We start from the raw sequence: 66,227 nt of genomic DNA on the forward strand, positions 1-66,227 counted from the left end.
CACCCAAAATACATCAAACTGCTCTAATGCACAGCGCAGACACGGTGTTTGGCTGCAACAAAGCACAGCCGGGTGCTGAGAGGCAGTTCTTCCACCATTTGTCTGCATGAGGAGAGCCACTCCCTGCTGATACCCCCAAACCAGGAAATGTTCCAGGCCTCAGTGAGCATCGACCCATTTTTCAGCAGCACATGGGAAAAACAGATTCAGGAAAACCAAACCCCCAAGTGCCAGGCAGTTGCCAGGCCTTTGCTTTTGCTGTCCTGATGAGAGGACACCGTGGGCTGGCTTGCCAGGCGCTCGTTTCCCCAGCGATGTGCAGGACACTCGCCAAAACACCTTGAGGGACCATGAGCAGCGATAGGTGGTGGATGTAGTTGGTGGGTGGCCACTGGTGGGATCTGGGAGAGGCGAGGGAGAAAGAAAATACGGGTGTGGAAGGAGATGGGATCTCAGCCCGTACAGGGGGACAGGACACCCTGAAGTGCGGGAGGGCAAGGCACAGGGAGAAAGGAGTCGGCTACCTGGGGCTGGAGGGAGCCCGGAGGGGCGGTGGGGCGTGTTTGTGTGCGTCTATGGGGATGGCGTGAGTTTTGGGGATCAGATGTGGGGTGCGTTTTGGGGATCAGTGGGGCCCGGCATGCCCTCGCCGCTTGCCGGGCCAGCGCTGAGAGCCGGGCGCGAAGCCGGCGCATCCCCCCACACCTCGGCCTCGCCCCCGCTGGCCCACGCCGCGCCGCGCCGCGCTGGGCGGGGGTCTTGGCGGCGCGGGGGGCGGCCGTGCCCGCGGCGGGCGGCTGGTGGCGGGGGCGGGCGGAGGCGGGCGCCCCGCGGGCTGCGGGGCGGGGGAGGAGGCGCGGCGGCCGCCGGAGGATGGGAGCGAGCGGCGGAGCCGGGGAGCGGCGCGGGGGCAAGGCCGGGAGCGCGGCGGCGGGCGCCGCGGCATCGCCCGCGTAGGGCGGCGCGGTGATCCGGGCGGCGCCGCGGCCATGGAGAGGGCGAGCCCGGCGGCGGGGAAGCTGAACGCCGGCGGCCGCGGGGCGGGCGATGGGCACGGCCCCGCGGGGGGCGCCCAGCCCCGGGCGGCGGCGGGTAGCGCGGAGCCGGGCGAGCTCATCGGGCGGGCGCTGGATTTCAAGAGCGAAGGGGCGCAGTGCTACAAGGACAAGAAATTCCGGGAGGCCATCGGCAAGTACCACCGCGCCTTGCTGGAGCTCAAGGCGCTGCTGCTGCTGCTGAGCCAGGAGCCGCCCGGGCAGCGCCCTCCCGCCGCCGCCGCCGCCGCCGGGCTCAGCGAGGAGCAGCGGCAGGCGGTGGAGGCCATCGAGGTTGACTGCTACAACAGCCTGGCAGGTCAGCGGGTCCGCGGGGCGGCGGGGGTCCCCACACCTTCGCCGCGCACACCTCCCTTCCCCTCCGCCACGCCGCGCTGCCTCGCTTCCCTGCCCCATTCCACCTCCTTCCCTGCCGCGGGCTTCCATTTTCATTTCTGCCCTCGCGTTCGGCACACGGGTGCTGCCGGCGTGCGGCTCCGGGGAGGGGGCGTACGGCCAGGCCGCTCCTTGCGCTGGGGCTTGCCTGCAGCCCCCGGCCCTTCCCCGGGGCTGCGCTGACCGCCGCCGCTCAATCCCCGCATCCTCTTGCCCGGGAGACAGGTGCTCAGGCAGCCGTGCCCATGGGGGATGCGCAGGCTCGGGAGGAATCGTGGCTGGAGGGGCAGCCGAGACCGCACGCCGCGTTTCTCCCTCAGCCCGAGATGTGTCCTTCAGTCCCCTCGCCTCAGCTCCAGGTCTGGTGGCTGTAATTAAGCGTATTACAGAGGGGGAGAGAGAGAGGGAGACAGGCTCCTTCTACCGCATTTGATGTCCAAGGAAGGGGAAGGCTTTGGGCGCCGCTGCGGTAGCTCCAAATAGTACTACATATTAAAGGACATTTTTGGCCTCTTACCCATGAAAGTCGAAAGCAAATTGTAGTACTGGCTTTTCACTAGCTGCCAGCAGACATTTGATCACCGCTCCTTTTGCTCCCAAGCCATCCGTTTGGAAGTGCTGCAGGAAGATGGAGGGTTGGGATGGGGGAGGGTGTGGGGTAACTACTTTGTGGTGTGGTTTCGAAGTCCTTACAGAGACAGAACTCCTGTTGACTTCAAGGTGCTTTACCCCAGCACGAACTGCAGGATCAGAGGTTAGATTTGGTCCCCAGCAGTGCATGGCTTTTTTTAATCTTTCCAAGCCTGAAAGCATCTCTAAACCAAAACCTTGTGCCTGGGTACACACAGGGAAGTGCGTGTTCATAACCTGGGTAAGGTGCATAAACCCACAACATTACTAAAGCTCTGCTGTTTTCCAGAAGGATGAAGGATCGCTTGTTACCCATTCTATTCTTGGGGGGGTGGAGGGGGGAATGGCAAAAATCAGGACTGTGGTGTGTCAGCACTCACCATCACTTGGATTTTTGGTTTTTAGACAGTTGGTTAGCTTTGTTTCCCACTGTCTAGCACTGAAAAGGTACAGAATAAATCAAATGGTTTGAAATACCAAGCCAGAACCTTCTCTTGTCTCAAATCCTTGCCAATCTGTTGTACTCAGTATACCTTTCGGTATATTTAGCCCCCTTTCATTGTGTTTTCAAATACTCTTTCCTTCAAAAGCCTGTTGAAATTGCATAGAGGGAGCAGCAGGTGAGATTCCAGAGCGATACCATAATTGCATGGCTGTAATTTTGGCTCACTCTTTAAATTTCTTGTTCCCCAGTTTATTAAAATCCATTGTGTTTGGCAAGGCTCATTTAGATTGGCAGGGTTATACAAAGAGCCCATAATACTCTGAACAATACAGCTTGGTGAGTTCCTGGGCTTGAAAAAGTACTCACAGGAAATATCTCCGCTATATACAAATGAGATGTGGTAGGTAGAAGGTAAATGGAGACGGAGGGATGCAATTTGCTGCTGTGGTGCTTTCTGCTGAGTACATGAGTTCAACTTGCTAGAAACGTGTCCGCTCCTGCTGATGGAGTTGTCTTGTGTGATGGTCATTGTCCAGCTCGTTTATTTACTGCTTTGAGTCTTTGCAGGGAATTTATTTCACTGCTGATTGTATTTGATCTTGTCAGCAGTAGCAATCAGGCAGTGTGAGAAACGTGCTCCATCTTTAACCTAGATTTGAAGAGATTTTTTTTTTTTTCCCCTAAATTTAACCAGTGTGAGATGAATATAATTAACCCCGGAGTTGCAAGTGGTACTTTTCCTGGAGTAACCTCACAGCAGGTCAAGGTGTTATTTTGCACAGCCGGCTGTCGCATGTTTTCAGTAGATGGCATGCACAGAGCAGGGAACAGCGCTTGCCTGGGAAATGCCTAGCCTCATGTGTGCCTGCTGGGCTGTCTGCAAGCAGTGTTAGAGAAATGCTTCGCATGTTGGCGAGGGGAACGTGCAGTTAGACTGGAACTGCGGCGCTGCTACTCCTAGGCCAGTCCCAGAGCTCCCATTCTAGCAGGAGGATCTGTGAACTGGTGTCTGAAGGGAAAGGAAGAGGGGTGGAGGGATTTTCCCCAGAACTGTCACAATAATTAGTATACCTTCTTAATAGCAACTCTAAGAGGTGCAGCAGTGGGACTTGATTGTCTAAGTGTGGTGCAGCAGAAGCCACTGGTTTCCTTACACAGTGGGCTCTGGCGGAGGCACCAGCGCATTCGGTTAGAGCTGAAGTCTGCGTAAACCAACGTAAGGAGGAGAGGCGAAGGGGGGGAGATTCACTTCTGAGCACTGAATGGGTGCCTAGAGTGGTTTTTAAGGTAAATAAATCCACATAGTGCAGAGAGCATAGCAGCAGTACACCATCATTCTAGGGAAGGCAGTTTTTCTCTCAGCTCTGATTTCTACCCAGCAGCATTAGCAGCTGTCATCTGAGTGTCATTGTTGAGGTTTTTTTAGCACCTCTGCTTACTCTCAGCATCCAAGAAGCCCACCTTGCCTTTGCACTGTCATTTTTCATGTGGTCACCACGCATCCACCTGTCAGAGGTGCTTTGCATCACACAGATGCATGCACACACACTTACTTGTTTAGATGCAGTATTCATACCAGAGGAGAGCATCATCTATAGATAAATACACACTTAGCCAAATAAACTGGTGAGAAATATCGAAATAAACACCCAGAGGGGACTTGGAGCAATATTATGGGTGAAGGCTGGGATTGGTTGGTTGTTTTTTTAATCTCAGTGATTACATGAGTAAGAACATGTGGGCAAACCCTGAAGTGTCATCAGTGCTTGTACTGCCTTACAGAATGTAAATTTAGGCACAAATGTGCACACAGATTGTTGTTCAGCTCCGTTTCCTCTGTAGGGTGCCTTCAACAGACAATTCTTGTCCTGCGAGTTGGGGTGGCCAACTCCTGTGCTCCTGGGAGCCCCACAATATTCAGTGTGTTTTCTAAAGTTCCCTGTTGTGGAGCTATGTGGCACCCCCACAACCTAAACTATTTAGCCTGTTTCAAAGCATCCCAAATCTGCTAGGATTTATATTATTGTGATTAATTATATATATATGTTTTTTAAATCACCCTAGGATTTTCGCCGCTTGCCATTGGCAGTGCTGATCACATGTCTTTCGCTAAGCTGCTAGCTGGGATTCAGTTTAAGTTCCCAGAGTTTTGCCTTAATGGAACTCCTCCTCACATCTGCAAAGTCCAGCACAGCCACATTCTTACCTGGGCCTGCCAATACCCCTTCACCTTACCACAAGTCTCCCTGATACATGTCACCAGAGCAGCAGTATGGTCGAGGCTCCCACAAGTTGCTAGGGTAGGCAAAGACAAAGCCTACCAGCAGCACGAGCCTTGCAGAATGAATGCAGGGCTGTAAGGCAAACAGTCCTTTCTTTATGACTCACTGCCGGTCTCTGACCTTGAAGAAGTCGCTTGACCTCTTTCTGCCTTGCTCAGCCCTATTGAAAACTCGAGAACAGGGACCGCAGTCTCACCCTGATGGTGCATTCTGCTGAGCTTCCCGCAAGTCAGTGGCTTGTGTTCTTTTTTCTTTTTTAAAGAGATGAATGTCTGAAGAATGGCTGCAGAAAAGCAAACTGGCCAAAGATCCCTCAGGTCTCATCTCCTGCTCCCATAGCAGCTTTGATCTAGAAGCAGCTTAAATGCTTTGCACACTGCACGCAGGTAGGGATCCTTTACACACCACAAGTGCAACCGTAATTCTCATTAAACACAATTAAAATCATCATCATTATTCCAAAATTACCGCCTAAAAGTTTGCAGGATGGAAAGGACCTGTGTCTGCTCTCCAGAGAGAAACAAGCCCTAGTCATTACAAAGCAGCAAAATCTGAAGGGTAAGCATAGACTGAAGCTGTTTCTGGGGAGGGAGTGTTGCAGTGAGATAAGCAAACCTTTGTCGGCTTCCCTAAGCACGCAGAAACTCTGGAGCTAATCCTGGCAGAAGGAACGGAACCGGGGAGTGAGCTGGGGATGAAGAGCAGTGCTGGGGGATGCAGGGTACTAATCCTTCCTCTCTTCACTAACCGGTTGTTTCATCTTTGCCAGATCTTCTCCTTCTTCAAACCCCGCTTTAGCCATCTGCATTTACAAGCTTTAGGAGTAGAGGAAGGCTTTGTTAATCAGGTGAATGTAAATGAAGTGTAATGTGTTTATATAGCTCTTCAGGTATGCTCAATTTTAGTACAGGAGTCTGGGCAGGAAGGCACGCATAGCTGCACAGAATATTACAAAATAGAGTCATCCAAAATAATCTCATCTTAGATAACAAGGTTTGGCCTCCTGCACTGGCAGAAACATGCACTGGTACCATACATGACGATGCAGAGGTCGTAGCCGCGGTCCCCTAGGATGTGGCATTTCCAGGCGTAGGAACCTGCTAGCATCCTCAGGCTCCAGACCAGGCTGCCAGTACTACTCCCAACCTTCACCAGTTGCAGAGACATTGGTGAGTAACCCCGTTGAGAAAATCCAAATAAAAATGCTTACAACACCTAATCCAAGTAAAAATACAATTAAACATGAGAAAACCTGGTAGAACTTGTCTCACTGACCACCCACTAGGACTCCTCACGAGGAGTCACTGCGAAAACCCATCCCAGTATATAGCCATTAACAAGTACAGGCTCTACCAGGACACCACATGGTGCTGTGGGTGTTAAAGCAGTCTTGGATTGTTGCTTTACTTGAAGCTTTTTTTGTGTATGCTGCATCAACAAAAACCACCCCCTGTAAAGACACCACGCAACGGGAAAGAGCAGCAAACAGAGCAGGATGTGGTCTGCACTTTCACTGGCTGAGGTGGGGGTTTCTCAACACTCTTGGTCTAGATACATTTACCCACCCAGAGTGCATGGGAACATCTTGTCTTAGAGGCCCAATGCAATTATTGCTCCAGGTAGGTGCAGCTGCAGCACAGAATAAACACAGATGACCATGGATGGTTTTTTGTATTTAAGTAAAGTGAGATTTGAAGCCATGGTCATAAATTACTCATCATAAATACTCTGTGTTCACCTATTCCCTTTTATGTTGGAGGACAACGCTACCCCTGTTCAGGGAAGAGTTTTATACATATACATATATAAATACATCCAGATGCAGGGGGAGGAGGGGCAGGAGGGAGGAGGAGGAAGGATGGCAAGCTGCCTCCAAGCTTGGTTTAAGTGATACGTCTGACAGCATCTCTTTTGCTAAGGCAGGAGATGCATTTTCCTCTACATGTGTCGTTATTCTTCCCAAGCCTTTTCAGGACTTGAGGCTATGGTAGAGTTTCTTTTGCAGCCATTTCTACCACATGTTTAAATCCCTTTGCATGAGGGGCAGCCTGTCCTAGCTGACCTTGTCACCATTTGCCAGAAACAGCAAGTTCTGGGAAGGTGTATATAGCCCTTTGCCAGACTCACCCAAGGAGCTGCAGTCTTGGTGAGTTGCGATCTGTCTGAGTCTAGTTACAGGTAACCACGATCACACTCATGTGTTTTCAGAGAGCTTTGTAGTACCACGTCCTGCCAGCTTTGCCTCATCCTCTGCTGAAATACTGTCCTGGAGTTTCCTCCAGCAAAAGTCCCTCAGTGAGCCTTTTATATCTCCATAGGTTTCCATCGGTGCTGTGCTGAAGATGGTTCAGCTAGTACAATAAAACTTAGGGGCAAAAATGAAAACTGGTTCCCAGTCTACTGCTAGATACACCAATGAGCTTGGTGGTTACCACCTTTTCTGTATGATTCAGCAGATGGAGCATTCTCCTCTTCCTCCTGCTCACTTAGACCTAGAAATTTCTGACCCAACTCCAGACCTGCTTCTCCAGCCTTCCTCCTAGAACAGCTTATCGGTTCAGGACCATAGTCCCAGTTCCTTACCAGTGTCCTCCATGCAGTGCCACTGATGCCTCAAGAATCAGCTGTGCCTCCGGTCATCAGGGGTTTTCACATTAGGAGTTTTGGATGAGATCTGATGCACACCTGATAAAGGAGGCTGCTGTGAGGAAAGGAAGAGTAAACAGTACAAATAAAAGGGGATATCTAGATGTTGCCAGGTCCCAGTTTCATCTTGGTGTTGTGCCATGTCACAGAAAACAGGAGTACCAAAGATAAAACAATAAAGGAGCGTGAAACTGAGGAAACAAAATTAAGAAAGGGAGAAAGTACATAATGAAGTTTTGAGAAAATTTACTGGCTGTTTTGCTGCTCTGTTCCCACATTTTGTGGATGAGAAGCTGATGTTCGAGACAACTGTTTATTTAATTTGGTTTCAGCTCACTCAGGCACTATACCAGTGACTCATAGTGAGGGTTAAAAATGCTTTGAAAAAGAGTTAATATTGAGCTGTCGTTAACTAGGAAGTTGTTACTAATGGCTGCCCAGGAATCTGTCTCGTTTTGTTCATTCCTGCAGTGCATCTTGGACAGGAAACAGTAAGCTTAGGACATTGATCGATGAATGCAGGTAAATCTTGTGGTGGTGTAGAGCATCATGTTCTGTTCCCTTTAACAGTTGTGGTTAAAAGGTTGTGGAGTCAGAGCAGTTTCTGGAAGCTTTGTTGGAATTGCTGAAGGTAGGTTCAGCTGGGACTCACTCACTTGTGTGAGGATGGGAGGTGGTGGTAGAACACTGTAGTAGCTTGTCCTGTTCTTACATGCTTGCTTAGGTATTGGCAGCCGTTGAAGGTGGGTTTGGAGTAGAAAGTCTGTCTCAGTGTACTCATCATAGGGAGTTAGGACACAGCTAGAAACAGTACTGAGATAATTCATAGACATGGTTTAGGCAGTCACGTTTTCTCTGTGTGATAACCCATGGCAGAAGCGACAGCTGGGAGCAATCATCTTTCACTGTCATAGCTTGACATACCAGAGCTCATCTGTTACTATCCATCGGCAATAGTTAATGTCATGATCTGCACTTCCAAATCAGCTCCCTTCTCCCCACTCTCCAAAATTCTTGATGTGCCATGGCCCTGAGGCTCACAGGCTGCATAGCACCATCTGCTTCTCCTTGGCTTTGTCCTGTGTACCCACTTCTCTCACCATGTTTCTCAGCTCAGGATTCGGATCTGCTTACTCGGCCTGTGCCTTTCCCTGCCTTTGAATTCCTCTACTCACCCTTCCAGTTGCAGTGCAGCCATGTCAGACTTTTTGACCTCCTAGACAATGTTTTGTCCCTTTCCAGGCTTCCCTCATCTCTGTTCCACTCATCCCCTTTGTTCTCATACTCTGCCCCACAGCACCACGATGCACCAGGTTCTTTTGAGCTGTGGTACTGAACTGTTGTATACGAGCTCAGGCTGGACCTCCTCCCAGCTCTCCTTGAGACTCATCTCTGCTCTGACACCCACAGAAAGCCAGTCATTTGGTCCTGGTTACATATTTATGTATAACAAAGAGGAACAAGGTTCTCCACAACAGTGTGTACGTGTGCAAGTATGTGACTGACTGTATTCCGTATCTCCACAGCCTTGTCAGTCACCTTTATGTATTACCAACTCTTCTGATCAGGGGCATGAATTTTAACTCATGCTTGACCTTCACAGCCATGATCACAACTTTGCCTGTCACAGCAACATGTCCTCATCTTTAAAGCCCTAGGCAGTGTAAATCACCCCCCCGAATGATTCTGCAACAGCCTCCCAACAGAAGCCGGGGTGGGAGAAGCAGTTTCATGCTCTTAGCAACTCAGTGAGTTGTGAGACTGCTCAAGAACCCAGAATTGCCTGACAATCTTGAGTCCCAAGCTCCTGACTTCATCATGACATCTCAATCCTATTCACTCATACAAACCATCACCAAGGCAGGAACTGCAGCTCTGTGAACATCCCTAGGTGGAGAGAACAGCTATCCTTAGGTTACTGCATAAGCCTTTCAGGATGCAGGACACCAATTGTTGGTTGCAAGGCCTTTTTCCTTCTCCAATATGTCCAAAGTTTGATGAGTCAAATCCTTGCCTTGTCAGGGACTAAACAAATACTCTTCCCAGCCACCACTTGGTATTCCCTTCCTTTCTTTAGTAAGAGCGCTGCCCACTGCATTTACTCGCTGCCGGTTTAGGGGGCTGTCATGTAGATTGTTCTGCATCGATGGCAACAGCAACTTCTTTCATATCAGAGTGGCAGGCAGCAAAGCTCTGCTAACCTAGCCGTTGATCTCGTTGCCTGTGAGCTGCTGGAAAGGAGCAGCTGGGTCAGCCAACAAAGAGCCACCAGTGTTCCTCAAAGCTTGATTCCAAAGCTCCTGTGATGCCCTGATTACAACTGTCACTTTTCACACCTCTGGTGTAACTCTGGCCTGGCCACATCAGGGGCATCTAAACAGCTCTTAGTCTGATTTGAGGAAGCCCAGATGAGGTACCTACCTTTCAAGGGGTGTTCAGGGCCCTCTTGGTAGAGCTTAGTCAAGCCATGGAAATTCACCACCCATCTGGTGCATCTGTAAGGCATAGTCTAACACACAGAGACTGGTTTTAGAACAGCCCAGTTGGATGCTGCTTATCTTGAGTCCTTCCTAAGTTGAAATACTTAGCTCTTGACTCCAGGCAGCAGAGCTGTTTACTGCTCTCTGAAGCAGATGGAGGGGAGAATACAAAACAAACAATGGGGTATCTTTGTCTTCCACATTCCTCAGGGTATGTGGGAGAGGAAATTTACTCCTGGAAGCAAATTAAAAGCAGAGGAAGTGTCTGGGACTTGAAAAATTATGTCAGACCTTTAATGCTTCCTTTGACTGTTCCTGGTCTGATGTGTCTAACAAAGTTCTACCTCCGGTGTGCTGTGTTATCCTTACAGTCACCATCTATCCACAAATCCACTCTGATGTGAAAAGCATCTTTACGGCATCAAGTACCATCTTTCAACCAACGGTAGGGAAGCAGCTGTGAGAATTCACATTCCTCTGCTCCACTTCTGCTCCCAGAGCAGAAGAGGGTAAAAAGATTTATGTTTCTTTCTTGCAGAGAATAAACAGGCCCTGTGGAATGACTGCAGCCTCTGTTGAGCAGGAGCTGCCCAGGTAGGTTATCCCCCCACCCAGCTAATCTTGCAGAAGCAGAACAATGAGGGAAGGAGTCTGTTACAATGCTCTGTAAAACCATTATAAGTCAGTCCTAGTCATTGCTCTGCAAAGACACCTTTCTTGTCCAGTGCTTCAGAAAGTCCAATCAGAACTCCACCCCATACCTGTAGCAATGCCTCTTTCATCAAACAGTATGGTGCAAAATTAAACCTCAGCTCCGTTACTCTTCTTTTTAATACTGGCATCATTCAAATCCTAGATTACTATCCTCTTAAATGCTTTGCAGCAGTTAATTGCTTAAGACACTGTAGCGCGTTCACATTGCAAAGAAACCAGAGCAGCATAAGATCCTGCCCTATATCAGAAGTACAAAGAAAATGTATTCATTTTCCTTTATAAATTCCCTAACTATGGTGGTGGAACTCATACTGAGGCAGCTCAGGAGCTCTTCTTATGGGGAACGGGGCAAATTAAATTAATAGATTAGTACAAAATAATTTTTAAAACCCAGGGCTGATTAACCTTAGTACAGTGCCAGAAGGAATTATGGAGTTAAAGAACCTAATAAGGTTAGAAGAGAAGGCTTAGACACATAACAAATCAAACCATTCACTGCTGCATTAGATAGGGTAAAAACTGTAAAGCAAATATTACATTTTTGTGCTTGAGAACTACTGCTAACTGGTTTGGCTTTATGAATAAACTTCTGAGATTTTAATTTCCACAGCCACGTCACATAAATGACTCAGTCAACCTGTGATCAGCCTATTCACATCCTTTTCCTCTTGGGGAGTTTCCAGCTCGCAAATCCTACCAGAAATTCCTACTAGCCCCAAAGAGCACGGTCTTAAAGTTTGTATTACCAACTTCCATTCCAAATAAATCTACTACTCTCCACCAGGTCTTAGGGTTCTTTTTGTGTGATGCTGTCAATCGTTATCCCTTTTGACAGTACCTTTCAAATTCACGGTGTCAGCAGGGCACTCCTATTTTTACATTAACAAAACCACTAAACAAGACCAATTCTGACATTAATTCCTGAGGTATTCTACTAGTGATCTCTACCTACAGACCAAGCAGCTTGTCGGCAGAACCTATTTCAGCTTCTTTAGAAATCAGGCTGAAATTTTCATATTACTGAGTCATAAACAACTATGTTTTCTGTGGCCTGCCTGTCGGTCCCCTCTCACTAACTTCCAAACCTGTTGGCCAGTTAAATTCAATGGGGAGGGAGATGTCTCAGTGGGACTAAGTTTATACAGTAGAAATGGAGAGCAGGAAAGAGGCCCAACTACATGAAAGGGTGACACTTCAGCTCAAGATCAGCCAGGTGACACAGCCAGGATTAGTTTGCTCTGCTGCTGACAATTCACTCTTCTGTGTTAGTTTAAATACATTTTTAAAGAAAATAAGGTTTCAAGAACTTTAACTTATACCCCTTCTCTCTTTGATTAGAACACAGTTGACTTGGGGATCCTCTGCCTCTTTGGTTCCATCAGTGGTTCTCCAATCCATCCTGCCCACAGAGACCATCAAGGTTTCTTTCTGTTTCAAAACATCATTAAAATGGAAAGGCTTTGGGCTACACAACCTGGGTAAAGCACATGAACGGGTTATTTTAGTGAAGGAAGTGTTCCTCCCCATTTGACCTCTCCATCTTGACAGATTAGTGTCTTTTCAACTAAGGAGGGTTAAAGGAAAAAACAAAAGCATTTCAGTCCCTATCAATTATACATGGCACAAATGCACAAGGAGGTGGCTTGAGAGACAGCCTGCTCTCCACGCCTTAGTAGACCCTGCAGTGTTCAGCTCCTCCATGTGTCCCAGGAGGTGACCTGTGAGCCACCACAGGGCACAGCACACAGATGTTCTGCAGCCATGTCATCCTGCCTGGTTTGTGGGACAGGATAAAGTGCTAGCTTTCATCCCACATCAAGCATGCACCACTAAGCCAGGCTTGAGGCAGTCACAGCGTGCACAGCTGTCTGGGACTTCATTTTAGAGCCTTCAAGCTGTTCCAGCTGCATTTCACAGTATGGCTGTTTGAACCACTGCAAACAAAGGATGCTTCACCCTTCAGTAAAAGAGGCAGCTTGAGATCCATCACTTCATCCAAAGTGTATCCCTCCTTACAAAAATGCCCTCCTTGTCTCAGCTTTAAAAAAATTAAAAATCTTTCCATCAAGACATTAATTTCACTGTTTAATCTACTCTGGTAACAATCATAAAATATTTGATAGCCCTTGTTAGAGTTGGACTGCTGTTGAACTCCAGGCACTCTTACCAGATGGTTGGCACTCTTACCAGATGGTTGTCACCATCTGACGTTGCTGATCAGTACAATTCCATGTACTTTTTCCCTTGTGAAATGACTCAAGAAGACCAGATTCCTGCAGTGGGTATCCACAGCATTAGAAGGCCAGAGGACGAAAGGGTACGATGTGGAGAAGGTGCCGCAGGAGACAGTAAAGCAACACAGGATGAACAAAAGCGAACAGCAAGGAAGGAGCAGGGGAACAGATACCAGCTGCAGTAGTAGAGCTGAAGGCCAAACATATCTAAAAATCACACTACAGGATGAGTACCAATTTTAAACAGTCAAGACAGGTCAGAGATTGCTAGGATAAATATAAAGTCAGAGAGGAGGAAACCTCCAAGGGATTTAATGTGGCAGATCGACAATAATGGCCTCAGCATAAACGGACAGAAGGGACTTACCTCTAACATGGCTAATGTTTATGGGTATTATAGAATCAAAATGATCTTGTAGTTAAAAGCTAACTGAAGCTCTTGTTCTACCAGTGTTTGGCTAGGGCTTTGCTCCTACCTCTCCTGGCTAGAAAATCAAAGGTATAGAGATTAAAAGATGCAACATGGAGATCATCTCCATCTTAGGCTCTTTATTACAGCAGAATAAAGATTTGCTGGTACGCAGCTGGGTGCAGATTTTGGCTTTAGAAAACCGTTCTTGTTTGCTTGACATGTAGGTTTTAGCTACTTTAATATTACTACAGCTAAGAATTTTCAGTATCTTCCTGGGTTTGGTTTGAAGGACCAGTAACTACAGGAACTGGTAGGTCAAAATACTCTATGGGGATCAGATGAACGGTTTGCTGAAATTCCTTACTCCTCAAAGTTTTGGCTGTTTGAAGGAAAACTGCAGTATTATATGATTGGATTTGTGACAGAAAAGTGTAACTTGCCGCAAACCTGCCATAAAGAAGCTTAAGAATCATTTAGAAATAATCAACACTTCAAGAGGACTGTGCTCTTTAAAACAAGGAGACCCTGAAACACGCTGATATAAACAGACAGCAAAGGCAGAAATCACTCACGTTTAAGTGGTTACATCTTCACATGTCTGCCTTGGGTGTTGCTGTGACATCCTTCAGCAGGACCTGCTGATAGGAGCTGGCTCTAAATGGCAGGCATCAGTGAGACCGGAGGACAATCAATAACAGGACTGCAGTGCTGAACAGCAATCCAGGAGCCTTCGATCCATACCCATGCGTGGTACAAGGAAACAGCCAAGACATATCCCAAGTAACATCTGCTTAAGCTGTTTCTTAAAGACTTCCAGAGCTAGGGTCCTTCACATCTTCCTCAAGCAGTCTCTTGAACACTTCACTCTTCACTGCTAGAAAGTTCCTCCTAGCAAGAATCTTCCCTGCTGAAACATAAACCCTCTTATTTCCTAAGTACAAGATGACAGACTGTGTCCTGATTAAACCCTTCTTTGCATGATAGGGTGGCTTTTTTCTTTTTACCTATATGAACATTGTTAGCCTGTCTTCCCCCACTGTCTTCTTGAAGCTTTTGTTTTCATCTTCTCTGGACCACTTGTTACTGTTAGAGTCGTCCTTTGGATTCTGTCCATATTTTCTTTCAAGACTGTCTCATTTCAGATCCCACAGTACTCTCACACCTTGCCAATTCCTTTTCATCCATGCTACCCTGCATGGACTGTATAGCCTTGATGACTTTAGCTGGAGATCCACTCCCCAGGTCCTTGACAGCAGAATTGCTCTCCTAACAACAGTTTCCCCGCTGTACTTACACAGTGGTTGGTTGGGGTTTTTTTTCCTTGCCAAGTTATAGGTCCTTCCACTTGCCCCTGTCAAATTGCATCCTATTTTTATCTGGACGCCACCAATTTGTGGGGATCTTTTGGAATTCTACCAGGTGTCTGTCGTTCCCCCCCCCCCCCCCCCCCCAACATATAGCAGATCCTCATGTCTTGGTGTTCTCTGCAAATTGACAAGGCAGGCTGCAGTCTGTCATTTAGGTCTTTATTGATGCAGAGCCCTAGTTAATATTATCTTTCACTTTGTTAACAGAGTTAAGTATCTTCATTTAGACTGTGCTCCTTTAATTTGCTTAAGAAAGTGTCTCTAGGATTTGTCATTTGGCAAATGTAAAAGCCAAGATACTCAACAAATTCCTTTATCTTGAAAACTGATCACCCCATGGCAGACTGGAGTTAAACTGATTTGTTCTGACACCTTGCATTAACTGTTACTTATCTCCTTGTTGTCAGCCCTGTGTACTCCAAAGGATGGCAACAGGCAGAGTCCTGGGGTGGGATGCCAGCTGTAAAAACCTCAACACACAGGCTCTCCAGCTCCTTTGAGAACTGCTGGATGCCTGTTAGAGTGGACAGTGGTGGAAGCATCATCATACTTCAGTCACTGCTGCTGGGTCTCTCCCCTAGAAAAGCTAGTTGGAACTGTGAAGCCAGGGGCTTCCTTCTGGAATAGGTATGAAGGACACAAGAGCAGCAGAGAACTGGAGGAGCCCATGCGATGTCTAGGAGGAAGGCATGGGCAAGAAGTTAGGATGAGAAGAAGGCAAAGTTGTTTTGGAAGAGGTGGCTCTCTGGGGTCTCCAAACATTTGTGGATCCACACCTCATTTAGCATTAATCTCTCCCTACAGAGAGAGTTAACCTGTCATACCATTTGGATTTTAATATTCCACACATTTTGGGTGTATTTAGGCCTTTTTGGTACCTGGAGAGGAATAAATGAGAGCCACTGGCTGGGAGGTTGTACTGTCATTCATCCCACTCCCTTTTCATCCCATTAAGGTTGTCTGGGAACTAGGAGTCAGCTGATCAGGTTATTGCCAGACATTATCAAGCTGTCTATAATTAGCTTTTTATTGGTGAGAAGCCAGAAAATCCTCTTTGTTTGCAAGCTTGGACTATAGAAAGAAGAGAAATATTACATGGAAGAGATTGTTTGGAAACTGCACATCCTAATTAGTTTCTCAGCCTTGTAGTGAAGCTTCATGTGGCATTTCTCTGAAGAAAAAAAAAAATTAAAAATGCTTTTAAAGTCCTCTTTTGAGGAATGCTGGGTTGCATTCTTGAAAGCCACAGAACACATGGGGCACAGAGGAGATATGGATGCTTTACCACCTCTGCTCTTTGCCCTTGGCGTAGGCTTCCTAACATTCCTGCATGTTATACACCTCCTTTCGGTGCCAATCAGGATTGAAGGTTTAACACAGGCTAAAACACAGGTTAAAAAAAGGGGCTGTGCCATCCACATGTAGCCAGTGCAGTCTACACACCCAGGATCAATACCTTCAGAGGGGTTTTGGGTGAGCATTCTGGTAGGCCAGGTCTTTGTGTGCCATACATGACAGTTACTGCAGCTTGACTCCATCTTATGAAACACATTTTACCTTGTTTATTTTAGAATTACAATTTAAATTATTAACATATGGCTGAATTTTTCAGTGCCATGTAGTAATTGTACCCTTTTATAATTCCTCCAGTGGAAACTGTAAGCTCCATGTGCTCGTGACCACCATTTACACCAACTGCAGCATGTGGAGATTAATGATGCATCCATTATCACAGATAGGTCTGGGTTGGAAGGGACCCCAAGGATCACACAGTTCCAACCCCCCTGCCACAGGCAGGGACACCAACCTCCAGGCCTGGAGCTACACAAGGATGCCCAGGGCCCCATCCAACCTGGCCTTGAACACCTCCAGGGATGGGGCAACGCATCCCTTAGTGCTGTGGTTAAAAGATTGTTCTCTATTCTAAGACAAACATTTTTTCTGCCCCAACCCCTTATTTTTTTTGTTATATCCCAAGAATTTTTCTTCCCAAATGCTTAAATCAAAGCAGAACTTCTTACTACCACATTCCTCTTGTGAGGAAGAACATCACTACGAAGAATGCCAAGGCTTCTGAAGTACCAGAAGTATGAGACTCTCCTACGTCTTCCCTGTTATTTCTAGTCTTAGAGAGATTTGGGAACAAAGTCTGTTCAATGATATATAAAGGTCTTAATCAAATGTCTGAATAAAACCCTGAAGCAGTTATATCAAAGCATCAATCATGTTTTCCAAAATAGAACCAGAGCAAGAATATGCACCATCTTCCTGCAATTTAAACAGATTTTGAGCAAGCTGCTGGCTGCTATACTTAGGGTGAGATCATGTCAGAAAGCAAAGTATTTTGCAGAGTTTAATGGTGGTTATTTCTGGGAAAGACACTATCAGTCTGTGAAAAGCACACTGAGTTCATAGCAGTTGGAGTACCTAGCACTTCCTAAGGAGTAATAATCCACCGAGGCTGTTAAACTCCAGTGATAGAGTCAAGAATAAATATAGCAAAGAGGGAATATCCACTTCAGGTTTAAGCTCTAATGGACTTACCTACTTCTCTCTGCTCTGCAGCCAAACAAATCAATGTGTGACAGCTTTTTTTAAGTCTTAGAAGTGGAAAACAAAGGTCATTTGGATTCAGACCCTTTTGCACAAGGGTGGTTCAACCACCTGACTTAACCATTAGTTCTTGCACAGGGGACATGCTTCGGTTTCCAAGGAAGCTTGCAAGGGCTGGCTTTCAGCATTGCAGGTTAGTAACCCTTGGTGAGTACACTCAGCAGAGGAAAAGATGATTCAGAGCAGAAATGGGATAGTGGTTATATCATCTGCTGGAGGAGTTATTCTTACACACCTAGGCAGACTGGTTTCCTCTGCTGAGATTTCATGTAAATGCTCCTCTTGGTCCTCAGGCTAGCTGCAGTGCCTCTGTCTTCAGCACCTTGTCCCAACTTCAACTCCTCCCTCCAGACTTTGCCTCCTCAATAGACATCAACTTCCCACTGGTTGAACCCTTTCACCACCCCAACAGTTCTGTGCCTCTGTCCCCATGTGTGTTTCCACCCTGCTCTCTTCTCTTTGCACAAGCATCTGTCTCCCTGTCTGTCAAATAAGACAACCCCTCCCAGCTTGGTTTCCACTTTCACAGAATCACAGAATCACAAGGTTGGAAGAGACCTTTGAAGATCATCGAGTCCAACCATTCCCATCCTGTGCTAAACTATATCCCTAAGTACCTCATCTACCCTTTTTTTGAATACATCCAGGGATGGTGACTCAACCACTTCCCTGGGCAGCCTGTTCCAGGCCCTGACAACTCTTTCAGTAAAAAATTTTTTTCTAATATCCAATCTAAACCTGCCCTGGCACAGGGCTCTTCTTTCTTCCCGTAAACAGGTATTTACAAATACCTGCTTTTTCCTAGGCTGGACTGTGCCCAGGGTGGACTGAATACTGTGTGGATTCAGGTACTAAATTCTAACACATCTCTGGAGTACTCTAGGCAGTACTATAGTGGTTTTATTTTCAGAAGGTTATCAGTTGGCCAGCTATAGGTTACCCTGAGGATAACAGAAGACACCTGCTTGACACGAATTGCATCTGCCAGATTTCAGTTTGCAAAGCCAAAATGATGAGAGGGCACGAGACAAATCTAAAGAGACAGCCACCAGAAATCTTTAACAAGGGAAAAATAAGATAGGGTTCCCCAGCCTGGTTTTCAAAAAAATACTTGAACAGTCTTGGCTGACATTTTCCAAAAGCAGACATCAAAGTCAGACAACACACATGGAAAATTCTAGTCCAAAAAATTAAAAATACGAACAAATTTATAAGCAGCTGACTCTCTCTACAGTGGAAGGCACAACCAGACTTAAATACAGGCAATGCTACCTGCTTATCTGGGTGACAGCAGACTGCAAACAAGACAGTTTGTGCAATGTGAACTTGCAACCCAAGATATCCCTGTAGGGCAAGGGCATTCTCATCTCCCAGAACAGCAGCAGTTTCCTGTTAGGAGTAACGCAACACACTGAGCCCCAGAACATGCCACAGGGTAGGGATATCCTAACGCTGCTGGCTCGTGCTCTTAAGTGTTCTGTAACATGGGTAGGTCTTGAGCCTTGCCTACAGCAGGAAGTCAGCCACTGGTGTAAACTCTGTTTGCAAGGTTGTTCTGGGATGCAGATTTACCCTTTGGTGACAGTTGCCTCGTAGGCAAGGCCTTAGACACTTCTGCTTAAAATCTCCTTGTTAAAACCCCTACGTCCTACTTCCAGGCTTAGTTCTTAGCTCAGCCAAAATCAGAAGCTTGAGCCAAACTCAGCTCCTTGTATAGCCTGCAGAGGTATTCACACAGAAGAGGTTTCTCTGGCAAGATGTGAACTGACAGCACTTTCCCTTGAACTTCATTTTGAGAGCTCAGTGAGCAGCATTACAGGTGAGGAAAGCAGGAAAGATACAGGGTTTTTTAGTAAGAGACACCAGGCACCACTTTATGCAGGCTGTTAGAAGATGGAATGACTTGATCCTCATCCCAGAGTACCAATGCAACATGCAAACTCAAGCTTTTCAGGGTGGCTAGTAATTGCAGCTTAAACAAAATCCCACTATAGAAACAGTGATGTTCCTTGAACAATGAAAGTAATTAACCTTGGGGAGGAAAGGACTGCATGGGTCCTTTCGCACTATCAAGCACCTATCAAGCCTAGATGCCTTCCTGAAAGATGCTCTGGAGTTGAAAATTAATTCAGGGTGCAATAAATGAGAATCCCAAACCCCCAACTGCCAGTATTTTAGCTGCAGTTTCCCACTACTGTTTATCACAGCTCTTGATGAAGGTTAGAAGTGTAGATACATTTTGGGTCAACAGAAGCTTTAATCTTTGTTTTGTGTAACCTTGTGCTGAGCAGGGCCACATACATTAGCTCTCATGGTACAGTTATCTGCTGGTACCAGATCTGTACTGCATCTCTCAAATTGTTGCAGCTTCATGGAACTGGCTGGCATAGATAGAGCCCACAAATTAAAACCTAGAAACCTTGGCTTATCATTCCTTTTATGAGAAAAGGGAGCCAAACATCCTATTTCATTGCTTAAACATCAGCAGTCAGGAAGAGTGATGGATAGGGCCCCTCTATTGGAGCTAATGGCTTTAACCTCCTCCCCCTCCCCATAGCATATTTTACCCAGTAGTTTCAAAACAGCTTGTTTTACGGCAGACGGGGGTCTCTTCATCACCATGGGATAGTAAAGTCTTCAAAAATTATGAGTTACTTCTTGCATAAGCTGCCCCAGTAAATCAGCTGCCAAACTGAGAATGATAATCAAGTGTGATGGATAACCATCACAGGCTGAGGACACCTGACATTCTGAGCTGGAGACATGTAGCCAGTAGATGTTTCATTACCATGACAGTGAGACCTGCAGGGAATGGGTGACTATAGGTTTGGATCTGAAACTACAGGGTACCCTCCTAATCAAGTTGCTACCAGAATCAGTAGTGTGTGGGACCAAGCCCATGCAGTTTCAAGAAAGCAGGAGGAGTTGGATAAACCTCTATTTGGTCTCTAACTGGGCATTGTTCCTCAGAAGGATTCACTGGAGGCCTATTATGAACCAAGAAGGAGGGTGATGAGGGGTTTGAGGTGGTAAACAAACACTCCCAAAGATGCACACGTCTGTTTAAGAAAGCAGCACATTTTCAAAACAATTCTCCCCTGAATGAAGGAGGTACAAAGCACATGGATCCCATGGTTCTTCCATTTCTGAAAGCAGAATTACTAACAGCTTCAGTATTTGCACTGAATCCCAGCCCATTAAGATAATTTCAGCCCACCAAGAACAGAAAGCACACACCTCTAAATATTTATAAGGAAGATATTCCCTCCAGCTTCGTTTCCATCAGGCACTTCCAACTCTGGCTCTCCAAATGGCCAGCTCTTCCAGCAGAACTGTTCCCTGCACATCCATCTGCCCGCTTTGTGTGGATAAGCACACATCTCCCACTAGCCACGTGAGCCTGACTTCTCTCTGCCCAGTGCACTGTTAGTGGGGATGCCCCACAGAATCTTTACTGTGAGTGCGTCATGGAAAGAGCCCGGCTGGGTATCTGGAAGCCCCTTCGGGTTAATAAATTAGCAGGATGTGGGAGACTTTCTTTTAAACCGACCCATGAAGCAAGCCCAGCGTGGAGTGGCTGAGTTAGTATAGGTGATTAGACTGCCTGTCATTTTTCAGAGCTATTTCTGTGACTAACTGGAAATACCAAGTAGTAAATGAACTGAGAGACCAAACCCCAGCCCTAGCTGCTCTGAGAGGCAGTCTGATAGAAGGGGAAAGCCTGGATCAGATCAGCAGCACGCACAAAGCTGCTGCCGCTGCTGTAAATGCTGCTGGTCAGCAGATAAGCACAGCAGCCCTGTTTCCAGGGCTGGGAAGCCAGGAGTAAATTTACTTTTTTAATAGCTTTGAAAAAAATACAGGAAAACAAGGCGCAGTCATTTCAAGCTCCATTAGAAAGAGAGTGAGAAAAATCAATGTCTGACGAATAGGAAGGGACAGATTCTGGATGGGGAAATGCCACGAAACTTCTAGAAACATCTGTGCTTTTTAGCTGGCAATCAAATAGCCAGCAACCAGATCCCTTTGAAATACCTATGTGCTTTAGTGGCAGGAGCTGTTAAAATATACTGAGAGCCCATCACTAAAGCCAGCAAGACAAAGCTTTCATTACTAATTTCTGCATCACTCAACCAAACATACCAACAGTGGGGCTAGATCTGCAGTCCTTGCTCAACGCATCCCTGACATCAGTTCTCTACTGCCCAAAGCCTGTTTATGATCATTTCAGTGAAGCTCTTTAAGCTTCAAACATGTACTTGGGTTAGGAGCCTGTTCTGTCCATGTTAACTGATCATAAACTTGGACAAATTTCATTTGGAAGGAATCCCTGGAGGTCACCTAGCCAACCTCCTGCCCCTGAGATGTAAAGGGAGCTACAGAGAGGGCACAGGGCTGACTTTAATGGTGGAGGGGGAATGAAATCAAGAAGAGTATCACTTTACTGACCCAGCATCATATCCTCCCGGCTGCAGGCTGCAGTTACCAGGCAAAAAAATAAGCCTGGCTGCGCATTGGTGACACCTGAACTGTGACGACTTGGATTTCTAGGAGCAGCAAGTCTCCCCCTTGCCAGAGACACACTGAGTAGCACCACCTGCCATGGGAAATTTCTCTCCATGCCCTGGCACTTGATAGTGCCTGCCTCTGAACTGATCCTTGCAGCAGCATCTTGCCTTCCTTCCCCAAACTGTGTCATTCCCACAGTTTCCTTGGGTCACAGCACCAGGTGGCCTTGCAGACAGTACAACTTCCTTCATTTCCCCAACAACTGTGACTGCACCATGTCCTTGCCAGAGTCCCTTAAGCCATTCCTAATGGCCAGTAACACCTAATGAAGCTTAGCCCACCAGAGTAAGCACTACAGTAAGGCTCTAACAGAGCTGCAAAGTGTGTCTCAAGGATTTCCCTCTTTATTTTACTCCTAGCCGTGGGAAACTCACTATAGGGTTTTTTTCTTCAGCTCCCTGACGTGTATGCAACAATTGGCCTGCAGCACAGGGTCCCCAGCATGCTGTTGCTTTCCTGTATTTACCTTTCCCTTTAGGAAGCCAACAGAACTGACCTCTCAGGGTGAGCTTGCATTGTGACGCTGTGCAGAGAGCACGCAGCCAAGCACAGTCATTCCCTGTGCCACAGCTCCAGGTTTCTCTGGTTCACTAGCAGCACCTTCCCTTGTTGCCACCTAGAGCAAAGCTCCACACAGGACCTCCTGCATAAAAGGCAGTTACGTATTGCACACCCAAGAGCCTTGGATTAAGCCAAATACAAAGCTCGGCCCGATTTAGTCTCAGATTATTTGTTTCACTGCCTGTTCATTCCCGATCTACAGAGGGATGTTCACATTCTCCTCGTCCCCTCAGTCCCCCCAGGAGCAAACACAGCCCCTTCACCATGCAGGGCTGAAAATAGCAGCAGTTGGTATTTCAGTTGCAAACAATCGGGTTTGGCAAACACCCCCTGTGACTGCACCCTTTCTGAGTCACGGGGCTGAGTCACTTCCTCACCTAAGATGCTCTCTTCCTCCCTGCAGATTGCAGGAGCGGGGAGAAACACGGCACTAACGTTCTCCCGTCTGTCTGTCTGTCTGTCTGCCCCCCATTCCCATCCCCTGCAGCTTGCCTGCTCCAGGCCGAGCTGGTGAACTACGAGCGAGTCAAGGAGTACTGCCTCAAAGTGCTGCAGAAAGAAGGAGAGAACTTCAAGGCGCTCTATCGATCGGGGGTGGCATTTTACCACCTGGGTGACTTCAACAAAGCCCTCTACTACCTGAAAGAGGCACGATCCCGCCAGCCCACAGGTATGGGGACAGGGGGAGCGGGTATGTGGCTTTGCATTGAGCACTTCTGCTTTCCTTTTCACCAGACTTGGTCTGTCCCTGACTTGGTTGCACTGATTTCCACAGGGATGAGCATGACTCACTGCATCCTTAGCTGTATTCCCTTTCCTAGCCACAGCAAGGTTGCAGTCCCCAAAGATTAACAGCTGCCAAGGTTGCAGCACAGCGTGGAAGATGCCAGTATTGCTGGAATGCTGCTTGTGTGGAGAGGTCCTTGCCTCTCTTTCCTTCCCTGGTTTATTTTTGAAGTAAGCAGGATAAGGAAGAGTGCAACCCAACCATTATATTTTCTGACTCTTCAAAACAGCCTTCTTCCACTTAACAAAATCAAGACACTTTGCAATCCCTGATAGTCATACCTTCCACCATCTCAGTAACGGATTAGTATTTTAATTAGATCAAAAAGACAAACATTTATTGAGAACATTCATCAAGGATGCTTCAACTTTAGCCATAAAATCAGCCAAGTACTTGTCATCTCCATGCCAAAACCCAGCAACTCTTTGGAACAGCAAGGAAGTTATGTATTCAAGCAACTTGGCCTTGCCAGAGCAACCACCTTTATGCTAACCTACCCATCCTCAAAGGAGGCCACAGGACAGAGACAGTACTTTTAGTTTTCAAAGAACCTCCTACTAGAGAGATAAATACCATGCTACTGTTATAGACACTTTTAATAGACAAAGAAAAGTTGAAGGATCACGGGAAAGCAAAAGGGAATCCATGGGCAAAGAAAACCACATGAAGCAGCTCGTCCACCTGAATCCGAGGGAAGAGTGAGAACCAGGCATGAGCCCAGAGCGAGCCTGGGCCCCAGCAGAGCACAGTGGAGCTGATATGAACTAGAGGAGGCAAGAGAAGCTGACCTGGCTGTGCTCCGTGTCCCACAGGAGAGCCAGGCAGGGTGCACTGGGATCTCCTTCCTTTCCACCTCCCGTAAGGGTTCCAGGTCCCATCTGCCGTGCTTGGCCATGGGCTGCGGGCAGTCTGACAGCACAGCTGTGCACCCCACACTCCCTGAGCAAATGTGCTTAAAAGCTCAGTTTAGCCCATTTTAGTTTACAGCGTATCCTCCTGCTTCCAGCCCTTGCCAGAACCAGGAAATGGAGCAGCCTAGGCAAGAGCAAAAACAGCCACTGGAAAATAAAAAGTTGAGGTTTTGACAAGACTCAGATACAGAAGAGTCCTTTTAGCTGAACCACTTTGCTTTATTTTTTCTCCTCTTCCAAAACAATACGTATTTTTGATCTTTCCCCACCCCCCTCAGTGATTCTATTTGTTTGGTATCCTTCATTGCTGCCTGAAATAAGTACTAATTTATTCAACAGCCACAGCTTCAAAAACCACTTTCGCTTGCTGCAAAAGACATACTAGAAAGTGTCTCCAAAGGCCCTTAATGTATACAGAACCCAGTTCTGGCCTTCAGCTCTGCATCAGAGACTCTTCCCTGTTATTATTAGACCATTCAAGGCCATTGCTGCACTGTATTATTTATGATTATGGAAAGCTTGAAGGGTATTGGGGGGAAAGAAGTGAACAGACACAGCAAGATAGGAAGCAGCTGTTACAGCAGTAGGAATTGGGTAATGCTTATCAAGAGTTATCAGGCTACCTGGAATGAGCCAGTGCCTCCACTTTCAGTGGAAATAAAACATTTAGAAAACAAGAACATAAAGATCAGCTTTAGTCAGAAACACTTTGTTAATTTACAGCAATTTTTCAAGAACAGGCAGTCCCTGAGAAGAGTAACACCTATCTGATTTACCAAGATTAAACCAGGCATCTTCATTAAGTGGCAGCCTGAAGGACAGGTCTAACTGCAAACAGGCACGCTGCTATTAATGGGATAAAAGCAGTGAGGGAAAGAAAAAAAAAATCCCTGTAAAATGCACAGATTTAGTTGATATCATTGCTTTTCGTTAAAAGCAAATTCTCAGTTAAGGAAGTTGGAAATTCTTAGTGAAAACACCTGAGTCAGTGGCAGCCAGCGAGTGACCCTACAGACAGGCGTTGGCTTTGTAGGCATCTGATAGTGTCCACTATCTCCAAGCAAACACAATCCAAACCCAGATGGAAATAACAGGCAAACCATATGACCCCCCTCCCCCCTTATGGAGGGAGAGAGAAGCCACTGGTAAGTTGTGCAAAGCAGGAATTCAAGTCCTCTGTGAACTCAGGGTCCAGAGGCTGGTACAGCGTGGGCAGCCAAACAGAGACCTTGGCTTCAAGCATCCTTCTGCTCTTTTCCACCAGTGGGGCCACACTGTTGAGGTGGGAACTGACTGGGATGGAGACCAGACCACCAGCTGGACAGGTAACATGGAACCCCCATGGCTGGGTCTTTGCTGGCCCTGTGCTGACGTCCTTGTGTTAGAACATCATGCAGGCAGCGCACACAAGCCACGTTTTCCATGCTGCACGGAGCAGGCACACGGAGGAGCTCAGGACCTGCCTCCCCAAGCACCTAGGAGCAAAATCCAGGTCATGGCACCTGCACAGCAGAGAAGCAATTGGGCTCAGAAGCTCCAGAGAGAAGCAGAAATGACCTTTAAGATGGCAGGAGGTACAGACAGGCACAGTCCTAAGAGCCAGGAGACCCATTCCCATTACAGTTTTGACAGCATCTGTTTGTCTGAGTGTGACCCCTTGTTTGAGCCATCCTTGCCTGTAATTCCCATGTCAGCAGAAAGGAATAACTCCTTCCTCCCTGAGACAAGAGTCTTCTCTTCATTAGCATTCACAGTTATCTTTGAACCACTTCTGCAGGCTAAACTAGTATGGTGCAACACCGTATGATGGAAAAGCCCTGGCAAAGACAAGGCTTCCCTTCTGCAAGGGGAGTGCTGCCCTCATTATTGCTCCTGAGCAAAAGTGGTCCTCAAAAAGGAGGCAAGACAAGCCACAGCCCGCCTAGAAGATTTATAACTAGCTGGCAACGGGAGTATCTCCCCACCCTCTATCCGGCTACACCTTATTTTGCACCTGGCCTCCCAGGGGTGTGGGGACCTTCCAGGGGAGTTGAGTTGTGCCATTGGCAGCTGGCCACCTTGCTGGGAAGCCCAAGGGAGTTGACAACCTTTCATTGCACAATTATGTCCCCTTGGTCCCCGCAGGCTCGGGCAGGTGTGAGCTCATAACACATCTTTGCAGTTACACCTGCAGACATCCAAAACATGCACCTCAGCAGTGGGGACGAGTACCTCAGGTGTAGCCCATCCAAGCCTCGAAGGGCCTGGGGCAGTGCTTGCAGCGAGGTGCAGCCAGCACAGCGCTGGCCTTGCCTTCACGCTGCCTGGGAGTTAGCTGCTTGCCTGCTGTGTGCACCGATTCCAGTTTAGGCCTAACATTCAGGGCTGCCCACCCCCCAACAGAGTTTCCTCACTCCAGGAGGCTGTGCAAGTAAACCCAAGGCTGTTTTTTTAAAAAAAAGCTTTAAAATTTGCTGGGCTGGTAGGAACTGCAAATGCATGAGCAGCCCAGGATGCTGGTGCACCTTGTCTAACACCAGCGACAGCACGACCTCTGGGCTCAGTAAGAATGTCCCAAATGGGGCATGATCAACTTATTGGCTGGATCCCACTCTCTGGATGTTGTCCCAAAGGATGCCACGACTGATAAGGATGATGCAGTTGAAACTGCAGAAGACTTAGTTGGGGGACTCACCTCCCCAGAGACAGCTTGAGAAGTCACAGCAGCATTGCCACAGCCCACTGCTACCCCCTGGCACCTCAGATTGCTTTCTGATGATCTAATAAAGAACTGTTTATCAGTGGTGCAAGCAGCTGCTTGGATGCTGCTTTCTGATACCACGTGGCTTTTGCCACGCTGTGGTTGCAACGTGTGTGGGAAGTCACCCTCGTGACAGTAAATCAACGTGATTTGAGAAAGGGTTGACCATGGCTTCAGAACCATGGGGTCTGTCTGGAGACACTTCTTTGTAGCAACCATGCTTCAGGGTAAACAGGTTCCCTCATTGCTCACATACTCTGTGGGCTGTGTTGATGCACGGAAATACTGGAGGGAAAGAGAGGGTTCGACTTGCCACCTGCATGGTGCTGGGGTCCCACAGCTCTCTGCAGAGATGAATCAGTGGTTCTCTGTCCCTAGGAACAGACAGACAGGACAGACAAGGCAGTATGCAGTGTACAGCATGTGACAAACATGCAGATAAGAGTGTCATGGTGGAAGAACTTCCAAATAGGAAATTTAAGGAAAACAAGGTTTTGTGAAGGATGCTCTTCCCAAATCAACTTGCCATGGCAAAATGTGAGAAGAGTGAATGACAAAGGCTGTAAAAGAAAGAGGAGGGCGAACAGGCAGAGCGTGGCTGTATGCAAAATGCCTTCAGTGGCTTGCACATGGGCACTGCAGGAAAGGAAGCCGGTGGAGAATTCCATGGGGGCCGGCAAGGATGGCCTGTAGAGTTTCAAAGAGTAGTCAGAGAGAAGGTAAAAACCAGCTGAGGTAAGGCTGGTGAGTACAAATCAGGCCAAAGCCAAAGCCTGGTTTGAAGCCCCTTCCAACTGATGCTGTTCCCGCAGGCAGTGCTGGGGCCATGTTGCTCCCTAGGTGATGCACCGAGGACGAAGGTGCAGCGTGCCCCTCTTTCATGGAGAGCTGTAACCACCATCTGTGTGTATGTGTGCTCTTTCCCTGCAGATACCAATGTCATACGATATATCCAGCTGACAGAGATGAAGCTCAGCAGATGTTCCCAGAGAGAGAAAGAAGCTTTGTGAAAATGAAGCCGCTTCAGCTGAAGTGCCCAAGGGGGAACATTTTCTTCCTAGAAGCCCATTTGGTGGATTTTCCTGTTTGCTCTGCCTCATCCTCATCTCCTCATCCATCCACTCTCCCTTGCTCTTTGAATTCCAGTTTTGAAACACAAAAAGAGACTTAGGCGCTGGCTATGGCTGCTTGCCAACCGTGGTAATACCCCTTCCCCATGGCAGGAGAGCACAATGGCTACAGCCAGCCTTGTTCCACGACAGTGTCACACATCTGGAGTAGGCAATGCCAGGGGGACCTTTCTGGTCCTGAGCTGACTGCCTGATTGCCCTTAGGGAAGCAACCCCTAGAATAACGACTTCTTGACCAGGCAAGGTGGAGGGAGTTTCTGCTCTGAGTCATCACCAGAGCTTGGAAGAGCTAAGAAGCCAAGAGAGCCACTGGTCATGTCACAGGGGATAGCAAATGCCTTTTTACCATCAGTTCCCTCTGCCTGCTTCTCCAGTGTGTGTTACCGGTCTCCAGTGAGAGCTCACATGCTCCCAGTCTAATGCCAGTGAAAACTGTTTCTAAACATCCTTTTAATGAAAGCACAGAGCATCCTATGAACCCCCTGCAGAGCTGTCCCAGTGCCAGAGGAGAAGGCTGTGGGCTACCACAGAATGCTGAACGGACTGTGAAAGCGTGGTGTACAGTGTGAGGGAAAAACTGTGAAATAATTCATTAAAGGCAAATAAAAATTATTAATAGGCAACAAGTCTAGGCATTGCTTTTTGAAGGGACCTCTTGGGTTCCCTGTGGCCAGACAGGCAACAGTGTCTAGTGTGGGGGCAGCATGGGGTGGGGAACAAGGGACAAGAACCCCATTCTTATCCTGGCTCTGCCAATGTCTTGCTGTGTGATCCTGGGCAAGTCACTCAGCCTCTCTGTGCCTCAGTATCCCCATCTGTACACTGGGGATAATACTACTTCCCTACCTTGCAGGGGTGTTGTGAGGATGTATTAGTTAATGTCTGTAAGTAACAGTGCAGTGATGTACAGTGCTAAGTGTCATCAGTACATTGGATTGAGGTCTCGATTCTCCCACCTCGTGTTGGTGCTTCCTGTGTCCTGTTTTTTCTTTTGTGGGAGAACATGGTGCTGACAAACAGAGTAGGACCAACAGCTTTGGAGCCTATTTCAGCACCCCATAGAGCCTGTTTAGACCAACTCCAGCAGCCTGGTCACTTCTAAGAGCTCAGGTTCCTCGGCTGGAGGGTCCTTTCATGAAACTGCCAGTAATGGGATCAGTAAGTTCCACAAACACGTTTCCCATATGACTGCCCCTCCTATGGCCCACAGGGACCTGCTCCCAGTTGCAGGATGTACGTGAGTGGTCTCATCCCATGGTGAAGTGAGTGTACCCAGAGATCTTTCACCCAGCCCTCATCTGAAACGTGGAAACTGAAACACAGAGAGCTGACCAGGCAAAGTTCAGACAAATACTGTGTGCTGTGGGGCCAGCAGACGTGGTGTTGGCACTGGCCTCCCACATTCCAGCTGTGGTATCTCACCACATTTTTCTCCAGCCAAAATTAGAAAGAGTTGGTAAAGAAACAGGAAGAGGAAAGGCACATCTCTGTTGTTGCCTCTGAAAAAAACCCTAAGTTGGATTCTTTAGTTCAGGGTCACATCTGTCCCACACTGGGCATGGTGGAGAGACTTAAAGTCTCTGAGACAAGGTGGACCTACATCAGTCGTGTAGGCCCTACACAGTTATATTACCTGTGATGGTGCCAGAGGTTCAGGTTCCTCAGGTGGGTGGTGCAGCTGCTTCCCAAAATTGGGAATGCTGCATGCAGCTATGGTGAAGGAAAGGCCTGCATCCTGGAAGCAGCAGAGTGACATTCTTCAGGTGCTCATACATCATGAGCCATCCTTCATGGCTCATACATCAACAGCAAGCACCTCTGCCAACCACTACACACGTCTGAGCAATAAATGAGGGTATGGCTGCTGCCAGGGCAAGAAATGACGACAAACGAGGGGAATTCCCTAAGTAACAACTAGTGCAGAAAGAGAGGTTAGGCAGAGGTGTGCTCGGGTGCACGTCAGGGGCAGCTGGTGCTGTGTAAAACACAGAGCTAGTGCAATTTTGGTTCACAGGTGCATTCAGTCTTCCATACCCATCACAGCAAATTCAGAGGTGACTCCCCCAACTTTGCATTGCTCACAACAGTTCGTCCCACTGCTGTGTGTCTCTTCACAAGGAGAGGAAGGACGCATCACCGCTTCTGCTGCCTGTGTCAGGGCAGTAGGGAAGAGCCCCTGAAACTTGCTAAAAGGCTTTGTCTTCTGCAGAAGGAAAGAGAAGCCGCATTTGTCTTCCAGCACATCAAGGGGCTCCTCAGTTCTGCAGGAAGTCTAAAGGCCCTAAAAAACCATGGGCAAGTTTATCTCCTAGCCACTGCTGAATTTGAGAATACACAAGGGGGAAAATCGTGGTTTTGTCCAAGAGCTGCCTTACAGGGAGCAGAACGAAATGAGGATTAGCTGTAAAGGGGAGAACCTATTATCAAGCCCTCAAGAAAGAGGTCTGTGCATACAAGACCCTCCAGAGTCCATAGTTAAACAGTTACACACCTTTTGCAGAGAGCGGCCCTTAACAGCCAGATGTGGAGGTGTGGGCAGGGGCCACCCCATCCCACCCAAGTTCCCCAGCCATTGCTGTGGGGAGGGAAGGACACTGTTGGCAGCGGTCACGTCCCCTACAAGCCAATAGTATTTTTCAGAGGAGCAGTCAAATGACAACATTTGGATACACACCCTGGAAGCCAAAACCAAGCAAATAAGGCTTTAGCTCAGCCAGGTGGTATATGCACGTCCTCAACGTGTGGGATGTAGGGGGAGGAATGCAGGCCCCGCCAGGTACCCAGCAGGGCTAAAACATCTCCAGCACCCTGGGAAGTGAGCCCGTTCTCCCAGCACATCGGAAAAGAGCAGGAACACAATGGCATGGCAGATGCCAGGCAGAGCAGTGGGAAAACTGACAGGGAGCAAGGGCTGAGGTGGAAATGAGAGAGGGATGAGCTGATCATGGGATAGGAAATAAAAGGCCAAATCCAGGTTCATGGGTGGAATGAGAATTGAACCAGAAAAAAACCTGGCCAAAGGCTTAGACACATTATTTGCAGTTCATAACAAGACGTGGTTTTAATTGGCAGGATACACAGCAGGAAAAAGGGCAGTAAGATTAAAGGTGACTTTCCAGCTTGGAGGGGGCAAAAGAGGGGGAGGCTTCCTTCCTCCAGCACAATCATTTTTGAAAGTATGAGGAGAAGACAAACACATGCTGGCTGCAGAATATTTTCCAAATGTGTGTTACGCACTGCAGTTGGTAAAAGTGGCCTGGACAGGGTGGAAAAGTCTTTGTTTAAATTAGGAAGAGGGTATGACTGGTTTCCAGAACTGACAGGAAGGGGAAAGGTCTGGCTATTCTTGCTTGCTAGTGAATGCAGGAGCCTGTGAGATGAAAAGGAGGGTTTGGAGCTCAGAGCAACCCCCTTAGCTGTGCATCTCCATGTTGCTTTCCCAGCCATTCTCTGCAAGTTTCTACTGTGTAATTGCCCTCCCCAATGTGCAGCCCAGCAGGCCCAGGAGTGGCTGTGTTCTTGTGATGCTTCGCCCGGGCTCTCCAGGGGCTTTGTCTGCATTGCTTGCTTTATGCTCAGTCCCTTGAAGATACCCTTTCTCTTTTTCCAAGGGACAGGAGAAGGGAAGGGGGAGGATATGCACTGGGCAAAGGGGAAATCAAACCAAATTCACACAAAACCTGCTGACCATCCCTCTTCTCTGCTTGTTTCTTCACCTTTCCTTCTGTGCCCTGAAGCACGCTGATGTTCCTCCCAAGTTTCTACTGTGAAACTCCTTGCTCTGTGTGGTAGTTCAGAGGCTGGGGCAGAGCTTACTTCGACAAGGAAGAAAAGTGGTGGGTCAGTGTGCCACCCAGATGCAATGCTTGGGAGGGTACAGTAAATTATAAGGTTCCTTAATACTTCCCATGGGTTTGCATCACCAATTAGTAGGATGTTGTACTGCTGCAGCTGGTATAAGATAGGTTTCAGCGATTGCTCCAAGTTGATCTTCCCAGGAGTTCCTCAGTTACTAAATGCTGCAGGCCATACTACCACACCACCAGCAGCCTTGACGCTGTCTCAGTGAAGTTGATGAGAAGCCAAGACACCCTCTTCAGCTGCTGCTGAAGGAAGGTACATTCATAGATACTTATTAAGATGAGAGGAAACCTGTGGCAACATGTGACGTTAGCAGCCTGTGAGGTGGAAGGGGCTGTGAGTGGTCCCACAGCTGTATGGATGTGGAAAAACCCTCTTGTGCTTCCTGTCACAGCAAGGGGCCAGCTCAAGTTCTCTTGGGCTGGAGAGCTGGGCCCACAGCAACTGTTTCCAGTAGCAGTTGTGGTGGGGGTCAGGAAATAGACTGTTGTAGTGCCCAGGAAATTACTTTGTTACCCTAGTTTCATGGTCATGCCTTATCCTGTAGGAAGCATGTATTACCCTACACAGCCAGATAAGAGGGCAAGAAGGAGGAGAGGCACTGAGGCAGGATGGAAAGAAATCAATAATGCCTTTTTCCTCCTCTTCCTAGCACAACCACACAGGAGACAGTCACTGAACAGCTCCCAAATCTTTTTCTAATACATTCAGCAAGGTGACAGCAGGGGAGCAGAAGGCTGTGCCCCTTGGATTACCCCCCTCCCCTTCACAAGGAGCAGCCAGTGCTGCCTGTGCCAGTGGTGCCTCTGCCGGGCACGGCAGCCAGCCCCGGGACCCACTTTGGACAGGCTCCAGATCTGCTCCTTGCCTGCCACAGCTGTGCTGCAATGCAGGCATGCGGGATGAGCAAGCAGATGGGTTATTTTCTTCTTATGTAGCAAAATTAACTGTGTTCAGTGAGGGAGAATGGTCTAGTTGTAGCTGTGAGCCTCATCTATACCACTATTCAACCACAGCAGTGGCGGGTGAAGCTGCTCTACAAGGGAGGGTGACTTCACAGGCCCTACCCACAGCCTTTCTCCTTCTTTTCTTGCCAGACAGGGTTTATAAATAGCAGCAGCTCTGCAACAATTACCTTGCACAACTTTTGTTTCCTTCCAGAGGGCTCCCCTTCACTCCTCTCGCCTGCCGGGCAGCGTGAACCTGTGCCAGGTTGTAGCTGCCTCTGGCAATTCCCCATGGCTGGTGAGGAAATAACCCATAATGCAACCAGGTGGAACTGGCAAGGGCATGAGGCAGTAAGAAGAGGACTTCGGCTGAGGCCTTGGGGCCAGACCGGCTCCTCACAGAAGCTGTGCCAGCAGATCCGCAGTGGTGAGCCGTGCCCAGGCACCCATCACACACAGCACTCAGGAGAGCTCCCCATTGCCTACCACAGCCTGCTGAGGTGATGGGAGATTAGCTCAGAGGAAGGGTGAATCATCAGTGTACGCTCTTCGCTATACTATTTTCTGCCCAGAGTTGTGCTCACAGAAGCGTACAAGCATATGTTCTCCGGTCTATTGTCAGAGCCACAGATCAGAGCTGTCATTCATATGAAACTGTACTTTTCCTGTGTTAGACCCCAGCTTATCTCAGCACTGTAAAAGTTGGGTGTTAACTACTGTGAAATACTGACATCCAAAATGCAAAACATGGGTGCTGAAGATGACAAAGAAGCTTTATATAAAGAAAACTCTGCTAAGGAAAAAATAAATCCCTTTGAAAGGAAGGGAAAGAGACTAGGTCCCTAGTAACAGAAGCTAGGGTTAATACTAAATCACCTCAACCAGAGATTTCGTTTGCAGTATTTACAGAGACGTTCCTTGGTGCGTGCACGTGCGCATGTGGGGTGCAGCCCTGAGGGCAGACGTGCCAAGCAGAGCTGGAGCAGACTCTGTCCTCCTATCCAGTCCGTCCCACAGCAGGACTGGCTCAAACTTGACCAGTCCTGAACACCTTGTTACTAACAACTCACTTGAAATGCAAGCAGAGCAAATATTTGGTTACTGATTACTGCTTTCATGAGTTCCCAGTTCTGCAGGCTTTCATCCGGCCAGGACTCTGCAGTGGGCATTGCTTACACACACTCCCTGTGGAGAAGAGATCCAAAGTGAAGTGAGATCTGTGTTGAATGTGAAAAGGCTCATGGCAAATCAATCAAAGCAGATCCATTTCACAGCTTGGGATCTTGTTCGGATGAGAAAAGAGAACGTGAGGATCTTAAAGGAGAGTTTGGGTGGGAATAGGAGGCTGTGGTGAGCTGGGGATCAGCCTCTTCTCACAGGTAAGTAGTGACAGGACATGAGGGAATGGCTGCAAGCTGCACCAGGGGAGGTTCAGGTTAGAAATTAGGAGAAATTTCTTAGAAACAGTGGTTGGGCATTGGAACGGGCTGCCCAGGGAGGTGGTGGAGTCATCGTCCCTCGGGGTGTTCAAGGAAAGTTTGGACAAGGTACTCATGGAGATTGTTTAATAAGCCATAGAGGTGGTAGGGGGACAGTTGGGCTTGGTGATCTTGGAGATCTTTTCCAACCTTAATGATTCTGTGATTCTATGAAAAGGAACAGAGGAGAAAGAGACACATATCCATAGCTGAAAGTCTGAAGGGCCTGACAGGAGATCTGGCTCCAGGGCAGAGGAAAGGTTTTTAGAAAGGGACACACAACAAGGAGTGAAACACAAGAGAAAGAGGAAATAGAGAAACTGGATATGGTAGAAAAATGAAAGGATGGAGCTGGTAGCAAGTATTCCCATCTGTGACACAAGTAAAACTGTTGGTCTGAGTGACCAGACTCTATCATAGTTCTGACCCTAGAAATGGATGGAGGAAGAGTGATATGGGTATCTTCCTGAGGTCACAAGTAGACCTCAGGCAGTGGCTGTCTGATGGACCTTTAAATGCCGATCCCTTTCTTTTGCCTTTGTATCGCTTTCCATATAGTGAACCAGGAGGCAGACCAACCACCTTGCCTTCACGTGTTCTTCAACACATGACAGCAGCGTTGGCTGCTAAAGTTTCCCATAAAGCAGGCTGCTGTTGTTACAGTTTGGTGGGGGGACATTTTTTGCTGTCAATGTCTCTGCTTCAGCAATGATTCAAACTCAGATGCAGTGCCACCTTCTTCCTCTCCCAGAACAGCATCTTTAACTCTCATTCTAGACAGAAACTACTAAAACACAACAGAAAAATACTACACTGTGTTTTAGTAGCCACCAGGGGCAAAAAATACATATTCAGATTACACAGAATAAAACAGAGGGCCTGTTTCTCTGATTTTGCTTAGCAAAGACAGCCAGGGGATTTAAAGTTGGGAACACAAGGATTTTTCACTTTCTTAACCAACAATGGATGGTTTGCAGCCAATCTGGCTGCCAGCGTTATTCACATTTTGTGACGGCAGCCCAAAGCAAGCAGCTTCATATGGACCTGAGAAGCCTCAGGGAAAAGTCAGGGCTGGGGGGATTATGGTATCAGCTCCCTGAAAAGAGCTGGTGATAGAGCTACAGGCTCTGCAGACTTCCTTCACTTCATGCAGCAGCAGTCCTGGGTTACAGCAAATCCTTTGGCATCAGATAAAACCCCATCTGTTTCATGTTACCTCCTACAAGTTCTGGTTAGAAAAACGGCCACATGCAAATGGTATATTCCTTCACACAGAGCTGGTCTCCTGCACCTTGCTGGGGCCAAGTTAGATCCAACCAACAGCCTTTTGAATTCAGTAGGCTATCTCTGAGGCTGGGGTGCCTGTTGGGAAGCTATGAGCATTGACTCAGGGAGAGCACAAGGCCCATTCCCTGAAACAAGCAGAGCAATCCAAGAGACAGACCCGTTCATGGGGCCCTTCAGGTGGCCTCTGGGTGAGCGAGACACAGGGCCTGAGCCAGGATGCTCACAAAAATTCAGGTCTCAGCATCAGCTGGGAGAAACGTGTGACCCATCTGTGGTCCAGAGGCCAATCTCTGACATCAGTTCCACAAGCTGCAGGAATGACTTTTGAAGCCAGGGCTGGCCTCTGACTGGCATATCCCTCATTGCTAACAACTCTCATGGGTTTTGACTCCCTCAGGCTTTCATACTGGGACTGCCCTGTCAACCTGAGGAAGAGGTGAAGTCCCTGTTTCTCAAAGCCCTTTAAACCTTGAGTAGTAAAGATTCCAAACACCAACAGGCAAACTGTGAAAGTCCACCAGGTTTTTTTTGAACGCTCTTGATTCAGAGGAGCTCATCTCATCACTTCTTAAGGATCATGGCAGGCAGTGCTGCCTGCTGATGTATCACACAGGCCTGGGCTTTCATGTAAGTGCAGAAAAATAGTTGTCTAGTCATTGGCCCAGCTAAATAGAAGGGCTGAGCTAGAGAAAAGCCTGCCTAGAACATCACCAAACCAACATGCCACAGCAGTCCTCCAAACCTAAATTTTCACCTCAATCTGGCAAGCTTAAGTTGCTCTTCAGCACTTAAGGCTGTCAGTTTGGGAGATTTGATTCACTTCTGGAAAATCATTTCCATATGAGAAAAGATGAAAAGATGTGCACAGGAATAGGGTCTGACTCTACAGATTACAGGTAACTGCACATCTTGACTCTCAGATTAGTGGCTGGGAATGCAACATCAGTTAGGAAAAATCCTGTAATTTACAGCATACACAGCCAGAATTCAAATCCAGAGAAAAATCAGGAACCCCACAGCATCATTAGAATGGGTTCCTGTTATAAAACGAGCTCCATTTTTCTTCTCAAGCAGTACATCTTCTTCTAAGACACATGCTGTTGTTGACAGACATCTCTCTCATTTCCCATGTTCTGGGACAGCCATTTTCCATTCTACCTGTTATTTGTCTAGAGACTCTAGCAGAGCTCTGGGGATCCCAAAGGTTTCCATCTCTCTGATTCAATGTCAGATGGGCTCAGTTTGCTAAAGAAAGATGACTGTCTGAAAAAAATGGGATCTCTCCATTTCACTCATCACCGGTATAAATACAGGTTCCCTGCAGGGACTTCACAGCTCTGTTCATGATGAGCAAGCCAAGCCATGTCATCTCACTCCATGAATCTGAGGGAGTACCAACTCTGAAAATAGGCCTGGAAAAAAATCCTCAAGAGAGCATCTACATCACCCCACTGCCTGAAGGCAATTAGGTCAGATAAACTGCTCCTGAGAGATGTTTATCTAACCTGTTCTTAAAAGCCTCCTATGACAGAATACCTTCATAGATGGAAAATTAAGAGATGTTTTACTAAAGCTTTAAGTACCATTTGCAGTGATTTAAACTAATTACTCCTTGTTTCAGCTGCAGTAGATATGACCCAAAAATTACTCCCTCTCTTTGCAGCAATTCCAGATCTTTGCAAAAGACCTTTCTCTAGGACTGTGTTCCTTCAGCTTCCATCAACATTTCTGCAACTCAGCAAGTTTTCTGTCTCCTGGCTTGTTCTCCTCACTCTCCTCTGGATTTCTTCCAGGTGCTTTACATCTTTAATGGAGTGCAGTGCTGAAAGTAGGACAGTTCTCCAGGTGTGGTCTTCCAATGCAAGATAGAGCATTATTTCAGAAGTCCTATATATGATAGGCCTACTTACATATTCTTTGCACTAGCAAGACATCCTTGGCTCATGTTCAAGCCTTACCCCAGCCTTCTTTGACTCATCCCAGTGTTTCTTCTGCTGTGTCACCATTAGATCCTTTTGTATCTGTGCAGCCAACACTCCTTATTGAGTGGCATCACATTTGATTGACAAACAATTTGATTCCAGGAAATCAGGCATCATAATTCTTCTTTTTTTTCCACAGAAGGAACAGATCTGCATCTCTCTGCTTTTTTAAAGGATACATCTGGTCAAATTTTAAGATAAAGAAAAAGTAAGACTTGGCATAAATGCTGTTGTGGTTTAGCCCTGGTTGGCAGCTGTGCATCCCTTCTCCCCCAGTAGAATGGGGAGGAGAATCAGAAGAAGGCAGCAAAACTTGTGGGCTGGGATAAGGACAGTTTGTGAGGACAGCAAATAACAACAAGGATACTTAGAAAAGAATGTACAAAGTGGATGATATATAATGCAATTTTTTTGCCACCTAGAGCCTGATGCCCACAGCCCACCCCTGAGCAGCAACGACTCCTCCCTGGCCAGCGCCCTTTATGTACTGAGCATGATGCCATGTGGTGTGGAATATCCCTTTGGCTAGTTTGGGTCAGCTGTCCTGACAGTCTCCCCTCCTGCCTCCTTGTGAAAATTACCTCTATCCCATCCCAGTCGAAAGGCGGGACAAGTATCAGCTTTTGGATGGGGGGAAATCAATATACCTGTTCCACTTCTGTCATACTGCTAACAAGTTCTACAGCTGCACAAGGTCTGCCATACTTCAGCAGCTAAAAAAACCACTACCAGACAGTTGAGAATCACAGTCTGTTGGGATCATCACTTACACATCTCTTTCACTGAGCAAAGCCACTCCTTCTGCTCTTTGAGATTCCCTTGCAGAGTCAGGCACATTCAGATTATCCAAACCAAGTACGATTAATGCCTGAGCAAAGTAGGAGCATCCAATAACAAATATCCAGTTGGTGTGTTGTTCACCACACTCTGCAATTTTTTTTTCCCAGCATCCCCTAGTCAGGCATAAGATGAATTTATCTTTCAAAACCTTCTAAGCAGAGGTCATAGAATCACAGAATCTCTAGAGTTGGAAGGGTCCCATAAGGCACATCGAGTCCAACTCCTGGCTCCACACAGGGCCAGACAAGGCAGAGCATGGCACTGAGCACATCATCCAGACACTTCTTGTCCTCAGCCCAGCTTGGGGCTGTGACCACTTCCCTGGGGTGCCTGTTCCAGTGCCCGACCCCCCTCTCAGTACAGAACATCTTCCTGATATCTGACCTAAACCTCCCCTGTCGCAGCTTCATGCTGTTCCCTCAGGTTCTATCCCTGGCCACCAAGGAGAGGAGATCGTTGCCTGCCCCTTGCTCCCTCTCATCAGGAAACCACAGACCACGATGAGGTCTGCCCGCAGACTCCTCTACACCAGGTAACAGACAATGCAGCTCATAGATCTGAATCCCCAGCTGTCCTGGGTGCTTTGTTATTTTAGCAGCTCATGCACCTTACCATGACCAGAAAGCCAGAAGATACTCAACAGAACTGGAAAAAAAAAAGAAAAAAAAAGAAAAAAAATGATAACGTGTGTCAAGATTCCAGTGAAGATTACACTTGGATACTCTTCTTTAGAGAAGAAGATACTCACAGGTAGTGAGTAGCTCAGTGTCATCCAGAAAGACATTTGCTTGCTGTTTGCTCATTCCCACTAGTAGAAAGCGTATACAACAGAGGACTTGCTTTGGTAGGTCACGGGATTTGAATGGACACTTTCCAGTGTTTCCTCCTTTAATGAACACTGAAGAAGAGTGGCAATTAATATGAAATTTCTGCAGGCACTGAAGTGATGTTAGTGGTCTCTTAACATCTCTGAACATCTAATTCCAGGACAAAACCTGCTTTGAATTGGTTCTGATACTCTATGGGAAACCTCTGGAAAGAGCAGCTGCTTGGTTACATCGAACCAGGCTGTAGGATAGTGCTAGAACACCCTACCCATTGTGGGCTCCATGCCCAGGCTCATGTTAAGAGGTGTTAATTGGTGAAGCCAGATTGTTGCTTGCAGAGTAGGTAGGTTCCTTACTCTCCAAAGCTATCAGTCATGGCATAAAGACTGCTATATGTCCTGCTATGTGAGATCTTCAGGCAAGCACGGGTTCCAAGTTAACCTTTGAATTGCAGGTGAAGTGGCAAGGCACAGGCAGGAAGCATCCACCTTCATAGAGACTCAGTCTGTCCTCATAACCCAACCAGGTGTGGTTCAGCTTCTGCCCTGAAATAATGCAAACACTCACCACTCTTGATGGCAGCAGGGAGCTGAAGACATCTAAAAAAATGTTAAGTATCCATGGCAAATCCATGGGAATTTAGCCTGAAAATGTGGGCTGGATCGAGACAAATGTTGGCATCTCCCCAAGGCACTGAAGAAATAATGCTGATTAAGGTAGCTGAGGACCTGGCAGATGGCTACCTTGCTCAAAAGTACCCCAGAGAGGAAGAAAAGTTGAGTGGAGCAGTAGAAGCTCAACTTCTCTCCTTGTTCTGCAGCTCTCTTTTTACTTGGCCAATGTCAGAGAACTGTGCTGAGCCTCATTCCTCGCTGCATTGAGCTAGCACCATCTTTTATTGCTGGGTAGGGAAGAACTCAGCAAATCATGTTTCCAGCATACTTCTGAAGGGACTCTATGAGCATGAAGCATTGTTGCTGCTGGTGTTAGAAACAAGAACACAGTCTGCTGCTGAATAATTCATTCGATGTGAAAAACAGCCAGCAAGTTGTTGAACAAAAATGCTGTACAATGAGACATAATTACAGAGTGGTTCCAGGGAGCTTCCAGATGGAGCTCTCAGGTTGGCTGGTGGTGACATCAGGCCACAGACAAGCATGGATATGTGTAAGGCTGAATACTTAATTTTGAAGTAGCCCTGAGGTGGCTTCATGCACGTGAGATACAAAGCAATGTTTACTTGCAGGCTGAACACCCGTGACTGGGAAGTGACACTGGGAAAGAATAAACCAGTAACCCTCTGATGCCACTTTTAAGGTCACTTTTGAAATGGCAGAAAATTGGTCTATCACACTGTTGCCCACAGTACTTCCTCAGGAACCACCAAGATAGTTTCCTTTCCTTGACACTTGAAGCCAGAATTCCCCCATCAGTCTTTTGGGGGGGGCTGTGGGTGAGACAGCCAGTTTTGTACCTGTGTTGTGGCACTACTGAAGCTACACTGACACAGTGTAGAGGCTAGAGAACATGAGTTGGGTCTACCAGCTGTGAGCAAAATACTTCAGGTTTAACATAAACAGTGACCTTGCAGTGAAGTTTTTTGTGTTAATATCTCAGAAATTCTCCATATATTCTGGGATAGGCACGTGCACACACACACAGAGGAGGAATAATCTGGTTTGATTTGCTTTGCAGGAGATACCTCAAACAGCTAAATCCAATTCCATGCAAACATTAGGCCAGCTTCTACTGCTGAATGCCATAAAAACAATAGAGGGAATCCAAGAACTTCTGTGTCTCCCATCACTGGAAAGATTTCTCATCAGGTTTTTTTCATGCACTTCTTTCTGGAGACTTTTACTTAAAACACCTCACTGTTTAATACAGGAAGCTTGCAGTGGCTGGCTTGCTTAGATCAGTATCAATCGACCTTGACCAGCACTGCCATTGTACTGCTTCACCCTGAGCCACACTTGCACTCAGGCTTGGGTCTGCCATTGCCCTGCAGGTTTGCTGAGAAGATGATGGAAAGTTACTTGGGACCCAGAGATTGGACTTCCTCTCTTTCCCAAATATATATGTGATGAAAGGGAGGTACATAAAGTGAAGTGACACAGAAGGGGTTAATTCTTTCATTTTCTGGTGGTAAGAAACCTTCTGACAGGGCAGAGGTGGGTGAGCAGGGCATCTGCTTGGGCCAGCGTGGGCAGGCGCTCCTCGAATCAAAGCCAACGTGAGAGGAAGAGCTCCTGCCAGGTTTTAAAAGAAGCCTGAACATGGCTGTCCAGCCCCGTGGCAGAGACCAGCAGTGGGTGTACGTCTCTGGCATTCGGGAGGTGCCCCCCAGGCTGGTGGTGTGCTCCCAAGGGGAACGGGCAAGCTGGCAGCGACTGCCAGGGAGGCAGAGGGCGAGGAGGAAGCGATGGTAGGAGTGTAAATTCTCCCTCCTTGTGTAACCAATGGATTTAACCTGGCAGCCACTGACAGAGGATAAATTTAACAGAAAAAGAGCACCTTTTTTTTTTCACTGTTCCTATTAAGAGGGTGACAGCACTGGGAAGTTGCTATTTAATATTTACCTACGCTGCAGTGTGCTACATACCTTAGTCTGACATTAGAGTGCGATGTCTCAGAGGTATTTTAAGAAGCCCATACCCTTGAAATTCCCATGTACATCAAAAAAGCTTGTAGAGGCAGCAGTATCCAGCAGCTGCAAAGACATTTTCCAGCAAGTCCCAAGTGGAGAGAGACTTTATCTAAAAAGAGAACTTTTGCCTTATGCTCAACCATCTATTTCATACAATAATTGAACGCCTGCTGAAAAACTGTTTTGTTGCCTGGTGCAGTGAAAAGAATACATTGGATCATGACTGGGCTGGGCTTACTGCAGTGCTGCAGCCCACAGCCCCGAGGGCAGAAAGCCTGGCAACTTCCCTCTTGGAAGATCGTACAGAAATATGTTGGGTCCCCTGGCAGGTTCTGCCTGCGGTGCCAGAGCCCTTCCCTTCCTAAAGCAAACGTCTGCAAGCCCTGCTTCTGCTGCCAGAGTGTATTTTACAGGGTACCTTGGGCTTTCTATCAGGTTTCCAACCTACTCCCGAGGTTTCAAGCTCTGTATTTTATCAATTACAAAAATAGATGGTAGTTTTGACTCCCAGAGTTCGATCTGAACCCTACTGACTTTTGCAGGAGAGGGGGAGATGTGGTGAATGCGTCTTCGCTCGTGCTGCAGCTTTTTAGCTGGAGGAGGACTCACCATTTTCTGGAAGCTAACTGCTGCAGCGTGATCTAGAGAGCAGCTAAATGCTTTACTCCTGGCTTTTCCAGCTGTCATCACGTTTAATCTCAATGAAGTCTTGCAGCCTGAAAACACACGTTCCCTAGAAGCGCAAAGAAATCAGCCAGAGGAAGCTGCCTTTTTTAGAACTGCATTCTGTGTAATAAGCAAATATGTCACTAATGAGTGCTAATATCATTAGGGGCGAGGGGCAAATTTTATTTGGTTTTAACTGACGACTTTGTGATGCTGAGAAGCTTATGGCTCTTGCATGTCCCCCACTCTCCATCTCAGAGATGAACGTCTCTCCTCAACTGTTTTCCAGCAGCTCAGCTATTCCTTCCCTGCCCTCAGTCCAAACCCGAGGCAAGATGACTGGAGTGCCAAAACTTTTGCAGTTTGTTGTTCTTGGTATGAGCCTGAGGTTGTTTACTGGAGTGATGCCCAGAATATTATCTTTCCTTGTTGGAGGCATGTAGGTGAGAGAGGGTGAGGGCATAGGGAGAGAAGGACATGGCCAGGAAAACAGGGAACCTTTTTCTCCCCTTGCCATTCAAGGTGATTCTCTCCTCTCCTTTAATTTAAAGTTGTGCCAAGGTCTTGACTTGCCTCTCTCTTCCCTATCTGCAGGTGCAGTGAGAAGAGAGGATGTTACCTAGAATGCCAACCACCTACCTGTAAGAGACAGTCAGAAATTATTTTCCTCTTCTTGACCCCTGTTAGCACTAGAACAAGGATGTATTCACCCCAGAAAGCCAGTCACAGGGGCATTAAGCAGGATCAAAGCTTGGAATTCAGCACTGAGTAGCTGTTAGGACCACCTGGTATTTTGCTGTTTTCACTTTTATGTTAGCATTTGTTGTTAATCTGCAGGCAACTCAGTTTCCAGGTTCGGATCCTTTCCTGAGGTTCTGCTCCTCAACCAGTATTTCCCTGCTCCTTTCATGTCTGTAAGGCTTATTCCCTTCCTTTGAACCACTACACCTTTTTTTTAGGATGGCATCATCCATAGAAACTGCATCCTCAAATGTCTGTGAATAACTCCAGATCATGGTGCGTGTCCATAACAAATTACTGGGAATACTTTACAGACTGAGAGCATTCAGTCACACTCGATTTCAATAACCCTCCATGTTGATTCCTTTGCTTTCCTGCAGCTCAGAGATTCCATATCTACACACTTCTCCTCTCCCCTCAAACTCTGGCATTGCCCAGCCTTATCCTTCGTGCAGGTCTGTTTATAGCTGTGTGAAATCCCGAGGAGGGAAGATACTCCTAACTAAAGTAACTCCCAGCCTGTCTTTGCAATGGGCATTTGAGATGCCTGGTGAGTTATCTCCATACCCACCACTGTACCCAATCTCGTTAGTTCCACCTAATTTATCTCAAGTACTGCTTTTTCAGAAGAGGTGCTGAGCACTGGCCCCCGGACACAGCACTCCTGTGTAACACGCTGGTGTAAGGAGTACCAGCCAGCACTGTACATGGAAGGAGTAGTACCTACCCCGAGGATGCTTTGAGACCAGGCTTGCCGAGTCTTCATGTCCAGTAACGTCAGGGAAACGGTCAAACTGTAGTAGGGAGAGGATGAAAGGTGTATAGATGGCCTCCAATAGGGCACTAAAGGGAAAAATTATGGTTCTTCAGACCCATCTATACCCTCTCCCTACACACCCTGTGGCAACCTCCTGGCCCCATCCGTGGGTATTTAAAGCTTCGACCAAGAGAAATGCTTTACCATCCTGTCCTCACACACCTGTCAGGAACCTCCCTTTTACTAGCTAAAGCCCTCAAAACTCACAACAAAATGCTTGATTGATCCTCTAAGTAGAATGCAACATTTTCTTAGGAAATTATTATCGGAAATCAAAAATATGCTCAACTTCCTGTGTCATTTTTCTTCTTAATGGGCCTTTAAAAGGATGGTTCTTGTGCTACATTAGTCAGGACCTAACTATAGCATTCATCACTTTCCTGGTAGTGCTGCTCTTCCTGGAGCATCCTATGCTTCCCTGTAGACCTCCAGCCGATTTGTTTTAATATCATTATCCTTGCTGCCAATTGGATGCAACTGTGCAAGGGAGCAAGCTAATGTATACCATTCCTCAAGTAAAAAAAAAACCCTAGAAAATTGAAGAGAGCTGTGGCCAGAGAAGGGAATTAAGAGGCAGGACACCCAGGCTCTGCTTTCGGTCCTGCTTAGAGCTTGCACCTCGGAAAAGATTTTTTTATTCTCCTTTTGCATCGGTTTCTGAATTGTAGAATGACCCATGCAAGAGGCTTGTTTGGAATATTAATCAGTGTTTGCAAAGATCCTGGATTTAAAATGCTAAGAACACACACAAAGCAGTCTGTCTGCACTTGCCTACACCTCTTAACCACAATTCTTTCTGCCCCCCCCAAATGGTGATTTTACCCATTTCCTTCTCCCACCCTCCATCCCCACATTTTTGGTGTCACCATTTTTTCCTCCTTCTTGGTCCCTCTGTGCACTCCTTTATGCTGTAGCCAGAGCTGTCTGTAGTGGATGTCAGGAAAACAGTTCTAACAGGAAAGATGGGGAGGTGATGATCATCTTCCCCATCATGTATTTAAAGGAGAGGAAATAAGCACTTGGAAACACCCACCCCATCATTGCTGTGTGTAGCTGCCAAGTGTTCCTGGTCCTGGGGCCACGTGGCTGGAAAGGAGGTCACAGCTGGCCGCGCTCTGCAGTGGTTTTGTGTCCTCACTGTCAGAGTTGCTGCCGTCTCCCAGCCTTCCTGCCCGCAGCATATCCAGCGATCTCTGGTCCTTCAGCACGTGGGTTTGCTTTGGCTCCACCAGCTCCTGCGCCCGAGGCCAGGCACGACGATGTGGTGCATGGCCCTGCGGTCAGAGGGACCATCTCCGCTTCAGTGTGTGCATGCATGGTTACAGCCATATTCCACTAAAATCCAAAGCACCCAAATACTTTCTGTTCTCAAAGCATGCAAATTCTCCTTCTATTAAAGCTATATTCATTAATTGTCTCTTAAGCTACATGACTGAATCAGCAGTCCCTTCCTTGGAGGAAGGCAACTCGCGGCAGTGATCTGCACTTACCTGGGTCTCTCCTTGCATCTAAAGAAAACAAATGGGTTTGGGTTTCAGCTGTGGGGTGCCTTTAACCAGAAGAGGTGTGTGAGGTTACACAACTCCCAGCTCAGCCAGGTTATTTACCCAGTGAACAACTTGCAGAAACCAGAAGGGCCAGGAAGACATTTTGAGGGGCTGGAAGCACCCGGTCTGCAGATAATTTTGCATTTGAACCCTGGTGATGACTGCCAGAGGAGATCAGCATGAACTTTACCCTGTGCCGGGGACAAACCAGCCAAAGGCTGAGCCTCTGGAGTGAGGAACAGAAGGGAAAACAAAATCAGACTGGAAAAACCATCACAGAATCAAATGTACACGGCTGCCAAAACAAAGCCCCGGTCTGTGGTGGATATATGCTCACCTTGGTGTTATTTGTACCCAGTTAGCAGCCTGCCATCGGCACCTGTAAGCACAGAAGTCAGCTCAGCTGGGGACAGACATGGGCCGCGCCGATGGGTACCTCCTGCGCTGGAAAATACACACAAGGACACTGGCACATCAGCTGCAAAATGGAGCGGTAGCACAGGTGAGGCGCGGGAAACGCAACCGAGGAGGCGGGCTGAGGAGCAGGAGACTGAATGGCTGCACATGGAAGCAAGAGTGGCACAGCAAGGGTGTAGAGGGAGCAAGCGGGGAGCTCCCTGCTCCCAGAGTTAGTTACCAATGGGATGAAGGGCTTCATAGTGCCCAGTCCCCAGGCTGGGGCGTGCAGGCATCCTCGCCTGACCACTTGCTCCTGGCCTACGTGTAATGCTGCTTCGGATGTGAGAACAGGGAACACCAAAAGCCCAGCAGCACCGGAGGAAGCTGGCATTTGGGAGCTTTTGAAGGCAGTAGGTATATGCTGGCGAGTGGCTGAATTCAAGCTTGTGGTAAAATGCAATCTCTGCACCATCAGGTTACGAGAGGGCAGCGAGGTGCAGGGGCTGAGCACACACCCACTACCTGCTAACCCCCAGCAGGTGACACAGGATGGATGGAGCCCAGCTGATTGCTCCTACGGATACTTAACAGCATCATCCTTTGTCTGTGGAGCTCTGCTCTGATGCTGCTCAGGCTGCAGAACCCAGATGGGAGCTCTGAGTGTTTTCCTTTCCATCCCCAGAAGCCCTTTTATCTTTCAGCAGCCAAAGAGGCATGTGGATCCTGCCAGGAAAACACTCAGCAAGTTTCTCTATTAGCCAGGGACGTCAGGGACACAGCCATGTTCAAGCCACCACTCCTGCTCCCAGCCCTCATCTGTCTGTGGGCAGCTGTGGGACCCTTGGAAGAGCCCAAGCTGTTCTCTTACCCTGTGCAATGTCCAGTGTCAGAATCGGCGAGCTGCCCAGAGCTGCTGTGGGACTGCTGGTAGATGTAACACCCTGGGCACAGCCCTGCCTTTCACTGACCACCTCTGACAAAGCAGCAAGGGGTGTTGAAAGCAAAAGGAGTTCTGACACCTGTGGGGCCCCTTGTGACTTGTCACCTGCCTGGTGTTGTTCTCCCCACTTTCCCTGCATCTGCACTGAGCTGGCACCAACTGAGCCACGTCAGAGACTGCTTCTTGGCTAATAATCACACGAGAAACCCTTAGTCTATTTTTAAATAAAGGCTGAATACTCTGAAAGATGAGGGGGTGGGACAAAGAATATAATTAGAATCATAGAATCATAGAATTGTAGGGGTTGGAAGGAACCTCAAGAGATCATCGAGTCCAACCCCACTGCCAAAGCAGGGTCCCTAGGACATATCACTCAGATAGGCATCCAGATGGGTCTTGAATCTCTCCAGAGAAGGAGACTCCACCACCACCCTGGGCAGCCTGTCCCAGGGCTCTGTCACCCTCACTGTGAAAAAGTTTTTCCGCATGTTGGTGCAGAAATTCCTGTGCTCCAACTTGCAGCCATTGCCCCTTGTCCTATCTCCAAATTAAGATATAAAATGGAGAAGGAAATACACACGTGTTCCCAAGGTTTTCTGACAAAAGCTCCAGAGAGGTTATGCACATGGGCACTACAGTATTCATATCCACCCTCTACTGATGTTCAGGCTGCTGCCTGAGATAAAGGAGTTTTCAGCCCCAGGACAGATGCTTCCAGCCTGCCCGGGCAAAATGCTTCAGCCCTACCCAGGAGCAAGGCAACTAATCTGCCATCAAAACCCACCACAGCCACCACACCTGTCAGCAAAAGGAAAGGCTTCAGAGATGAGATGTTCCCTGCTCCCACCGGAAGTCCCTACCCCCACAAGCCTCCTGGGAGGGACCAGGAGCCCTTCACAGAATCACACAGAATCACAAGGTTGGAAAAGACCTTTAAGATCATCCAGTCCAACCGTTCCTGTCCTGTGCTAAACCATATCCCTAAGTACCTCATCTACCCGTCTTTTAAACACATCCAGGGTTGGTGACTCAACCCCCTCCTTGGGCAGCCTGTTCCAGGCCCTGACAAGTCTTTCAGTGAAGAACTTTCTCCTAACATCTAATCTGACCCTGCCCTGGGGCAGCTTCGTGCCATTTCCCCTTGTCCTGTCTCCTGTCACCTGGCTGAAGAGACCATCGCCCACCTCTCTACAACCTCCTGTCAGGTAGTTGTAGGTGGTGATGAGGTCTCCCCTCAGCCTCCTCTTCTCCAGGCTAAACAGCCCCCAGCTCCCTCAGATGCTCCTCTAGCCGCTTCCTCAGCCTGGTTGCACTTCTCTGGACGTGCTCCAGGACCTCAATGTCCTTCCTGTAGTGAGGAGCCCAGAACTGGACCCAGCACTCGAGGTGCCACCTCACCAGTGCTTCCCTTTGCCTACAGGGAAGAAAACTGAAGTCACACAAGTTAATGCAGGGTTACCAAAGCAGTTGCCTGGCTGGGCTGGGTGCAATATCCCGTTTGTAAGTGTGCAACGGGGTTTGAATGGGTGGTGGCTTCTGTCTTGTGACTGACCAGGGGAACCAAAATCCACACAGCACATAGCCACCCACGCTTGGTGCCCAGGAGAGGCAGCTGGTTACCACACAACCCAAAGGAAATTAAGCCCAATGGCCTAAGCAAGGCCGATCTCCCCCACGGCCTAGTGCTTGCGCAATAAAAGCAACTGGCTTATTTCTGGCCCGTCACTGAGAGAGCATAGCACGGAGCTGTAGATGTGGTAAATTTTCTCAGGCATCAAAGTGACAAAATGATACAGTCATTGCGGTAAATTTTGCCCTTCAAGGTCTTAAGCAGGACACAGGCCATCAGAGCCTGAGTCATCCAGCCTCGCAGCAGCCCAGACTTGCTGTCTATACCCTGGGCTGCCTTTTTACAGAAACTCCACCTCCTTACCAGCCTGTCACAGCACAAAGCATTTAGCAATTAATAATATTTCTGCACTAATAGAAACATCCCCTACAGTTTGAGGATGCAAACAGTTTCTTCCTGGCAGACCAGAGTGCTGCTGCCAGAGGCTACCAATCCGAGCCAGAGCCTCAGTGTTATTTTAAGCACCGTTCCCAGCTGCAGCAGCACTGTGTTGGCCAAAAGCCTTCTAGAAAGGAAGAAAACTATCCAGGCCGTATGGTGACTTTCAGGGAGGATCAAGCGTTGACTCTTTCCCAGCATGTCATGAGGATAAAATGAATCCACGCTTTAGCACAGTTGGTGATGTGTCCTATATATCTTGTGTGTTCAAATCCACATATTTTTCCCCTCCCTTTAAAACAACACTAAACAGACATCCCTTGAACTCCAGGCTGATGTCAGGAGCTAGATGAATACCTCGTTCATTCCTGTCACAGAACAAATACGTGACAGTCACTAAGCTGCACTAAAAGCCAAAGGTAGGGACATAGCTGTAAGTGAGAATAAACGAGGCCTTTGAGGGAGAAGAGAATCACAGAATGTGTAAGGTTGGAAGGGACCTCTAAAGTCATCTGGTCCAGCCCCCTGCAGTGAGCAGGGACATCTTCACTACATCAGGTTTCTCAGAGCCCCATCAAGCCTGACCTTGAATATCTCCAGGGATGGGGCCTCCACCACCTCTCTGGGAAACCCGTGCCAGTGATCTACCACCCTCATAGTGAAGAAATTTTTCCTAATATCCAACCTAAATCTCCCCTTTTCTAGTTTAAAACCATTACCTACTGCTCCATGCCCTTGTGAACAGTTCTTCCTTACACAGAGGGACCTTTCAAGTGCTAGAAGGCCACTATAAGGTACCCCCAGAGCCTTCTCTTCTCCAGGCTGAACAAGCTCAACTCTCTCAGCCTGTCTTCACAGGAGAGGTGCTCCAGCCCTTGGTTCATTTCTGTGGCCTCCTCTGGACACGCTCCAACAGGTCCAGAGGTAGGTGTCAGACAGATCCAGAGCAGAATTTCAAGCAGAATTTGCCTGTTTCTGACTCAGCTGTAGCTAGGTAGCCAGCCCCATGCACCCCTGCTCGGACCCAGGCATGGGTCTCACAGTTTGTCCTTTCCCCTGGTTCTTGTTTTCCAGGTTAGAGCTGAGGCCAGGGAACAGAGTCCCAGGCACAGCGAGGGAGCACTGGTGCTACAGGGTCAAGCGCTGGCTAGTAGTGACACCCCCGGAGTACAACCTGCCCAGGCATGTCCACACTATCCCAGCCATGGAGGGGACACGGGGCTGTGCCATGCTTACCAAGAGCTCTGCGCTGCTCGCTAGCTTGGCAATCTGCACGTGTACCCAAGCAGAGCCATCTAAGACAAGGACTCTGCTTCAGGAGCACCAAGCACCTCTGGCCAAGTCCTGCTGCTTTTCTGTTCCTTTGTGTGCCTCTAAAGACTTAGCCATGTCCACCAGGTACCTCAGTATAATGGTAGTGTGTGCCAAGCAAATGCCCTTGAAGGACAAGGGAGCTGGGGAGCTGCCAGGCCTGAGCAGTTTAACCCCCCATCCCCTCATGACCTCAAGTGAGATGCGAACACACCCAACCCTGGGACACAGACAGTACCTGCAAAACCTTCTAGGATGCCAGCAGAGAGGTTTGCCTCCCCATGGGCACAGCCATCACAGGACACAAACCTGAACAGCTTCTAATTGCCCAGGAGGAAAAGGCTATCACCTCTGTCAGTGTAGCAATGGGTCACTTTAGACGCAGCAAACTTGAGTAATGGCGAGAGCCACGTGCAACCTACATCACGTTTACTCCCACGCATGGAGTAAGTGAAAAAAATACCTGGTGGATTGTGCACTGCAGTCCACTGAGAAGTATGTATATAATAAATATCCCCATTCTAAAACCAGTGAGAGGAGGGGTGCAACGAGCTATGGAGGAAACATCACAATGATGAATCCAACTCTAAGGTCTTCCAGCTTCAGTCTTATTTCCTACAGTGGATGTTGGCAGTCAATACCAGCAGACTGAAGCGGACCCATCAGCAAAGAGGACGGTGGTATGAGTGATAGGTGCCAGGTGTATGACACTTGAAATGATGGTTTGTGCTGTCTCAGTCACAAGAGGCTGACGGGGACATTGCTGGCCAGCATGCCTTGCTCTCAGCTGGCTTTGTTCACAGGCAACATCCTGATGCACACACAAACCTTCGGAGAAGAAAACATTTATGAAGGGTTTGATGCAAGGTAAGAATGACGGTCTGAGATGGAGCCCAAAGTGGTAAGAACAGTATTAAAATGAGGCGGTTCAGATGTGTCACACAGCTACTGAGGGAATCACCTGCCAGATGAGGCAAAACGGGAGTCTCACAGAGCTCTCAGGATTTCCTCAGCCACATGGTCCCAAAGTTCCACTCTTACTCTAGAGAGCTTCTGTGCAAGCTTGCCAACTGTTACCTGACCACCGCACAGTTTCCTAACACACTTACCAGTTGCTGGAGCAGTACTTATTATTACTGATGCTGAAAGGCTCTAACTGCAGCTTCTGCCATTGGCTCTCCCTAGTCCTGAAAATGCTGTTGTTCTGGAGAGATATTAGATGGCATTTAACATCCTCAAGACCGGGTAAAGAAAGGAAGTGCACAAGTAGCAGGCTATTACAGCAAGTTCCAAGGCTCTCAGTTTTTGCACTGTCCATTTATTATTATTTTTTTTAATCTATTCCATGCTTAGTTGGGTGGGAAAAAATTTCTCACCAAGAAGTAGGCAACAATTTTTGTGGCAGCTGTTTAAGTAGAGGAATCCTTTAAGACTGTGTTGCTGTAATGACATTTCACAGTTAAGAATGGATAATACTGGTTCGTCATCCATGCTTCTAGGCAGGAGGAGAATGATGGACATTGCTCAGAATGGTATGTGCATGATCAGGAGGAAAAGAAGTGGCTGTCCTACCTTGCATGTAATCTGCGAAGGGAAAAACACTTCAGGCTAACCCAGAAGAGGTGACATGGGGCTGCAAGAACAGCATGGTCCTCATGTCAGAGTCACATGCAGGTGAGAAATCAGTTGGCAACAGAGTTACAACAGACTGCTCCAGAGAAAGCTTTCTGATTGTGGAAAAGGAGCTTGTATTATAAAGATGAGGAATTGCACAGGGGAGGAGAAAGTCAGCTGAGAATGGGTTTTAATCTCCTGTTTGTACTGGAGACACAAGCACTGAGGTTACAGGAGCTGCTCCTTCCCCCAGACTCCGCAAAAGCTGGGGTCCTGACACTGCTGGTGGCAGTGCAAGCTCTGGAGGCCTGGCTCTCCTCTCCTCCTGACTGTGCTCGGTTACAGTGAGGAACTGCAGAACCAGACCAACACAAACCAAGGCAGTTATGACCTATAACAGATTTGTCACTGGATTGCTCTCTGCCGCCCCGAGTACCCAGCAGCCTTTGTAACTCCACTTCCTCCTTCTACACGTTTGGGTTGCAGCTCAGAGATGCAGCCACATGGCCTTGGACGCTGCTGCTGGGACTAGAGGTGGGACAAGACCTCATTGCAGCCTCCCCCCTTCACTCAGTAGCCACATTTGCTTGCCCATGGTTCTTGCCTCAGCTAAATTATGACCATGGCTATACCTGCCCAGGTACCTTGCTGACCCAGGCCTTCTTTTGACTTCCTGGCTTGTCCTTGGACCTGCCTTATCCCTATGAACTTGCCAGGTAGTCACCAGGCTGTGACTGGCCCTGCTTACTGTCAGTGTGCCTGCTCTGCTCACCTTGCTTGTGTGCCTTGGTGAGGCCACTGCCCCTTAGCTCCAGCTCATCTTCCTTATGCAGCAGCATCTGGCATTGCTGCACAAAAACTTAATTAAGGAACCAAAAACATTACAGGTATAACCTTGGTACTCCCGAAAATTGCCACCAGCAGCAGTGCCGTAGGTAGGCTCCTCAGCAGCCTTCACTTGCTGTGGAATGATAAGGATAGATTTGGGTAGATGAGGTACTTAGGGATATGGTTTAGCATAGGACAGGTACGGTTGGACTTGATGATCTTAAAGGTCTTTTCCAACCTTGTGATTCTGTGGATGTTTTTACTGGATGAGTAGAATAAAGTTCCTAAAGCAATCAAGCTATGAAGGTATACCAAGAAGTTTTGCTTCTGAGTTAGCAACAATATGGGTGCAATGCCTCCTAAGGAGGGAAATTTTTGCCTTGGGCAAAAAGACTTAAAATGCTTTCAGTCTTGACTTGAAATATTCCTGAAACTGCCCCAGAAATAACAAATGCATAAGTAGGAGAAATGACAGCTGTGCTATAGAGCCTTCTTGAAAGCCTCTTCCTGCCCAGAGACACTGTTTGCTTGTTCAGATCAAGATGCAGCAGATAATTGGGCCTATAGAGACAAGGTTCCCTCTCAGTTTGGCAGAGGCCAAGGCCAGACACTGACGATGAGGCATCTCTTTGCTGCTGTACTTGCTTCCTGTTGCTCTAGTCATTTACCCTGCTCCTTCTACCCTCAAAACCAGACACACGCAACTTCTCCCTCTCTTGCACACCAGATGCAGTGGGAAATCCCTAGGTTGGGTCTTTCTTGGAACTCTCAGCACCCTGAGCAGAGCAGCAGTTCAGGGCTGACCTGCCTTCCTACTCCAGCAGAGTGGGATGTGAGCTGCCCTCTGCAGATGCTGTGATGTGTTACCAGAGTGGTTACGTCACCCAGAAGGGGACGATGACACAGCAGTAGAGGCCATCACAGAGACTTCAAGGCAAGGCACTCAGGAGGCTCGCTCAGGAGGGCTCTGGGACTAGTGGCTTGGGATGGGGTGGATGACAGGAAATTTGAAGTGAATGTAGGTAGCCCTTGAGAAGGGCAGAGAGGCAGCCAGTGAAGAGTGAGAGCTCTGTCTTAGGGTAAGAAACTACTGTGCTGAATGTGGAGCTCTTCAGCATGAAAGCAATTGGACGTTAGGAGCCTGAATTCTCTTTTGCTAGCAGAAACCAGCTGCAGAATCAGGTATTGACCAGGATATTTCCTGTAGCATCTCTGCTGGTATCTCCTTATTCCCTGTACCACCTCAGCAAAGCTCAGACCCACATTCTCCTTGGTGTGGTTCCTGTTCCACCCAGCTCTTCCATAGACAGACAAGCATGAAGATAGCTCCCACCTTTTGCCTCTTTCCTTCACGCTCCCCCAGCCTGAGATCTTTTCCTTTTCCCGAGCTTCTCCAGTCACAAATGGTGATCATGAGCCCTTTCAAGAACAATTCTCCTTTACAGTGCACACCAGCCTAGAAGATCCTTTTACCTCTGAGTGGGTCCTGCAAGATTGGAGAGGGGGGATCTGCAGAAAAAACTGAAGAGCAACATACAACTCCAAGTAAGATCAACAACACCAAAATGCCAGATTGCTGCAAAAATAGTGAGCTCTTCATGCAATAACCAGTTCTCCGATTGCTGGATCAGTGTCTCCTTGGAAAACATGATGGCAAAAGACATTCACATCCACCAGAGACTGTTCTTTTAATAGACGCTGTAATCTGTGACGGGTAAACCCATTCATCTTTAGTATTAAAACTGCTGTTTCCTTTTTAACATTAAGAGCATGATTTTGGGGAGAAAGGAAAAAAATTTCCAAGCAGAATTTGCAGGCATGAAGGGTATAGGCTTTGGGTATGTTTAGTAATGTGTTTATAGGGTTTTGTTCTACATTGTAGTGCTATCAGTTGATCCTGCCTCTTTTCATTCCACTTGGATTTGTTCTTTGTTAAATTAATGAGGACCTAGCAGAAAGTAAATCACATGCCATTTAATAAGATTTCAGATTAAGTGGTAAAGAGTCACAAAGCATGTTGAAGTCTACTTAAAAGCTCATCCCTAGTCACAATTGTTTCCTCTTTCCCTGCTGGAGTAATCTGTAGCAGCAATTGGGTCCAAGCACGAAGACACCACTTGTTAACCCTTGTTAAGACACTCTGGTTGCCATGTTCACTCCAGCATTTTAGTTTCTTTTTCTAATGCCTAGTCTGCTTCAGCCTGATACCAGTATCATAGAATCACAGAATGGCATGGGTTGGAAGGGACCCAAAGGATCAGAGTTCCAACACCCCTGCCACAGGCAGGGACACCAACCTCCAGGCCTGGAGCTACACAAGGTTGCCCAGGGCCCCATCCAACCTGGCCTTGAACACCTCCAGGGATGGGGCATCCACCACCTCTCTGGGCAGCCTGTTCCAGCCCCCGCCCCCCCCCCCCCCCCTGTAGAGAACTTCCCCCTAATATCTAATCTAAACCTTCCCTTCTTCAGCTTTAATCCAGAGGAAGGGGAAACTTTAGAAAGAGTCACAGCATCACAGAATCGTAGGGGTTGGAAGGGACCTCCAGAGATCCGAGTCCAACCCCCTGCCAAAGCAGGGTCCCTAGGACAGGTCGCACAGGGAGGTGTCCAGACGAGTCTTGAATCTCTCCAGAGAAGGAGACTCCACACCCCCCTGGGCAGCCTGTCCCTGGGCTCTGTCACCCTCACTGGGAAAAAGTTTTTCCGCATGTTGGTGCAGAACTTCCTGTGCTCCAACTTGAGGCCATTGCCCCCTGTCCTGTCTCCACAGACCACTGAGAAATGCTGGCCATTTCCCCCTGTGTCCCATACTTCAGACATTTATAACCATTGATCAGATCCCCTCTCAGTCTTCTTTTCTCAAGGCTGAACTTGAACTTATCCTTTAAGATACATCATTGCAAGTCACCTTTTACTAAAACAAGTGAAGAAGTGAGTTACCTTGCATGCTGGTATTTCTAACTAAACTTGACTGACCACCTACCCATGCTTCTCCCAGGTCATCACAAAACTCAGCACTACAGCAGTGTGAATGGAATAGTGACTACAGGCAGGCTTCCTGTGCATCTTTCCGTCTCCACATCTGCTGGAAGGGTGTACAATTTTTGTTTTGCACACACCCAAAAAGTAGGAAAAACCCCTCTTTTCAAAGGAAATTGTGAAACTTAAGTTCTTGTTGTGCATAATCCTTCATTAGTACAGCTACATTTCTTACAGCAGATAAATGGCTTGGTGGCCGAGAAGAGCCAAGGCATAACATAGGGGTGAAACACACAACCTAGGAATAAAACCCATGTTGTTCTGGCAGTCGATGGAAGACAGCTTAAGGTCCTTGTTCAAGCATCTGTGTCTCACTGAATGATGTGGCAGGGACAAAGGCACTGCATCAGAAGTGACTCTAAACCATCTGTTAAATGTCATCGTGCAACAAAGCGTGTTACTGTACTAGCTCCAGGCCCAGGCATTCATATTCACATTCTGGCTGGGATACTAAATAGAGAGTAGAAAAATCTTAAGCTAATGGAACAGAAATATTAACCTTAATGAAAATGGTAAGCAATTAATCACTCTGTTGGGAGAAAGGCCGGGGGGGTGGGGGGGTGGTGGTTAGCAGACAGGTACCTTGTGAAAAGACTGGGCACTAACCAGCCAGGGGTTTCACAAAAAACAGATTTCAAAAGCCCAGTGGAGGACCCAGAGCTGGAATAGCTGGTCAGGGCCAAGATACCCAGGAAAGAAAAATAAACTTCTGGTGGCACTGGGAAAAATTCTGAATTCTTCAGAGCAAGGTAATGCTACTGCTGTCCTGAGTATCTGCTCGCAATTATATGAAGCACAAACCCAAAAATTTGAGGCCTAAAGACAATCACTTTTATAACAGTTTTATTCAAGTCTGTGTGCTCTAGTGTTGAGACAAGGCCTAGATCAGCATTACACTGTAATACAATAATTTTAGCCATTGAACCAAGCCTGCTTGGCATCCTTGGTTTACAATTTACAGTACATCCAAAAAAGAGCAAAGAGAAAAGAAATCCCAAAACGCCAACAACTTCCATTAGCTCTTTGCTTCACTTAAATATTGTTCTATAACATAAAATAATTTAATACAAAAAAAGAACTGTAATCCAAATACACATAATACATTGACACAGAACAGAGGAAAGATACAGTAGATTATGCACAAGAGTATTCAGTTTATGTGTTACCTACAGTGAAACAAACTGGACATTAATATAATTTAACTATTTAAGCCCAAGAGGGTCAGAGGCAACAAGTCCAGGTCACAAATAAAGCTTTGTAAAAAATAATGCAATCCTCTTTTCCTTTAAGCTTACTGCTGCACAGAAGTTAAAGGAAGGCTCCAACAAATCACTTAATTTGATAACATTTCATCACACAAACAAGAAAAACTTGGTGGCCTCTGTTATTTTACTCCACTCCAATGTACATTTCCCTTTGCTAATGTAACTGTTTCATTGCAAGTTCTTCGGGCAAAACATACCTTCAGGTGCTACTTTGATAGCAACAGAGTTTTGAACACCATGAACAGAAGACACACAGAGGTCTCCAAAACTCAACTGAAACACTTAAGTTAGAAGATGAATCCCAGTCCAGCAGAGTTTGGAGTTCCTTATGAAGTACCCAACACCTTTCCACACAGTGATTTCAACACAAGCAGGAATCATCCCATATCTCAGAAGAACAGACATGGGGGGCATGATCTTACCCTAGAGTAAATTACTCACCTGGTTCTTCAGATTTACAACATTGTACCTACAAAAGTCAGGTCACTGATTTTTGCATCTGGCTTTAAATAGAAGCAGGAGCAGATCCACAATTAGTAAGGCAAAAGAAAGAAGTAGCTTATAAAAAGAGAGAGGAAATACATTCTCTGGCTGAGAAATTCTTGGACTTTCAAAGCCACAGAAGAGACATTGTTAAAAGCACAGGTATTTTCCCTGATTTCTCCACCACTGTTACCCTGCCCACTCCACATAAGCCTCTCGAGTCAGGCAAAATATCTCAAGGTATTTCCAGCTTGTCCTTAATTTATGACAAAGAAATCATATATATACCAGCCCCAAGTGTTTTGCCAACAGCTGACAAACAAGAACCCAAGAACTCTAGTAACAGTGGTGGGTCTGTTCCACCAGCCTGGAGGGATGCATTTTTGAAACGAGAAAATACATCTGAGAAAAGGCCTCCGGTTAAACCGATGTTTTCACATCCCAACTCCACACATCACTTACTGCCCCTTTACAGCCAGCAATCTGCTAATGAAGAAGTCATTGCTCTTTCTTCCTGGGTCAAAAAAAATTCTTGAAGCTTGCCCTGCTAATGGCAAGAATGAGCAGTCAAATAGGCATGGCATATGCAGTCATGGATAGGCCACAAGAGTCAGCAATCAAACCAGCACTGAAGGAACTCTTTCCTCAGGTAAATCAACCCTTTTCTCTCACCACTGAAGTTCAGAGCCTGGTCCTTCACCATTAATCTCTACAGGACAATCCCCAATTGAGATTAAAAGAGCTTTGCTGAACTGGGGTCTTGGGAATTTTGACCCAGATACATTTCACTGACTGCAGTGATGTTTAAGTATATGATGAAGAGCTTTCCTGAATTAAGGTCTCTTTCCCTTTTACCTTGAAAGTTAACTACCCTAAAGGCAAACTTTTACAACTAGTGGTTTCTTATTTTAACTGCCAAATACGCAGGGCACTGGTGCCTACTGACTTTAGGTGGCTCAAGTATTCTCCACTTGAAATTTAGCCATGCCCCAAAGAGCTCCATGTTGCACAAGAACGGATTTTACTCTCTGCAAAGAGCACCATCCAAACTCAAATGTTCAACTGGCAAAAACTCATATGGTTTGTTTTGGGTTTTTTTGCTGAGACTTTATTCTTTACAGTCCAGGATTTCTGGACGTTACAGCTGTCAAGATAACCTTGACAACAGCAATAGCAGAACTGATGCAGTAACATCTGCTTGAGATGCAGTGTGAGAAGTCAGCTCAGAGGTATTAGCTGCCCTATCCAGAGACAAATGCTAACCCTTCTGACATTTTAAGAGCTGCTAACTAAATCCTGCACAACAGAAGAACAAGCCTACTATGAATATCTAGGCAATCAGTCAAGGGTGACAACTCATTTTGTGACACAGACTGGGCCCAGGAGAAAACACATTACCCAAAAGAAGTGGGCACATCCACAAATTCCAGAAGAACCCAAGGAAGGATAGAATAGAAACTTTAGGGTTGGAAAAGACCTCTAAGATCATCAAGTCCAACTGTCAGTCCAACACCACCATGCCAACTACACCATGTCCCGGAGTGCCACACCTACACGTTTTTTGAACACTTCCAGCAACGGTGACTCCAGCACCTCTCTGGGCAGCCTGTTACAAGGCCTGACCACGCTTCAATGTAGGAATTTTTCCTAATATCCAATCTAAACCTCCCCTGACACAACATGAGACTACTCCCTGTCATCCTATTGCTAGTTATTTGGGAGAAGAGAGCAACCCCCACCTCATTACAACCTCCTTTCAGGCAGTTGTAGAGAGCAAGAAAGTCTCCCCTCAGCCTCCTCTTCTCCAGTTTAACAATCCTAGTTCCTTCAGCCGCTCCTCATAAGACTTGTGCTCCAAACCCAAGCAGCAGCTCAGTTCTCCTCCAGATGTAGCTAAACTCAAGAAGCTCAGTGTGCAGCTGAGCTGCACCAAACAGTAACCAGAGGCCAGGTTTGTTCTGAAACTCAATGAGGAGAAACCAAGTACAAGGGTTCCCAAAGAACTTGTTCATTTATATAATGGTCTGCTGTTAGCAGCATTCCTATCAATGAAGACTGGAAAAACACCTGCTCCATTATAACCTCTAATGCTAAGACAGCGAGACAAAAGCATCAGGACATAGCTAGAAGGTTTCTTCTTTCTCAGACCCGTACATCTCTCTTCAAGGCAAGGAGGTTGTTAGCTTTATCCAACCTCAGCATCCTCTCCTGAGGAAACACTAAACTGAAACAATCACAGTAGAACAGTGAGACAGCATCAATCACTCTGAAACAGCATCTATCAAATGCATTATTTTGGTCTTATGTTGAGATTTCAGCCAACAACTTTTGTAGGTTCTCACTAGCTCTTCTGAGAGCTAAAATTGGGCATGGACAAGGTCCTAGGAAAGTATTTCTGAATAAAGGACTTTCCACCCCAAACATGATTTTTCAAATAATTTAGGCCAATAAAACTCTAGCATTCCTCTTGCAGATTTGTTCTAAGCCCCCTTTTGCCAGCTGGGCATGAATCTGACCCATCAGCTGCAGACCTAACAGTAGCCCACTTCAAGCTGAGCTTCTACATCCACTGCACTAGACACAAAAAACCGTGTCATGGTGCCTTGGTATCAGCTATATTGGGCTGCCTGCACATTACTGTCATTCAGATACAATAAGGACTGCACCAGGATCTGATATGTTAGGAAAACAATTCTGCAAATACAGGGACAGGATGGGGATTGTGTGTAGACACACTTTTAAGAGCATGTGAGATTATTTTTAAACATTTGTTTCAAATAAAGAAACCAAACCCAAACCCACACAGATCCTCACTTTTAAAAGCAGAAGTGATCAATATGAAATCACCACCTTTGGGTACACGGACAATCAGCTCTTCCACAGGTCAAAAGCCATCAAGAAAAATGCCCTGCCTTGTCATTTACTGTTTATTTTGGAAACATAAACATAAGCAAGAGTGAGCATAACCTTGCATGTCAGAGTCAAATACAAGTGTTTGCCTCTGTCTTCCCATCCTCTCAGCTTCAAGTACCTACAGAGAGCGACTCTTGCCAAAACCTGTGCTTTCTTCCCATTCCATCTCTACAAATGAGGTAGCTCAGGGTAAAACAAAACAACCTAACCAGAAATTAAGTAACTGTACATTCCTCAAATTCTTCAGGACCCAACTTACCTACAGTGCCAAAAGATTACCAACCAGTTAGTATCCTTCTGTCCTATGACTGCTGATTAATTATTAGGTTAATGAGGATAATTTCCCTCTTATTCACTTCTTCCTGCCACCCTCCGCTTTCACTTTTCCCAGTTGTGTCTTACACTTGGAAACCTTTTAAGTCAAAGCCCACCTGAAACAGGATTTCTGTCTTTGACCCCTAAGTACTATGGTAACAAGAGTTAATAACCAATTAAGAATTCTGCCCCCATCCCATCTAACTGAGGGAGAGCCAGTGATAGCACATGTCTTTCCACAGGGGTGTATGTACATCAGGAAATGGGAGGAGATGAAATGTGATTTGGCCTGATGTGTGATGAAGTACACACGGTACTGAGAGCTACAACAAGGAGTTCCCTACAAAACCTCAGTCCCTAGCAAGGAGGCATGTGAGATAAAAGGCACCTAGGAATACAGGGCTCACTTAACACATAAATACGTATTTCACAGGTTTAAAAACACCCACCACCAGCACAGAACAACAAAAAAACCCACAAACCAAAAACCTTAACAACACCCCCCTCCCAAAAAAACACCCCTAGACCAAGAAGGCATTCTCAATAGGTAAATTATGTTCTCCTAATTTAGAACTACAGAGAGATTTTTCACTTGATAATGAAATGTGTTTCCTGTATACAAACATTGATGAAATACTGAGGACTTGCAAAAAAAGGGTGATTCTTGTTAGAGAGAACCAATAATAATTCTGGTAGCTATATAAGACCCACCACCCCGTGGGAGATTACCTTTTATTGAAGCACACACATCACTTAGCTGGGTACTGACTATTTCTAACAGATAAAAATAAAGCTGATGTAGGTAATTTCAGAGGCTGTATTCATCTCTGACCAACAACAATGCTGCTTAAGAGACCCGAGTGTGAGAAAAAACAAAAGCAAATGCACATTTTAACTGCAGCACTCGACCTTCCACTAGTGTGTTCAATAGAAGAAGCAGCAGAATTAAGCCATAAATGCATTTCCATTCTGCCTCATGGACCTGTGAAAGCAGGGCTGAGAAAACAATAAACATAGGATGGGAACGATTGGACTGGATGTTCTTAAAGGTCTTTTCCAACCTTGTGATTCTGTGATAACTGCAACTAAGTACAAAAGTAAGTTCTTCTGAAGACAGTCTTGTTTGTTAACCAACCAAACCATCCCCCAAACAATAAAAATAAATAATAATAATAAAAATCGTCTAACCTACAAACTAGATTGCAAATAGAAAAAAAAAATTGGTTAAAGATCCTTTCTGTCCAGCTAGATACAATACCACTCACTGTTCAAACCCACTGTATTCTAATCTTACAATAGGAAACCTTACCAGAAAAACAAGGCATTCTTTCCTAAAGGTATCTTAATTGTATGATCAACCAAAGGTTTACAAAGTCTGAAAGTTCTCCTCTGTGACAGCACAAGTGTGTTTTGGGTCTCTTTGCACATACGTGCTGTATTTATTGCTTGTTTGCAAGTATTTTTAACACATGCCTATCCCCTCAGTCTTAATGTCCAGTTTTACCCAAATTATACCCTTAAGAGAGCTGTAAATCTAGAAGCTAAGAAACTGTTCTACAGCAGCAGGGTAAGGATCAGAGATCTTTATTCTCAAATAATACGCATCCTTGTTTCACACTGAAAACAGTTAAGCCAGGAGGAGGAGCTGAATCACTGGGCAAGATAAAAGCTTCCTTATTAGCCACAGAGTTGGTAAGAGTTCTTGAGAATATCTCCAAAAGTCATGGAAAAGGGTAGAAAGCAATAATCACTTTTTCTAAGTAGAAAGGTTTCAAAAAGCCAAAAGAAACAAACCCATTCTTATTATCTTAAAATGACTTACAAAAGCAGCAGGCTATCCTTGAATTTTGAGACACAGTATTAGGTTTGGTCCCATTCATCCAACGGGACTCCAGCTCCCATATTCATCCCATAGAGATGAATTAATTTTCAAGTGAAAGTTAGGCTCAGGACAGAAAGGTGGCTCAAGAAGGGAGGCTTCAATTTAACTGAACGCTCTAGATGGCAAAGACCTTTTTTTACTTGACCATTACTGCCTCAGCTTCAGCAGAACGAGGGGTATCTGGTTTCACAACAATTCCAAGTAACACCTCTGTGCAGTATTGTTCACAAAGTCTTAAGTTAACAGCACACTACAGAGAGGAAGGCAACTACTCCCATTTCTAGAGGTACAGAAAAATAGTTCATCATAAAAGCATGCCAAACCAGAACAGGTCTTGCCACATCAATAACTAAACATTAACTTTGAAAATGCTCATTTTGTTCAAAAAACAATAGGAAGATAATGATTTTCACTGAGATTCCCTGCCTTGTACTGGATACTAACCCACAGCAGCAACAATCTGAAGGAAAAAAAAAAAAACAAAACCAAACTATAAAAAGTTACATTTGGACCTCTGAAAAGGATTCAAAGGAGGTAAAAGACCAACTTGCTGGCAGAAGAGCAGTGTTGTGCAGTAAGCAACCGTGTTAGAAAACAATCCATAACTATTATCACCTTAGTTTTGACACAAAAGCTTCCTTCTCTCTACAGGTCCCACACCCCATTGCTGTGAAACCAGTAGACATTTGGTTGCTATGTCTGTGCTTTCCCCCCAGTTTCAGTAGAAAAAGCCAAATAGGACAGTATGTTTTGACAGGCCTGCAAACTTTTTTCCTAATTCCCAAATCAGCACATTGGTTACATAATTAGTGACACATACTGCCACTGGCTACAGAAAAGAAATACATATCTATTTCCAGACCAGAAAAATTTCTCTCAGCAACAATCTTACTACATTACTATCAGGTGAAAAAAAAAAAGTTACACCCTCTTTGTGAGCACTGCAATTATTTTAACACATTTTACCCCATTCTTTTGTCATTATAGCTTAGACTACTTGGTAGTTTGGTACTGTCATATTATCTTTACCTGATTTTCTCAGGAAAACAAAAGGTGCAACTTAGGTATTTAAGAAACAAGACATTTATTGTAATATTTTAACAGCACAATTTTCATCATCTTCCTTGAGAACACTGCTATAAAAGTATATCAATCAAAGTAAGTCTGGAACTTTTGCCTCCCTCACAAATGGGAATACTAGTAACCAGGAAAAAAACCCTCCAAAACCCACAAAAAAAAAAGAAAGAAGATTTGAGAGTTGACTGGTTCATCACTTCTCAGTAGCTAACGCACTACAGTGAAGCACACCTTCAGAGACTTGGAGCACCTCAGCTCCCAAAACTGGGAAGGAAAAAAACCGAACAGATTAAGAAAGGAGAGAAATCAAGCCAGGATAGGATAGATGGATATAGGGAGCAGTAAGGAGCTAGCTTAGACAGGTACGTAGCCTCTGGCCTCAGGACAGCAACTGCAACACCTGACCACTCTCCCTGTGAGCCCTCTCTGCCTGTCAGAGGATACCTCCCTCACCTGCTAAAGCTTATAGCTTTTGTTTCTACCACAGAGTCTTCTTGAATGATACCTCAGGTCACAGGACTCCAAACTGGAAGACAGTTACAAGTTGATGCTCAAAGACTACCTCATTTCATTTCACAATGTAGATTCAACAAAGATCATTGCATCCAAGGAGTGTTTAAAAAAACAGACCAAATTATGTTTCTACCTACTCCTTCTAGGAGCTTTGTGGTAGGAAGTATCTGGGTCAGAAACCCCAGTGTGGAGCCTTGACTCCTTGTCATTTGTCCTACCCAGTTCCTTTGATGTAGCAATGTCCATTTGGTGTTAGGGAAGATGATCTTCAGAGCAATATACTTCTAACCGCCCATCTACACTCCACCTTCACTAAGTCATTACCTAGAAGGGATACACAGTGAAGGGGTTGTGATATTTTATTTTCAACTTTCCTAAGCAAAAGAGATGACAGAACAACTTGGCTTTAGAGCTGTCTTGCCTGCTTGGAACTTGACAGAAACCTTATCGTTCACTTGATGAAAGCAACTGGTCAACTATGAGAAAGCTGAAGTGGTCCCAGTTAAACCAATGTGACCTAGAAATGTACCCTCCCATTCCATGCAAGGAAATGGCTCTTAAAGGTTTCTGTTTGAATGGAGCTCTTCAAGGAGATGTCTTCCACGAGCAGATGAGGATTCCTATGGCTTTTGTAATGATACTTTTGGCATACAAAGAATTAAATTTCAAAACAACTGATTGAGCTTTGTTGCAGACTTTTCAGAACAGTAAGGGAGACTGGGAAAAAACAGTTTTCATCTCTTGCTTCAAGTCCTTCTGACTGTGCTTTCCTTGAGTTGAGTTGAGTCGCGCAATCGAAATGAACCATCTGTTCAGATGTGTTTTGTCTTTTTTTTTTCCAGTCATGAGATCACAAACTGAGTTTTCAGAAATGGAAAGCAAGAGGATCAATGCTTAAGAAATCAAGAATACTTAAAGACCTTCATGAAACACATCTCTTAGCCTCACACCAGAATACCTAGTCTACACAGTCAACAACCAGCTTCAACAGCTAGTGTAGCATTATTAAGGCTAGATCTGGAGCATTCGATGGGGAAGGCAGCAAAAAGTACTTCTGCCATTAAACACATTCCATGGAATGTTCTAAACAAGAAACAAGTGACCTATTTTAACACAAAAACATACTGCAATTGCTCGGGAAAAGGGTGTGCCTAGCTAACGGCAACGTGCTGGTTTTAGACCTTGAGCAGAACGAAAGATCCTGACATACAGTACTTCCCCACACATGCTGGTTTTGAACATCAGGTTACAAACATCTAAACACACAGGTTCTCTGTGCTGACAGCTGCAAGGAAGGATTCAGTTATGCTGTCTTGGGGATGGGGCTTCCCTAACAGGCTGTGCGCTGCATTGGCAGCATGTCAAACCAGTTCTCTGCACCCAAATGGTCAGCAGAGCAGCACAACGAGCACAGCTCTGCAAAGAAATAGGTGACACATATGCTGTACCCTGCAATAAAGCAGACTACCCATCATAAAGGTCACATCCCTTACAAAGCCAAAACTGGGGAAGAGTGAGGCTCTCATTCAAGCCAGTAAGATACACCTGCAAAGGCACAGGCACACTTGCAGCCTCTGTACAGAAACCCGTGAGCAGGGGCCCACCTTATTCGTGTGACTTCCTCCTTCAAAACAGGGGCCTGTCCTTGCTCCAGAATTAGGAGTTTTTACATTATTTGAACAAGAATCATGTTTTACATGTCTATAATGCCTTCACTTGAAGAAGCCTCAAAGGACTTCATACCTATGACGTGTCTCAACCCTGTGAGGTAGGTATTATCCCTATTATTTACAGACGGGGGAATTCAGGCACAGAGGTTACATTATTTGCCCAAGGTCACACAGTGAGTCAGTGACAAAATAAAGCAGAATCCAGATGTTCTGATTCCTGTTTTCACAACTCAACTACTAACAACACAATCCTCAATTTCAAAAGAGCCTTAAATATCTGTGTGCATAAGAACAGCCTTGGGTTTCAGAGGCCATTCCTAAAAACTGTAAGAAAGGAGGAAAAAGGGGGTGGGGACAGGGAGAGAAAAGAGTGAAG

General features: G+C 46.7%; 1 protein-coding gene across 1 annotated transcript; it reads left to right on the forward strand.

Moving 5' to 3' along the window:
- Positions 1–989: 989 nt before the first annotated feature.
- Positions 990–28,567, forward strand: TTC9 (tetratricopeptide repeat domain 9; the record flags this gene model as incomplete). The annotated part of the gene is made up of 3 exons (XM_084262697.1): positions 990–1,353; positions 22,871–23,053; positions 27,752–28,567. 3 exons carry the CDS (start codon positions 990–992, stop codon positions 27,829–27,831), a joined length of 627 nt encoding a protein of 208 aa, XP_084118823.1. The 3' UTR covers positions 27,832–28,567.
- Between the last annotated feature and the right edge of the window lie 37,660 nt (positions 28,568–66,227).

The sequence above is a fragment of the Gallinula chloropus genome (genome assembly GCF_964237585.1).
Source record: "Gallinula chloropus genome assembly, chromosome: 4".
NCBI lineage: Eukaryota > Metazoa > Chordata > Aves > Gruiformes > Rallidae > Gallinula > Gallinula chloropus.